General features: G+C 45.9%; 3 protein-coding genes across 11 annotated transcripts; all 3 read right to left on the reverse strand.

The window, feature by feature from the left end:
- Positions 1–6,225: 6,225 nt before the first annotated feature.
- Positions 6,226–10,424, reverse strand: LOC109744495 (uncharacterized). Of its 2 annotated transcripts, XM_040387343.3 has the most exons (4): positions 9,928–10,392; positions 9,741–9,806; positions 7,071–7,147; positions 6,226–6,840 (listed from the first exon to the last, which is right to left on the reverse strand). In XM_040387343.3, the coding sequence occupies exons 1-3, from the start codon at positions 10,315–10,317 to the stop codon at positions 7,097–7,099; spliced, it is 507 nt and encodes a 168-aa protein (XP_040243277.1). In that variant the 5' UTR covers positions 10,318–10,392; the 3' UTR covers positions 6,226–6,840; positions 7,071–7,096. The 2 variants fall into 2 exon arrangements, with proteins under 2 accessions (XP_040243277.1, XP_020159209.1); XM_020303620.4 differs by lacking the exon at positions 7,071–7,147 and having other exon boundaries at positions 9,928–10,424.
- A 2,209-nt stretch (positions 10,425–12,633) lies between these two features.
- On the reverse strand, positions 12,634–17,016 carry LOC109744509 (uncharacterized). 8 transcript variants are annotated; one of them, XM_073496846.1, is made up of 10 exons: positions 16,719–17,016; positions 14,454–14,625; positions 14,246–14,343; positions 14,011–14,160; positions 13,850–13,915; positions 13,655–13,723; positions 13,496–13,558; positions 13,175–13,378; positions 12,995–13,085; positions 12,634–12,894 (listed from the first exon to the last, which is right to left on the reverse strand). In XM_073496846.1, the coding sequence occupies exons 2-10, from the start codon at positions 14,623–14,625 to the stop codon at positions 12,875–12,877; spliced, it is 933 nt and encodes a 310-aa protein (XP_073352947.1). In that variant the 5' UTR covers positions 16,719–17,016; the 3' UTR covers positions 12,634–12,874. The 8 variants fall into 8 exon arrangements, with proteins under 8 accessions (XP_073352947.1, XP_045083845.1, XP_020159234.1 ...); XM_045227910.2 differs by having other exon boundaries at positions 13,655–13,726; positions 16,719–16,944; XM_020303645.4 differs by lacking the exon at positions 16,719–17,016 and adding an exon at positions 14,730–15,041 and having other exon boundaries at positions 14,011–14,157.
- A 3,401-nt stretch (positions 17,017–20,417) lies between these two features.
- LOC109744532 (F-box protein SKIP22) lies at positions 20,418–22,278 on the reverse strand. Its single transcript, XM_020303669.4, has one exon. The coding sequence runs from the start codon at positions 22,208–22,210 to the stop codon at positions 20,699–20,701; it is 1,512 nt and encodes a 503-aa protein (XP_020159258.1). The 5' UTR covers positions 22,211–22,278; the 3' UTR covers positions 20,418–20,698.
- Between the last annotated feature and the right edge of the window lie 49,479 nt (positions 22,279–71,757).

Genomic DNA, 71,757 nt, shown 5'->3' on the forward strand with positions numbered 1-71,757 from the left:
AACCTGGTGCAGTTGCATCGTCAAGCCGAAATTTACTGGCGCCACCGGGGCACGATCAACTGGTTGCTTAAAGGAGACTCTCCCACTGCCTACTTCTTTGCTATTGCCAATGGGAGGCGTAGAAGATGCACAATCGACAGCCTGCTGATCAATGGGGTAAAGGTCTTAGACCAAGGCATTATCATGAACCATGTGGTTGATTTTTTTCTCCTCCCTCCTCTCTGCCAAACCTGATCTGGGCTTTAGAATTACCTCTTCCTTCTGGAATAATTACGACAGGGTCTCTGCGAATGAAAACGCTACTCTCATGCAGCCTCTTTCTGAAGAGGAAATCTTCCTCTCCATCAGTAAAGCCAATGCTTCTGCCTCTGGCCCAGATGGCTTGTCAATCCCTTTCTTCGGGAAATTCTGGCCTCAACTAAGGGTGCTTATATGTGCGATCATTCAAGAATTTTGCTTGGGGACGGTAGACATCTCTAGACTCAACTATGTTGTCATTTCCCTCATTCCTAAAGTCAAGGGCGCGGAGCTCATTTCTCAATTTCGGCCTATTGCCCTGATAAATAACTTTGCTAAATTCCCTGCCAAATGTTTTGCCACGCGCCTCACTCCTGTGGCCCATCGTACTCTTTCTCCTACTCAATCCGCCTTTGTTAAAGGCCCTTTTATCCTTGATGGGGTATTGTGCCTTCATGAAATCATCCATGATATTAGTAAGACTGGCAGCAAGGCAGTTATTCTTAAGATGGATTTTAGAAGGCATATGACTCCGTAAGCTGGGGTTTTCTTAGGCAGGTCCTTCTGTCCAAGGGCTTTGATGGTGGCTTTGTTCATAGAGTGATGCATATGGTCTCGGGGGGGGCATACTGCTATTTCAGTCAATGGGAGGGTTAGCAACTTCTTCAAGAACTCCAGAGGCCTCAGGCAAGGAGACCCCGCCTCTCCCATTCTTTTTAACTTTGTTGCGGATGCTCTCTTTAACATTCTGTCCAGAGCTGCGTTGGCTGGACACATCTCCCCTGTGAGCTCACATCTCATCCCAGAAGGCATTAATCACCTCCAATATGCTGATGACACGATTATTATGGTGGAACTTAATGATGCTTGTCTCTCTCATCTTAAGTTTCTTCTTCTCTGCTTCGAGGCACTGTCGGGCCTGAAGATTAATTTTGCCAATAGTGAAGTGATCGTCACTGGGGTATCGGAGACCGAGGGCTTGCGTGTTGCCCATTTGCTCAACTGTTCTTTAGGCTCATTCCCTCTCAAATACCTCGGTCTTCCTATTTCTTCTGACAAGTTATTGGCCAAAGACTTCGCCCCTACGGTGGCTAAAGTGGGCAATCGTGTCATGCCATGGAGGGGCAGATATAATACTCAAGCTGGAAAGGTTGCCCTGATTAACGCCTGTCTTTCCTCCCTCCCTATGTTTGTGATGGGGTTCTATCTTCTTACTAATGGGACACACGCTAGGTTCGATAAACATAGAGGTGCCTTCTATTGGAATGCGGCAGATAACAAGTGCACATATCGTATGGTCAAGTGGGACCACATTTGTAGACCCAAGAGCCTTGGGGGGCTAGGCATTATCAACACTTTAGTCATGAACAAGTGCCTGATCATCAAATGGTGGTGGAAGATCATGTCCACCCCGGACAAGCCCCTCTGGTACAACATCCTCAAGGCCAAATACCTCCCTTCTTCTAGTCCTATGTTTGCTCATGCCACAGGCGCTTCTCAATTCTTGAAAGATCTTGTCAAACTCAGGCCCGTGTTCCAAGGCCTAGTCAAGTTTGTGGTGCATAATGGTAGATCTACTAGATTTTGGCTCGATTGGTGGTGTGGTACGACCACTCTTGTTGTTTCTTTCACAGTGCTTTTCTCTTACTGTCCTGACCCCGAGATCTCGATCTCTGAGCTCTCTGACAATAACTAGGACCTTCAGCTGCGGCGTTCTCCGTCTCCTGAAGAGTTGGTCGATTCGCAACGTCTTGTTGCCCACTTCCCTGTGCTCTCGGAGGAGGCGGATTCAGTGACATGGCCCCACTCTTCGTCTGGTCGGTTCTCTGTTAAATCTTTATATGGCAAGCCGATTTCTGGCTCGAACACTTCCAAATTCAAGTGGATCTGGAGGGCTCGCATCCCTCCGAAGATTAAGATTTTCTTATGGCAGGCATCCCGTGGCCGCTTGCCGGCTGGTGACCAGATTCGCAAACGTAATGGTCCAGGTTCTGATCGATGCGCCCTGTATGGCCAGTGAGAGGACACGGCCCATATCTTCTTCAATTGTGTCTTGGCTAATCTCTTTTGGTGTTGTATCAGATCGTGGCTACATGTTTGTTGGAGACCGGCTTCCTTCTCAGACCTTCGTCTTCTGGCCTCTAACCTGGTTGGGGCCCAGAGAAGAATGTTCTGGCTGGGATTTACGGCGGTGTGCTGGACCCTCTGGACAACTAGGAACAAGTTTACCATTGAACATGTCTTTCCTGCTAAACCTGCTGATTGCTTATTTAAAACTTGCATATTCCTGCAGCAGTGGAGATTATTGACTAAGGAGGAGGATCGGGATGCTTTTGATGATATGATGTCCAAGATTCGTGCTATAGCTACCTCCCTTCCTCGAGCTCAAGCCAGCAGTTAGGAGTTGTTGGCCCTGCTATCGTTGTTTTTGAGTCTCCGGCCTGCGTGCCGTGTACTGGCCTGGGAGCCATGTATGTTAAACCTAAGTTTGGTTCGGTGTGCCGCTGATATTTTGTTACTGTTGTGGTGGTTTGCTCGTGTGGTTTGTTATGACTCTGCCTGGTGGCTTTATCTATAAAGTCGGGCTCTGACCTTTTTTCTAAAAAAAATATTGGTGCTACAGTGTCAAATGTTGACATTTTTTTGCCACGTGATGAGAGGGTGTGAGACTGATGTATTTTTATAAGCTGGTTGCTACGGATTGATTTCAGAAATTATTGAGCAGTCAAAATCATGAACCAAATTCAAAAATGAACACTCTCTTGAATAAGAGAGCTCCTTGAGAAATCGTTGACCACGACAAAAATTAGGATCTCGACCCAAAATCATATTGATGCTATGGTGATGCATGTTGGCACTTATTTTTTATCAGAGTGTGTGCGAGACTGATATATTTCAAAAATTCAAAACAATCCTATTTCCAAAATCCAATTTAAATTTTGAATTTTAGGCGTAGTCCATGCGAACCAAGCAATGCTTGAGTTAAAGTCTTCTTTGACTCATCTCGTGCCGCTGGAACTCTTGGGAATCAACGAAGCCTCATAGTCCTGACACAACTCTGACTCAAAAAAACAGGTTTCCCCGCAAAAAAAAAGACTCAAAAAAACAGGAGGGTATAGTCTACGGATGATATGTAGCAGGAGTGAGAGTTGACCGAGCCAGTCCCCGGCTGCTCGCAAGTGGGACCGTTGTTAATTTATGTTTGGAAACCAAGTAGCAGCCGTCCCGGCTGCTTCATTTTTGCCGTGCGAGATCGGGGGTTTGGGCCATTGGGATGAGCGCAGCTGTGGTCTGGTTGAGGCCTCTGGTTGACCACTCGCTCCAGTCACAATGGGCCGCTCCAGTTAATTTGACTCAGAAAACGAATTTCTCGAAAAGAAAAGAAAAAGTAGGAGTGAGAAAAAAAATCGTTTGTTTGCGTCATGCCTAGATTTTCAAATCCCAACCATGTAGTACGGGGTAGGACAACGAATACTCATGGCGTGGACCAACATATTGATGGCGTTGGTGGTTTTATTTGTGAGGCACGCTATTTCCTCCCTCGCAAAAAAAATAAAAATAAATAAAAGAGGCACGCCTTTTCTTGGGTAAGTGTCATGGCATGTACTACTCCACAAAGGGCTTTGAGTTTGATGTGTTGTCTGTTTCTGCAAGTGTCCAAATAAGCAGTACCTTCATGAGCTTTCCCTACTTGTTATCGATAACTTACGGATGGTGCAGGCTCTACCGTTATCAGTTCATCGTAAAATAGAGAAAGCGCTCCCGATCTATTCCCTATAGCTTAAAAAACGATGTTATGTTATGAGACGACGGAGGGAGTACATCTTAATCAAACATATCACAGCACGAAATGCGGTCCAAGTTACTACAGTTGAGTCTGGCTACTTTTGAAAATTAAGGAGGTCAGCATGTGCGCTCCTGGCCAAAATGGTACTGGTACTAGGGCTCTTCAATTATACCAGTACTGCTGATGAGTTCGTGTCGACCCCTAAGCCCAATACCGTACCAGTGTAGTACCGCGCCTAGCGACTAGCGGTGCTCAAAAGAGAAAAGGCCGCTTCAATCATCCGTCGACGAAACAGTAGCAGTAGTGGTGATCACTACCTTCTCAAAAATAAAATAAAATAGCGGTGATCACTAGTGCTAAGTTTTTTTTCTTTTCTGATTGTTTTTAGAATGAAGAAAAGAATGCCAACCACTCGGGAATTATTTATACGAGCGGCCCATCGAAATAGGGCCACAAGGAAATCGTTTTCTGGGTCAGATTCGGCGTAAATGCAACCCAACTGTGTGATGCAATTGTTGTCGCCGGATCAGCCCGACTATCAAAGGACACCATAAATTCAGCGTGTTGCGGAAAGGTGTACGTGCATGCAACACGAGGCCTCCACCAGTGGCCGTGCCGCGGGTCGTGTGGCGCAGCAGCGTCTCTCGGTTTCTGCGTCGTGGACGGACGCGCACCTCCCACTCCCACATTTCCGGGACGGCCGGGCACGTCGCTCTTCTTCATAAGACTAACCATAGTGGGAGTAACATACTCTCTTCGTCCACGAATAAATGTATTTCTAGCTTTTGTCTTAAGTTAAAGTTTTGAAATTTTGATCAACTATATACAAAAAAAGTAATAACATATATGACACAAAATTTGTATATTATAAAAGTACATTTCAAAATAGATCTGATGACATTAATTTAGTGTCATAAATGCTAATACTTTTCTCTATAAAGTTGGTCAAAGTTTTAAAACTTTGACCTAAGAAAAAAGCTAGAAGTACACTTATTCGCGAACGGAGGGAGTAGGTAGTAACATCGCACATGTCTAGATAAAATAGATGATGTGACAAGCAATAAATGAAGAAAGAGAGGCATGTAGTAACATAGGTAGTTACTACTAACATGAGTAACATCACACATATTAAGGCAAGATGAGTCTATAGCCTAATAAATGAAGTGTTCCATGTTATCAAACATATGTTACTCCCCACTGTAGAGATAGTAACATACCCCACTATAGAGATAGTAACATAGAGTAGTAACATGGGCATGTTACTACTCTATGTTACTACCATTGTGGCTAGTCTAAAGGCGCATGGGTCAGGACAAGATCGGGGCGGCCTGCGGGGCGCCGTCCGATGCGCATCTGACGGTCAGGCGTGGGTCGTCAGGGATTCGCCATGAATACGCCGAGAGCGATGCTATACACACGATGAAATGGCAGCCGACGTGCGCACGATCCCATGTGGCAGCATCAGCAGCGCACGTACATGCCGGAGGCAGTTGGTTTTCCTGTTAGCTGATGCATGCACACAGTGTATCGTCCGCAGATCGTCCAATCATGTCGTGTGCGACGGGTAACTGGCTCGCTGACGGGGTAGCTAGCATGGTTGCACACACGACGGAGTATGAGGGACAAAGGTCCCTGCTAAGCAAGATTTGGGTCACTTGTACGAGTGGCCGGCAGTAGCTAGTCGGCACGCGTGATAATAATGACAAAAAGGTGTCAAACTGGCTAAATACTCTGAAATGACTGAGAACTAGGACAGGGCCGAAATGCCCTTCCCTAGTCTTCGCCTAACTCGCCTTTCTCATAACCTTCTGAACCCGGATCCTAACTCGCCTTTCTCATAACCTTCTGAACCCGGATCCGTGGTTGCGTCTGTTTGGCGTGGCTGAAATGAACGAAAAGCGAGACGATTCAAATCGATTGATGATATATGGCATGATCTATTCTGATAGATTGATAGGTTTTGCATCAATAATAAGGGTTTGGTGTAATACTACACCTCAGTACCCCTGACCTGAGTGACGACTCGTCTCTGGCCTTCTTCCTTTTTGGAAGTAAACAGACCAAATGCTAGCGAGGGCCAAAGGAGGAATCTCAAACTCAAAGCATCAGGTAACGCGAAGCAGTTGAGCAAATGATCAGGCGAGAGTAGCAAACAAAGAATCTAGACGAACGACCAAAAGCAGCAAGACTGAGACATACTGTTCGAGATCAAAAGACAGTTGCCTGGCAAGATTTTCAAATCCACTGCAGAAGCTAGTTCATGGCATCACAGGAGAAAATACTAGCTTTGCATATTCAGGACCACTCCATACATCAAAATGAAACAGAATTACACTGTACTGACCATAGGTATTTCGCACCACCTTTCATACTACAACAAACACGAGTCTTTCAACATCGGCTCGGCAAGTATGGGGCCAGGCCAGATGTAAAACCCAATCAATCGCCGGTAACATTTTTCACCATCATGTTGAAGAGAACCACTTATTTGAATAGACTACAGGGGGGTTCCTTCGATTCTCCAGCAGCAATTTATATAGCAACAACAAACATCAGCATTTTGTGCACAGCTGGGAGCATCCATGCTATCTCAACAGTGGCCCTGGATTATTCATGGGCCCTTTGAATCAGAGTATGTTGCCAGCAAGGAAAGCAAACGATCAACCAGCAGGCTGTACTCTGCTCCACCGGCTGTCGTCGTCCTTGAGCTGTTGAATATAGCTGTATCGGTTTTCTCTGATGTAAGTTACTCCAGACCATATCCCTCGAACAAGAAGAATGCTTATAAACACCATGCTTCCAAATGTGCAAACCACCTGCACACACAATACGAACAAGTCACTCAAGGGAAGGACCAAAAAATGAGTTCGTGACAAGCATCAAGGCAACGTAGTGCAAGGTCTGTTTCTCAAGCTATCCTCAAGGAGCCTTAGTCTGTGATTTCAGACAAATTGTAATTCCTCGTGCTGATAAATCTCGACTATGGACTTTGCTGTGTCTCCCTGAAATGCAAAGTCTGTAAATTAAAGCTTTGAGAGGTACGTACATGGCAAGTACATTACGTGGAACCATTTAGCTTGCCCAATAAATGCGGTGAGCGGGTAGCCGGGTACCTTCCAAAAGCTGAATAATATAACCTTGATTAATATCTCGAAAACAAATGCCCACATGCCAATGAATGCAACCGGTGATTTTTCCTGCCTCTGTTTTAGGCAGCTGTAACCCTGATTGGTGTATTGATTGCACGAACCAACTACCAGCGTGAGATCAATTTCTTGGCTAGCAGGTAACCACAAATATGACATAAAATATGTATGAATTCAATAGATTATGATGGCAGCCTAACTCCTATCCAGAATTTTAATTCTGGGGTACGTGTTGATTCTACAGCCATATTTCTGATTCTGATTGATTCTCTGTCACCAGTCACTACAAATACAGGCTGGAACTAGCTTACATGCAATACAACGGTCATGCAGCACTTCAAAATGTTATTGATGTTCATGTCCACATAGCGTGAGGACTCTGCTAACCCTGATGGGAAGAGATGCACGTTCGCAGGCTCAACCAACACCCTGGAGGGTTATCTTGGAGTACTGTTTCCCATCCAACAAAATTCCAGTAAATAGAAATACAAAGTAGAATCCATCCCAGACACTAAGGGTATCATAATGAAGTATCGGACATCTTGCAAAACAAAAGGCTGAATTGCAGAAACAGGAAAGACTGGTTCAAAATACATGTCCATGGACCATACATAGAATAGACAAGCCAAGAAAGTGACAGTATCATTACACGAGATGAATGGCTTAAGCCATAAGGTCATCTTCATGTCTTGGTGGGTACTGTTTAACTGTGCAAGTGCCAAAGATACTTAACTATTTGCATGCCAGGAAAGTTTCCTGCTCGCGACTCAGTAGAATCCTCATAGGGTGGTCACTGAATTAGACTGTGTGTATGTGGTACAGGCCATGAACTTAAAGGTTGATGATCCCTGTAAGCTTGGCGTTTTAATCCAGGAAGGAAAGGAGCTGCCGCAGCAAATCAGTTACGAGGGAAGTGGAGATGAAAAGAAACAGAACAGGGTTCTTCATTAACTAGCTCAACATGCTTAGCCTTTCTCACTTTTCCATCACAATAAATTAACCTACCCACGGAAATAAGGTTGCAACTTTTAACTGCTGCAGAATTTTCCAAAAAATTAATTGCAATTTGCAAGCCCATCTACTAGTCAATTTGTGTGACAGAGACCCCTCTGATTCAATTCTGTTGAGTTAACCCACAACTACCTGTAGCAGTCAGTTTAATTGTGCCTGTCACGTCACTAGTACAAAATAGAATGGGCCTAACTAGGGAATTACTGTGTAACATGAAATAAGCAAAACAGTGCTAGAAAATAATGGGCTAGAGGTGTTAGATTGCACAAACCAAATAATAGACAGGCTTGAATTAAGAACTTTGAGGTAGAAAAATGTTGGCTGCACAGAATCAAACAGTACAGAGACATAAGCTGCAACTTTACATTTTCTATCGCAAACTAAGAGTGGTGGATCTGTACCATCTACCACGGGGTTACTGATCTGACACGTAACAGCATTAAACCAGCATAGATAGCTTTGGTGGCTAAAAAGAAATCAACAGCGGAGAATTTGAAGGGTCATTTACCAATAAGCAAAACACCACGTCTAGCACAAATGTTTTGGCCTCATTTCACCAGTCTATAATATACACAGCAGTAACATCCTGCCTCTGGCATCCTATGATCCAACCTGATGCCCTGATGGCCTGAAGAATGCACCTCCCTGAGTGATTGATGCTTCACCTTGGGCTAATCCTACTTAATTTTGGGGGCTCTATGTTCTATTTGTACTAAGATCTGGAGCTCTCTCACTTGTAAACTCTCCAAGTGAGGAATGCACTCATATATATTCTTGTACTGGACCTATTTTCTAAAAGCAAACAATGCTGATAACAAGGAAGTCACTATGTCTTGGTGTGACCAACTATCTGTGCGGTCTTACACATCTATTGAAACGTTCACTTTTGAGCGATTGCCTGAAAGAAAACCGGGGCAACCCCCTCACCATTTTTAGAAAACATCCATCAACCCAACAAAGCGACGACCTCACTTATATCGGGCTAATTGATCGACTTATAGCTCCAACCATATGGAGTCAGCAACAATAACAACCACCAATTTTGCTGCCCATCAAATTAGCTACCTATACCAAAATTTCAGAAACCAAGGTTCCTATACATGTTAAGCATTTTCTAAGCAGACAAGTAAAGACTACTCAATAATTCTTCCTCGCTGCTTAAGAAAACGGTAGCCAAACCAGTACGTATTTGTTCTCCGAACCAACATGCCCTCTAGAAACAGAAATAAATCAGACAAGGAACACAACGCTTTGTTCATATCAAGAGCAGCACTGAATCGACATTTCATCAAGTACTTCCCAAGCAGACAAGTAAAGACTGCCCCATCAATAAGCACTAGCTGTCTTCCTCAGTTCTCACTGCCTAAGCAAATAGCAACAAAGAGTACCTATCTGTTCCCTGCACGAACACGCCCTTCGAAGCACAAACTATTGACTATCCCATGATCATACAGCATCACAACCATTTGTCGTGCATAGAAACACTAAATCAGAAATAGTATTTGTCCACAATTTTGAAACAGGGCATCAAACAGCTTATATGTGAAGGAATTCCTCACCTCAAGAAGCCCCTTGAGGATCCACAAGAAGGTGAGAACCAGCACACCATTGACCGAGAACTTCACCTGCACGCGCATAAACACGGGAACACACCAGATCACGCACAAATCCGGTGGAGATCTCCATGCCGCTTATTCCGAACAAACATGATAAACTCAAGCTGACAAAGCAAGCAGCGAAACGGACCAGCTCAGCGGGGACGGAGGGCGGCAGCACGGACCTGGCGGCGCGGCGCGCGCGGCGGGAGGCCTTCCTGAACACCGAGTGGAGGAACCGGGCCAGGAGGTCCAGGCTGCGGTCGTCGTCGTCTTCGTCCGCATCGTCCTCCTCGTCTCCATCTTCCTCCCTCCCGTCCCGGTAGGAGGCGGCTCCTGACAGGTCGCCGACCCAGGGGCGGGCGTCTGGGACGACGACGACGGCGTCGGGATGGCGGCGGCGGGCGGCGCGGAGGAGACGAGTCGGAGGCGGGGCGCGGAGGTGCCGATTGAAGGGGGGCGGGGAGGGCTTGAGGTGGCGATGGTGCCCGGAGGCGGGGCCAGGGAGCAGAGGGGGGAGGTGGCAGGTGATGGTCGCCATGGGAGGAGGCTGCTGGTGCTCAGCCTGCCAAGGGAGAGGAGGGAGGTGGTTTTGCCCCCTTTTCCTTTTTCCTTTTTTCACATTAATTTTGGGTTTTTACTGTGCGTGTTTCAAAAACCTTGCGCCATTTGGGACATTTGGAACTATGATATTTATAATAATTTTGCTAAAGCACATCTAGATGTGCTCTAAGTATTACACATCTAAATCATATGTCATTGATTTTGCGCTAAGATTCGTGCGCATATTATAAACTAGAAAAATCAGCACACATATAATGACTATTGTACTGAAACAACTTGGCTAAATTACACGAATATGGTGTCAGAAAAAAAACACGAATGATCCTGACCAGAATGACCACGAAGAACTTACGATTATACACGCATAGCTACCGAACATTAGATTTGAAGGATGTCTCGAGCAAACGTTCCATCCTAGATGGTTTGCTCGGGAGGAAACCTTAGGGTGAACGTTTTTTTTCTCCCAGGATTGCCTCGGCGTCGTGCCTGACAGCAAAGCGACATGGATCAGGCTAAAATTACACTTCCTTTTAGGTAAAAAATGGCATGTTACATATAATAAAAAAATCATGCAAGTAAAAAATAAATTTGCTACAGCTCAACGGTGTAACTTTTTTGCATATATAAAAATAGAATATACACACACAAAATTGCCATGTTTTAAAGCATGAAAATCTGTCATGCCAAAAAGAATAAGTTTGCCATGCTGCATGGCTTAACAATTTCAGTATATAAAAAACCGCTAGCAAAACTAACATACAGCCTTGCCATAATATGGAGCATAAAAAATGTCATCTGTTTGGATAGAAACTCATATATAAAACATCAAAAATTATTTAAAAAAATGTTTACAACAACCAGATGGTAACTTTAGGAAACTAAAAGGGAGAATTTAGAAAAATATTAGAAAATTGTGATAGTCACATGGCAATGAAAGGAGGGATTGTTTACGTACAGTATGGCAAATCTTAAAAAATGTTTGTAGTCTTGACATAGCAGCTTTAAGAAAAAGAAAAATATATCCATAAAAGATAAAATGGCAAAAAATTAAATAAAAATTGTGAAGAAATCACATAAAAACAAAATTGCCATGGAATGTTCAGATAGTTTGCAATGGTATACAAAAGGAATTTACAATTTTTTATTCAATAATGTTTCCACCGTAGGAGCAATAAATTTGCCATGCTCCAATGTACCAAAATAATTTACCACGGCATGTACAGTCATAACCGCCAGTAAACTTGTCGTGTTCCAAAAAATAATTTTGTCATGCTCAAAAAATATTTTTGCCATGATATAGTACAAAATAGAACTTACCATGAAGTGTTCAATATTTTTGCCATGTTATGTAAAGTAAATTCATCGTAGTCCAAAAAGAAACGGAATTGATAATGAAGATGTGTTTAAAAAAATGTTCACATTGCAAAGGTCAGAATTTTTTATTGTAAAATAACAGGGCAAATGTTGTTTGCATGTCTAATTGGAGAAAAGCCATGGTATTGGGAAAAAATAGCCATGGAAAATTAGAAATTATGTCACTATGGTAAATGGCAAAAACTATCTATATCTACATGAAAAAATAGTTAATAAATTAGCCATGGCAAATTAAGAAAATAAACTGCCATGATCTAATTAATAAAATTGCCATAATCTAAAATAAAAAATTGTCATGGTGTAAGTAATAGAAATGCCATGTGACCTACAATAAAACTACCATGGTGTAGTTAATAAAATTGCCATGGTGTAAAAAAAATTGGCCATGGTCCAACAAATAAATTTACCATAGGATTAAAAAGTAAATTTGCCATGATCTAGATATAAATTTGCCATGTTCCAAATGTAAAATTTGCCATGGTAAAAAAATTGACATGTTCCAAAATATAAATTGTCCATGGTAGATAATATACCATGAATTGTTTGGTAAATATGTTTTGTGGTCCAAAATTGAAATTGCCATGGTCCCATAAAGTAAATTCGCCATGGTTCGGGATGGTAAATTTGTCATGGTCCATAAAGTAAACATAAATTTGCCATGGTTCAAAAAATCATGGCAAAAATACCTTTGTAAATCATGGCAAATGTGGATAAAAAATATTTAAGAATTTGCAAATGGACACATGGGAAATTTTAAGAAAAAATGTTCTCTAAAAACACATGGAAACTTTTTTTGGATAACTTGTAGTGAGCACATGGGAGAGATAAGGATTGTATTCTTTTGAAAAGATGGTAAGGTTTGGAATTGTCCATCGACACATGGCAAGTTTTGATGATCAAACCAGTAATATGCACAAACTTGTGTAGATCAACTCATCAAACCCAATCATTATTACCACTAATAATTCTAGTCCAGGCAGGCACATCACAGCGGACCACAAGCTTTTCATCCGTCTGCTTAGTCAAACTGTACAAAAGTCACACACGCACACACACACATAGAGAATCGTCCTCTCAACGACAGCAGTTAAACTCGCTAAAGCCCGAGGAGATCTGTGCAGCCTTTGCACATGGTTAACCGTCAGCTGCAGCCTGCCTAGCTACTCCACCTTCATCGACTCTGCAACACAAAAAATGCAGCAGCAGGAAAAAAAATCAGACGACACAACACTCTACCGGAGCGTACGAAGAAACGCAATGGAGAGAAGCACGAAACCTACCGGAGTTCTCCAAGCTGCTGGCGCCGACGACGTCCGACGGGAAAGCAGACGGACCAACATTGCCAAGTTCCTCGTCCCAGACGATGCTCCTCTGTCAATCATCAAAGCCAATCATTATTAATCTCTCATCTAGACATCTAAGTAGGATGCTTTGTTCGAGGGTGTTGGATGCGGACAGACATGGGGAAACGCAGACAGCTGCTGAGCCGTCCTCGCCATATGAACACTTGCTGGGTGGTTTGGGATGATGATCCCGTTCCCGTATAGTTCTGGACGCGAGAGGCCCGGCTGCGACGCCCTGTACATATTGTTGTTGGGATGAACGTTGCCCAATCGCTGGCCGTATCCCGGAAACGTGGAGCGGGCGTCCTGCGGGCAAAGGATCTGCACGGCGGAGACGAACCGAAGGCGAAATGGTCAGCCTGCCTCTGCGAGGAATGTTTTTAACAGTATATAAACATATGCGGGTTCTTTGTTGTTCAGAGTCTCCATTGATCTTACGTCTTGGAGATCGAGATCGCAGTTCAGCTCGGGGCTGACCGCCGAGAGCTTCATCGAGAGGAACTGCAGAAACCAAAATGGGCAACACAGAAACTTCAGCCATTGTTGGCCTAGACCCTAGAGTGAGTGATTTTTGAGGAACTGTTTCAGTGTACTTACCTCGACCTGCCGCTGCAGGGACTGCACATAGTTTATGATCTCGTCGAGCATCATGGCCTTGCCTGTGATCTTCTTTGTCATAGACAACCACATCGGTTAGAGTAAGTAAACCCATAACCATATTACGATGAGCAAATCTCTGAAGACTTTACGAGCGAAAAGTAAATTTCCACTTGCTGATGATGTTGATAGTACCTTATTGCAGCCTGGGACGAGGTCCTGTAGATGCTTCATCCTCTCGTTGATCTTCTCCCTCCGAAACTGCATTTCAGACGGACAAGCTATTAGAAGCAAGAAAATCACAAACTGCAGCAGCAGCACTGTCAATTATGCTGCTGCAGAGACTGGTCACTCACCCTTTCTGCAAGGCTGTGGTTGTTGGTCGCCTGGCCGCGCTTCGCCCGGATATGCACGTAGTCCTCTCTGTTGCTAGCAGCATCGCCTTCCTTCTCGCCAGCGCGCTCCATGCTGACTTCTCTCTGAGACATGGCACCGGTTTCCTCCTGCTGTGTGGTATGTAAACGATGAGATGCAGCCCAAAATGATGAAACTACTAAGAACAGGGAAAGAAAGAATCTGTAACTCCATTACTTGCGAATGCATAGTCGAACTGCCCTCGCCCGAGCCCTTCCTTTTACCGCCCTTCAAACCCTTCTCCATGCTCATGTTTCTACTTAGCTCAGTACCACCTGGAGAGAGTTGGCAACATGGAAATGCCAGTGGTAAGAAGAACCTTCACAGATGAATGAACAAAAACCTTATTGTGCTTCAACAGGAGAAGCGAGGAGAAGAAAAATACCAGCAGTAGGATTGTAGAACTGAACTCCATCTTGCATCCCTGCATTGTGCATAGGAAAAAGGACGTGCTCGTCGAAATCCATGGCATGGTCCAGCAACGCGAGCGGGTTGGCTCCGGCCGCGAAGCTCTGCCCGCCGTTGCTTCCAGCAGCAGAGCAGGGAGGGGAATACATCTGCAAGAAAACAATGATCACTCACATGATCTCGACCATGTTGCCAACAACATCCCACGAATACATTTATTTATGGAAGGAACAAAGCCATCAACTTCATCAACCTTGTGCAGTTGTGCCTGGTACCTGATCTCAGTGTGATGCTGCATCCATTCTAAGGAGAGGACGCCTAGCCTTCTAAATTGCCAGGTTTGGCAAGTGAGAAGGGGCTTGCTTTACTTAAAGGGTGGAAAATGCGGAGGAGCAGATCGGCGTGGAGCTGGCAGTCAATATCTTGCAAGGCTCAACAAGGAACAACTAACCCTTGCAGCCTTACATAAAGATTGTCCTCCAAAGTGAAAAAGTTAAGTGAGCCTAATGCAACGGACAGACGCAAGGGCAAAGACGGAAACCGCACCACAGTACAGGGAATAGAATTGTCGGTACCGCTAACAACCGTGTACCAGCTGGATCACATCCGCGGATCAGAATATATAAAGAGTTCTGAATTCAGCAGATCAGCTAGAGATTTTACAGTTGGTGGTACTGCGGAAATCAAGACCAGCCCGAGGATCAGATGCCACTGTCATCCACGTACTGTATGGGCCAGCCCGGAATAAGGTTAATGACTAATCAATGGATGAGCCAGATCTATCCATGCTTAAACCCTACCGGAAATTGAACCTCTGCCCCACCTTCACCAGGATTTCTGAGAACCCTATACAAGTTTTCAGTTTATGGCCCTTCTTTCTTTTGCAGGAAGTTTAGTTTATGGACCTGTGCAGCTCTTTTGATAGTACTACCTTTTTAACACAAATGAAATCATGTTACTCCGCCCCCGTCCACAAACATGAGTCACATTATTATATGTGCACTCATTGTTTTAAAACTTCGATCACCAGTATGCGCAAGAGTATTAGATTAGGCATATTCAAGAATAATATCATCGTATTTGCCTCGCGAAATAATTCTAAGTTATATCTTTTTTACTATATTGTAGGCATATTGCAAGTGAAAAGCTAGCAAACATTGTGCAGTGGAACCTGGGAGAAGTCAAACGCCATACATTCAAGAATTACCTCACCACTTGGTGGCAATACCAAGATGCCCAGACTGATTCAAGTCCTCTTTTCTTCCATCACAATCTATCCTGGTCTATACACAAATCATGTGTTCGACATGAGAACTCCGCAAGTGCGTTCGATGGGGTGGATGCAAACTATGCGTCTATGCGAGTGTATATGTAACACTGAAAAAACCACTAGCTATCACAGAATCAGATCCACACAACAGGAAAGAGAGCAACATCTCCTGCGTGTTCTGGAAAACAAATGCAAACCATGGAAGAAATTTAGGGTCCGTGATCGAGGGCAAAAAAGCCAGAAACTTAGCCGGTTGTTACTAGTGAAAAAGGGGAGGGTACCTCATCACCTTACAGTGAGTACTGAGTACTGCCCCTCCCACCGTCAAAATTTGATGCCGGAACAATGAATGATACGGAGAGATGCTGAATTTACACAAGCTACAGGAGCCTTGAGACTCAGCTGTGAGCTGTCACCGGTGCAGAACAACCTTAACAATGGCAATCCAAATTGAGAAGCCAAAAATCAGACAAGGTGCCATGAAAAGGGCCTCGGAGGCGTTAAAAGTTCCACCCTTTCATTGAGCGTGTAGATCAAGGGGGATATCATGAGTCAAAAACGCCAGGATGAAGCCCCGAAATCGTCCGGGGAGAAAGCTGATGCCACTTATTACTAGGCTAATAATGCTCTTGTACTGTAATTTCTCGAGAGAGGTAAACAAATGCCCATGTTACTGCTGAGACAGGCAGAGGACACTCATGGGAGGAGGAAGAAGATGCAAGCAGCTCACTGTCCCCGAAGAAAATATTCGACCGAATGCACTCATGCACTACTGAAAAAACACAGTTGGTACTCATGGAAGGAGGAAAAATATGTAAGCAGCTCACTCTCCTCCCAAGAAAATATCCTACTACCAAAATGTACTGCCGGTATGCACAAGCTGAAATGCAAAACTACTTGCCAGCAGAGAGGGTGTCACAGTAGCATAGCATATGTAGAGCATCAATGGAGGTGAGGAAATGTTGTTGTTACCAGCAAGGAGGCGAGAGCTGCTGCTGCTGCTTCCCCTGCTCCTCCTCTTCTTTCGATCACTAGCGCTGCCTGCAGTCCACTATCACAGTCTCACCAGCCTATGGCATAATGAACAGTGTTCACCATGCAGTAGTAGTGGCGGCGTGCGGACATGTGGCCGGCTGGCTAGGAGGGAGGTTAGAATAAAAGGAGAGAAGGGCGCCACCACGAACTGTTTCTTCCACCGGCTTCACAGCGCCCTTGTTTTATGACCCCCCGCTGCAGTACAAGCAATAGAAGAAGTACTTCCCGTTTCTGTACAGGACCAGTTGCATACTCGCATCAGCATTTGGTTAGCCCGCCCATTTTGGACCCTGCCCCAGCAAGCACTATACCTGTTATGCTGTAGAATGCAACAATGGTGGCAAGATGGGAGCACCGGCAAAGCTGAAAGGGGGCGGTGTCCATGTACGTAGATGTAGCTAGCGGTTCAGTTCACTTGAAGTCATCTTGGAATCAATCAATATTGGTGTTGGTGTGCATTTGCGGCCACCTTTCTACTTCTACTGCTGCTGTTGTTTGAGTTGTTGGGCGGCAGCAGCCAGCAGATATGTGGGGAGGGAGCTGGGCTGGACGTGGAATAATACAGTCAAAAAGTTGAAGGCCTGCGGGTGCAGGGCAGGGCAGGGCAGAGCATCCTGGCAGGGGCGTGTATTGGCAGCGAATTGGATTCTTGTTCTCACTCTCTGGAATCCTGTAGAGGCCCGCTGTCGCTTGTGCAGCACACATCCGGCTTTCATGCTACTCTTGTTCCCAAGATAACTGAAGATGGATATGGAAAACTAGTCGGGCACAGGCGATGTATTGGGGCAACCTGAATGTGTAGCCAAACACAAACGAAGAACATGACAACACTCGAGGTTTCATGTCAGGTTCAGCAACGCGTTCGTAAGAACGGAAGGGTAAGATTTAGTACTGGCATAAATTTAACTTCTACACGGAAGGAAGTGAGACTGACAAATTTCTTTTGCTTGTAATGAGTGATAAAATTCTGATTCCCACACAAATACTATGCGTATGAAAGACATTTTTCTGGACAAAAGGAAGCTGATACAACCGCACTGAGCCAATACCCGGACTCTGCATGACATGGATACACATAGCCAACACGCCAGAAGAACCAGAAAACTTTGTTTGACAGAAAAAGTAACAGCAAAAAGCATAATATAAGAGCGTTTTTTGCACTACTACTAGTGTCAAAAACACTAATATTATGGGACCGAGGGACTAGCACCGAGATCTCCTGGCAGTAAAACACCGCAATGCTTTGCCCCAGCTGGTTTTGTAAACTATTTCTTCCCATGCCCTCCCTCCCCCCACATTCTTTTCAGTGCACCAAACCACAAGCAAAGAGCAGAAAGATGGGGCCTTTCTCGGGCACCGGGGCTGATCCGTACGGCTGCCATTTGAGTACTGCGACCAGCAACGGTGGCTCACAGCCCCGGTGCCCAAAGGGCAGGAGTAGTAAATCTCATGACAGATATTACATGGTTTAAAAATGTTACCATCAAGATGAACCAGGCCAATCGTCAACAGGACATGTGTGGGCAAAGCCGGGAAGATGCACGCCTGCACCAGAAAGGTCATCCTTTTCTCCCCCTGTGGTCAATGAAAAGCTCGCTTAGAAAACGAGAGCAATCTTTGGTCCCTGCAATGCAGGAGGAGCAGCACAGCAGCTCCGTGCTTCACTCGACCCATCATAGGCCACAGGAAAAGAACATGGATTACTGAGACTGAGATGCTTTACAGGTCTAAGCAAATGATGAGGGGCACACAGCATCAGAGTTTCATGGTTTCATATGACCTGCACAAAATAACCATCCACCTTTCGACTACGAGTGGAGCTCAGAAAATACCTCCAAAATTCAGACAAATGGACACTCTGCAGAGTAAGCTTATGGATACCAAGAATAGATCTGCACTCTGCAGCTTCAAAGTGGAGGTTTTCACCCTGTAATACCATCAATCAAGAGGAAAAAACCCTCTTGCTGATCATATCATCACCGAGAGGCCTCTATGCATATTCTCCTCCATATGTCGTCCTCAAGAAATTAAACTACTCTAATATGCCTTGCATCTGTTGCATACCTGATTAGCTGGCTCATTTGGAAGCATTTTGCCAGAAGCAATTCAAGGAAATGGTATGATAGCTAACTCTAGTCCAAACTATTAAGCTCCTACATTCTCCAAACTATTAAGCTCCAACATTCTAAAATACTGCAGGTGATAGAATCATGCAGAAAGGCATCACCAAACATTACATGAACCATAACAAAGACGATTGAAGACCAGTAAGATAAAAAAACAGGTCGTATATTTTATATGAAAAAAACTATGGTAACTATAGTTTACTGTGAAAAAGGCAGCTAGAAAACTGATACAATTACAATCAACTGGTTGATCATATTAACAAATAATATGTTGACTGAGTAGCAACTTCTCAGTTGTCGTGAACAACCTCTGAAGGCCATGATATTAGGTACACTTAGTGATTTTAAATGAAAACCAAAGCTAAAAGACAACCTGCAGTACATTTAGTGATCAGTGTTGTAGTTTTCATCTGTTTATTTTGAGCTAAAGGCCTATATATCATCCTCCAGAAATTAAATTGCTCGACTATATGTGTGTTGCATCTGTAGTATAGCTGATTAGTGCATTTGGAAGCATTTTACCAGAAGCAATTCACAGAAATTGTATCATAGCGAACTTCACTCATATATTAAGCTCTAACTTTCTAAAATCACTCAGTGATAGAATCATGCAGAAGGGCATCATGGAACCAAATATTACAGGTACTTTCATAAATACAATTGAAGACCACTTCATTAGATGAAAAAACAGGTCATATATTCTATAAAAAGAAATACAAAGTTATGGTAACTATAGTTCACTGGAAAACAAGGCAGCTCGATATAAGTAATACAACTACAATCAACTGGTTGATCACACTATATGTGCAATGACTAGCAATTTCTTGGTTGCAGGGAACAATCTTTGAAAGGCATGATGTTAGGTACACTTAGTGATATTAAATGGAAAAACAGAGCTAAATGCCAACAGTGTTAAATCTTCCATCTGTTCATTGTGAGCTAAAAGTACACTAGATAGCCCGAAAGGAAACCTACATTTGCACTGACCTAAGAATAGCCCTCTACTGAGATGTACCTGACAGCATTGCATAATACATGAACAGTAGTGCTATTGATTTATAGAATACAAAATAAAACGAGGATAACTTGACATCAATATATATTTAAGGTTGTAACTCAAAATGCCACCAGTAAGTCAGCGTACACAACTTCCAAGTGTTTAAAACCAACGTGATATGAGTAAATATTCCGTTCTTGCTAAGAAAACAGTCCATTCTTGCTACTAAGAAAGCCACCAGGTGAGCTTCATGTATTTCACAACTTCCTAAATGCCATTTATGCTCATAATTATGGTAACAATAGACACTTACCATAATAATAAACATAACCTGAGTCCTATTTCAAGATTTGTTGATGAAAATAATTAGTTCTGGTTCTGGGATAAAACGTACTAATAAAATTACTTACTCCCTCCGATCCATATCAATTGTTGCTGATTTAGTACAAGTTTGTCCTAAATGAGCGACAATTAATATGGATCGGAGGCAGTATTAAACTGTCAGATGAGAGCTGATACCGAAACATGTATAGAGAGCAAAGTTAAGCTCTCGGTACCATAAGTCCAAACTGGTACCATAAGTCCAAACTATTTATTACATAATCGATCATGGCGTTGGCTAGATCAGAGCAGAAGTACTTTGGTGTCATAGCAAGGAATAACAGGAAAACGACAAGACGGATCTAAGATACAGACAAAAAAGTTCACAAGGATAAGAGCACTGGCGTGCAACTTATAAACATGTACAAGGCAGCCTATGCATTGCATACTTGAGATACTAGTGAAAACTTAAATCAAGGAAACCCTTGGCGATGACCCTCGAAATTGCAGTTGGGCGAGATGTTCCTCCGCTGATTTCCAAAACTACGCCCAAGGATATTGTGATTTATAAAGGGCAGACGGTCCGAATCACCACCAATTACTGGGAAGTTAAGTGGGTTACGTGTACCGATCCCCCAACCATAGCCCGAAAACCTTGGGCTGGGTGGTCTCTTGTGATGCCTCCTACTGTTGTCCACCTTCCAAGCTGCCACAAACCTTTGCTTCCAATTTCCGCTCCATCCAGAACCCTTGCTAGAAGGACTCATCTCCAATTCTAACCTCATCTTCCAAAGATTATCATCTGCTGCAAGATCCTGCAATTCCTTGCATGCGCACTGAACCCTTGCAAGACCAACCCCAGGAACAAACTCCAATACTTTAGCCTTCAGATCACCTGGCAATGCCATCAAGCACGGCGGCAAGCGCAACCCGTTGAGTTGGCACAAAGATATCATCAGCGGAAGACACAGCTCATCCTTCAGCACCCTCCAAAGCTCAAGAATCTCCTTCTCCTCTGTTGCACCCACTTCATTGCTATCCAGATATAGCAGCGGCGCCAGCTTTGGTAACTCCAAGCACAATCTGCGCACTTCTGAGTGTGCCCCGGGCACACACCCATATATCATCACAAAATTCGGCATCAATGAGCAGTTCAAAACCACTGTCTTCCCCTCTTCACCCTCGGGTAGCATGGCGACAAGCTCCGGTAAGGTGTATTTTACGGTCAGTGTTGCCGCTGCACCCGAGGCCCAGTCCTTCAGCAATCCGAGGCGAGACCCCATCGGATTCTCCGCAAGGAAGCCAGCATCGACCAGAGCTGCCTGAAGGGACACAGCTAGGCGATGGATAACAGTACCATTTGCGCCCCCAGCATTCTCCGCCTCCATCTGCCGCTTGAGAATCCCAATCACAAGGCTCGACAAGCTCTTGGGCGCCTGGACGGCCTCCGCCATCACCACATCGGGCGGATCAGATGCCACGGGCAAACTAGGTTCCACGTGGAGGGTTCGCGGCCTCGACGAACAGATAGGCTCTATGTGTAGATTTTGCGGCAGCGATGAAGAGGCGGGCTGTATGTGTAGATTTTGAGGCAGTGACGAGGATCCACCGGCCACCCCAGGAGATTTGGAACCGGAAGCAATTTGCCCGATCGAGGCTGTAACCGGGCTAGGGTTCCGGGGAAGGATTTCAGGAGGCGGTGGCTGCGATAATAACTCTGCGGAGAGCGTGAAATAGAGGAGGTCACCGGATGCGAGGCCGAGGGCGGCGAGGGTGGCCGAGGGGTCCGGTGAACGGAGCTCCTGCGAGCGGTTGAGGGAGAGGCGGATGGACTCGGCGGGGACGGGCTGCGCCGCGGAGAGCTTGGCGGCGAGGAAGGACTTCACATCGGAGAGCACGGCCGTGTCCGGCAGCTGCACGCGGTGCGTCTCAGCGACGCCGCCGACGCCGCCGCGCGCGTCCATGGATCGACACCGAAGCTTCATGGTCGTCTGTTGGGGAATTTTGCAGTTGTGGATCAGCACGACAAGAGGGTACTCGATTTTTTTTGGGGGGGGGGGGGGGGGGGGGGGGGGGGTATGTCTCGCTTTAAGCGAGCACAGGAGCAATCCTCGCGTTAAGGGGAGCCCAGATGGGCCGGCCCAGCCGCGCGGGAGGGCGCGGCCTTTTTTTTTCCTTTTTCTGTTCTTGTTTTTTGCTTTATTTTTGTACTTTTATTTATATAATTTAAAATAGTCTAAATATATAAACAAAACACTCTTCAAAAGCACATTTGAAAAAAAGATAAAATGTATTTCAAAAATGTTGAATAAGTATTTAAAAATGTTAAATAAGTATTTGAAAAATGTTGAGCAAGTATTTGAAAATTTTGAATAAGTATTAAAAATGTTGAAAAAGTACTAAAAATTGTTGAATAGTATTCGAAAAATGTTGAACAAGTATTTCAATATGTTGAATAAGTATTAAAAATGTTGAACGAGTATTTAAAAATGTTGAACAAATATTTGAAAAATGTTGAATAAGCGTCCGGACAATGTTGGACGTGTATACAAAAATGTTTGATCACTTACCTAAAAATTGTTTTTGACACATACGAAAATGTAGAGTGAAAATGAAAATAGACATAAGAAAAAACAAAAGAAAAACAAAAAATGGAGAAGAAAAAAGAAAACCAAACAAAAAATGGAGAAGAAACAAAAGGCAAAAAAAAACAAAGACGAAGAAACAAAATGCAAGAAAGAATGAAAAAATGGAGAAGAAAAGAAAGAAAGAAAGAAAAGGAAAAATAGAAGAAAAAAATGGCTCGAGGGGACCCGCCTGGGGAGCACACGGGCACCTTGTGTGCCCTGGGGGGGCACCTACTCATGTGGGGCCCCTTACACCACCTTGACCTGATTCCACTTCCATAATTCCCTATAAATATCGAAACCCCCCGCCATATTTTCAGAATAATTTTATCGTCGTCGCAAGCATGTGTTCCGCGAAGATCCCATCTTGAAGCCTGTTCGAGAGCCCTGCCGGAGGGGGAAGCCATTGTTGGAGCCATCTTCATCAACCTTGTTACCTCCATGATGATGTGTGAGTAGTTCCATTAGGACCTATGAGTCCATAGTAGTAGCTAGATGGTTCTCTCTCGTTTTGGATCTTGAATGCCATGTTCCCGTGAGCCTTCTCACATGAACGGGATCAATTCGATGTAATCTGTGGTGTGTTTGTTGGGACATGATGAATTGTCACTTGATGTTCATTTAATCAATTGATGTTTTAAGATTTATTTGTTCATTGAATCAGATTGTTCATTGAATCACTTGATGTTCATTGAATCAGATTGTTCATTGAATCACTTGATGTTCATTGAATCAGATTGTTCATTGAATCAATTGATGTTTTAAGATTTATTTGTTGTACAATTAAATAGATTTGCATGCTCTCCGATCTATTTGTCTTCTTTGGCCAAGTTCGATGGGTTTTTATTCAGTGGGAGTGGTGCTTTGTAGTGGGTTTAATCTTGCACTGCTCTAACCCAAGGAAAATAAGGGCCAAGACACATATTGTACTATTGCTACTAAGGATAAAATGATGGGGTTTCATCATATTGATTGACTTCTTCCTGTCTATATTATGTCATCTTGCTCATTGCGATACTCCATTTCTTGCAAACTTAATACCTTAATATGCATGTTGGATAGCGGTTTTGGGGTGGAGTATTAGTAGTAAATGCAGTTGGATTAACAATCTACTTATCATGGACATAATGCCTATATGAGATTATGTCATGAATGATTATAGTCATGAGTATTGCAGTTCGGTCAATTGTCCAATTGTAATTTGTTTACCATGCCATTTACTGTTTTTGAGAGAGATGCCACTAACCCATGCCCCTGGGTTTATTCTCCATTACTTGATTCTTCTACAACAATTCCACTTTTTTGTCGTTCTACTTTGCTACTACCTATCTCTACCAGTTACGAATCTTGTAACTAGCAAGACAAGGGGCTTGACAACCCCCTTGAAGTGTTGGGTGCAAGTTTGTATTTGTTTGTGCGTAGGTTCTGCTTACGTTGTTAGTTTGGAAGACTCCTACTGGATTGATAACTTTGGTTCTCTGATTGAGGAAAATACTCTGCTGCTGTTCTGCTTCACCCTTCCTCTTTGAGGAATCTCAACAACTCCTACGGGAGTCAGCAAAAAGATTTCTGGCTCGTTGCCAGGGAGTCTTCTACTACCAAATCAGGTGCCTTCACACAAACTCCTTATTTACTTGTTTTCTTTCTTGCCTAGTTGCTCTTGCTTCTTGCTTTGCTTCCCAATTTTTTTTCAAAATACCTTTTGTTGCTATTCTTGCTCTTGCTGAAATCATGTCTACTCCTAAAAACACTAAGTTGTGTGATTTTTCTAGCGCTAGTAATAATGATTTTATTAGTACTCCTACTGCTCATCCTGCCACTAGTGCAGAGTCTTGTGAAATTAAAGCTGCTTTATTGAATCTTGTCATGAAAGAACAATTTTGTAGAAATTATAATGAAGATGTTGTTGTCCATCTTAATACTTTTGTTGAATTATGTGGTATGCATAAAACAAAGATGTGAAAAATAATTTTATAAAATTGAAATTATTTCCTTTTCCCTTAAGAGATAGAGCTAAGGGGTGGTTGGTGTCTTTACCTAAAAATAATATTGATTCTTGAATTAGATGTTAAGATGCTTTCATTGGCAAATATTTTCCTCCTGTAAAAATTATATCTTTGAGGAATCAAATTATGAATTTCAAACAACTTGATCAAATGCGTGTTGTCCAAATCTTGTGAAAGAATGAAACTTATGCTAAAAAATGCCCTACTCGATTAAGTCTTTGGATGGTAGTGCAAAATTTCTATGCGGGACTAAACTTTGTTTCTAGGAACCTTCTAGATTCCGCTGTAGGTTGTAGATTCATGGGGATAACTCTTGGAGAGGAAACTAAGTTTCTTGACAACATGACCTCAAACTACTCCCAATGGCACACCGAGCGATCTCCAACTAGTAAGAAGGCAAATTCTGTCGAGGAAATTTCCTCTCTCAATGTAAAAGTTGATATGATTACGTCTATGATCGCTACTAAAAACACTACCATTGATTCAAATGATGTGTTGTCTACTTTGATTGAGCAAAATAAAGATAGTGTTGATGCGAATTCTATTTATAGAAGTAATTTCGACAACAATGCTTATAGAGGAAAGTTTGGTAATAATCCTACACTGTATCTTGGTAATTTCTCAAATGCAAATAATAATTCTTATGATAAGAGATTGCGAGAAATTGAAAAGTCTACTAAAAAAGTTATGCATGCTCAATTTAAACAAAATGAATCCTTTGCTAAGGAGGTTGGAGAACATTCTTCTATTCTTAAGGCAATAAATTTCCTCAACGTAGTGATAGAGGAATAACCAACTATTTGGGATAACCTACAAAGTAGCATTTATCTTATTTGGGAAGTAAATTCATAAACATTTTTCTTATCACTTGTATTCCCAAATCTTAAGAACAGACCAAATGGATTTGGCATACCATTCCATATCTTATACGGATTTCTATTTTCATGCCCTTCGTTCCTTCATTGTGCTCAGTTTAACATTTTTTTACTACATGGTCAACATTTTTCTATACATATTTAACCATTTTTAAATGCTTGATTTATAGATATAAAATGAAAGGATTAACATTTTTTGAATATATGGTCAACATTTTTTCTATACATATTTAACTTTTCCAAAAGCTTGATTAACATTTTTAAGCACGTGTTCAATTTTTTTTCAAATGCTTGATTAATATACATGATCAAATTTTTTACCATTTTTAATACATGGTCAACATTTTTTATACACACATTTAACATCTCTCAAATGCTTCATTAACATTTTTTAAATACTTGTTCAAGTTTGTTTCAAATGCCTGATTAACATTTTTATGGACATGATCAACATTTTTTCAAATATTTTTTCTACATTTTTCAAATACTTATTCAACAATTTTCAAATACTTGATCAATATTTTAAATGTTTTTTGAAGAGTGTTTTTTGTAATATATAGACAAAAGTACAAAAAAGCAAAAATGAAAACAGAAACGTAAAAAAACCCAGGAAGAAGACGTTGTGGCCTCCCGCGCGCGTGGACCAGCCCAGATCGCTCGCCCTTCGGCGAGTCAGAAGCCAGACTCGCTGAAGGCAAGATATAAGGGCACCCCTATGAGCTCCTATTTTGCGTGGGCCACTCCTATTTGGTGCGTAGGTCGCCAAGTAGCAAGCTGGTGTGTACCCCCTAAAGCATCAACTCCTTCTCGGGCCTGCCCATTTCAGGATTCCTTTTCCAGCGGTGTTGGAAAGGTTCTAGAACCTTCCCAAAACTGTTTTTTTCTTTCGGTTTTTTATTTGTTTTTTCTTTTTTTTTCTTTTTTTTTTCTTTTTTGTTTATGTTATTTTATTTTTCTTTCTTTTCTTTTCTTTTCTCCCTTCTTTTTTCTCATTTGCCGCCACCTTCCAAATTTGGGAACATGTTTTCCCAAATAATAAACAATTTTTAAAATCCTGAACATTTTTCAACTCATGGACATTTATTTCAAAATCGTGAACATTTTTTAAGACCATGAACATTTTTTTGAAGTGATGAAATGTTTATACAATTTTGCGAACATTTTTTGAAAAACTGAGCATTCATTTTGAATAGGCGAACATTTTTCGAATAGATGGACATGTTTCAAAAATTGGGGGAATATTATTTTTAATTCACGAAAACTTTTTGTTTTGACGAACATTTTTTTGATTGAGTGAACATTTTTAAATTCGTTATTTTTAGAAACTTTCAGAACATTTTAAAATCAATTCATAAAAAAATCCAATTTGCAAACATTAGTTCAATTTCATAACAATTTTTTTAATGCACAAGCATTTTCTCAAAACCGTGAACATTTTCTAATACAAGACGACTTTTTCAAAAGCATGAACATTTTATGAATATGCGGACAATTTTTATAGTAACATGGACACATTTTAAAGACACGGTCATTTTTTTCAAAATTGTGATTATTTTCTGACTACGTGAACTTTTGTTTTGAAAAAACACGAACATTTTTTACAAACCCACATATTGTTAAATTTTGGTACTTTTTGTAATCCCAAATTATTTAGAATAGAAAAACACAGAAAAAAAGAAAGTGAAAAAACTAGAAATTAAGAAAATAGTGGGGCCCGCAAATGAGCCGGCCTAAATGGGTACCATTGGGTAGCAAGCGGTGTGCGTTTGCGGTTCCTCCCAGCACGCCGGGCAGACTAAGAGCTTGCTTTAGAGCAACTCTATCAGACCCCGCATCCCACCGGCCCGCAAAACGCGTTTGCAGTTCGCGCAAAATCGCTTTTGCGGGCCGGCGCGGGCTGGCACAGATGCAGACCCCGCATAATGGACCCGTAAAAAAGCATATTCATGCTTCTGCGGGTTCTGATCTGGCGCAGCTCCTCCCGGCCCGCAAAACTTAGATTTGCAACTTAAATTGATCTAGCATAATGCTTTTCTTTGCTTTTGCAACAACATTAGATACAAAAGATATCATCAAATCTTGGTTAGAATAGCAAAACCAAAGAAAACAAGAACCACAAGTATGCATTTCAGAAGATTTTCAACTTCCATAACTGCTCCCACTAGTTGAAGCAATATCTTCTCCATGCACTCATTGTTGATCTGCGGATTCTTGATCTTGCTTTCATCATTCTTCATCTTTGGTTTCAAAGATGTAGACGTTGCTTCCCCTCTAGTTGCACATGCCGCCGCATCATTGCCTTCGATTGTACTAAGGAGTGCACTAACATCTATTAAGTTTCTTTCTATCAACAAATCAATGTATTGGCCTTTCCAATACCAAAATGAGCATCCATCGTCCTACACAAAACATTGAGCAAGCTCGAAGTGAGCTACCACAATTGAACTAAAGAATGAGCTATGGAACGAGCTACCGCAAGTGCACGTACCCCGTCGTTTTCGCATTTGTAGAACACCTATCCGGGGTGCTTCGGCATGCCCGAAGTGAGTCGCAGCACTTGGCGCGGGCAGTCGTCGCACTCTATGAGCGGCATCGGCACGCCACAAAGACGTCGCGCGAGCGCCGAGCCCGGTGGACGGCCGGACGAGTCCATGCCCGCAAACCTTCGGCGGCGGCGGGCGGACGAACCAGTGCCTGCATGCGGCGATGCGCCCTTGCCTGCGCTGCGGGAAAGGCTCCCCGACCACTCCATCGCCTGGGGCAGCAACCGGCGGCGGCCGGAAAAGGCAAATCCAGTGGCTCGCGATGAAGTGCCGCAGATCTGCAAATCCGGCGGCCCGCCGACGCAGGGGGAAGGGAGGGGAGGCCTTGTGCGCGTGGCGGCCTTCCGGCGTGCTCCTGCCGGCTGCTGTCGCCGGAATCTTGGGCGGCGACCGGCGGTGGCGCGCGGGGGGGAGAGGAGAGGTGGTTGGTGGGAGAAAGCGCGGGATGAAATGCCCCCCCACCAACCGCTTCCGCTTATATGCAGGGCACCGCAGCCGCGAGGCCGAAACCCGCGTTTTCCCGGGTTGGGGTTGGGATTTTGCCGCGCCCCCTAAAATTTTTTGCGGGCCGGGGCGGGATGCGGGGTCTGATCGGGCTGGATTTTCCGCCCCGACCTGCATTTTGGCGGTTATTTTGCGGATCGGGGCGGGATGCGGGGTCTGCTAGAGTTGCTCTTAGCGTGGTGCACGCTAGCGAACGAGCGGACGTGCATTCTACCTTCCCAAACGCGTCACTTTAGGCCAGCCCATTTGCTGAGCTGGACACCCGCTGGTTTTTTATTTTTATTTTCAGTTTAAATATCTTGGAAATTACAAAAAGGTTTCAATATTCCAAAATTTTGTGAATTTTGAAAAAATATGTTCGAGAAATCATACAATATTCAGGAATTTTAAAAATGTTTGTGCATTCAAAAAATGTTCATGAATTTGTAAAAAATTCTCGTATTCCAAAAATGTTCTCAATTTCATAGAAAATGTTTTCAAAAACAAAAAAAATCTTAAAATTGTAAAAATAATCATGAATTTCCACAAATTGTTCCCAAATTTCAAAACAAAAATGATGGATTCAAAAAGTTTGCTAATTCCAAAACTGTCCACAATTTCAAAAAAAAGGTCATGACTATCTTGGAAAATGATCACAAATTTGAAAAATGTTTACAAAATTGAAACAGGTTCAAGATTTGAAGAAATATTCTTGATTTAGTTTTTTTGCGAATTCGTAAAATGTTCATAAATTCAAGAAAGAAAAAGGGAAAAGAAATAAAAAGTTTCGAAAAGAAAGAAATTAAGTACGAAAAAGAAATAAAAAGGAAAAACACATTCCCACAAATGGAAACAAGAAAAACAAGCCGACCAATCGTACGCAAATGCGGCAAATAGTATTTCACAGCCTGTCCCCCTATGTGGGGATTAGGGGCTCCCGGAAACACCTAGTTCAGAGCGGTGAACATATGTCTCGCTTATAGCAAAACGTAGGGAAGCCAGGGGTGTGCGAGATGAGCCGGCCCAGGCGCGCAGAAGGCCGCAACCCCGTTGTTTTTCTTACATATTTTGTTTTCCCTTGTTTGCTTTCTTCCGTATAACTCTGGTTGTACTTTTAAATATTAAAAACAAATATATTCAAAAACTTTACACAAAACAATTGAGATATATTAACCTAACATTGAAAAATATTAAAAGTATATAGGTAATATGTCAATCTCGTATTTGAAAAATGTTAATCAAGCATTTGAAAAAATGTTAAATGTGTACAAAAAAATTGTTGACTATGTATTAAAAAAATTAAAATTGTATTAGAAAACGATAATCATGTATTAAAAATTGTATTTGATATATAAAAAAAATATAGTGTGTATGTGAAAAAGTGGACATAAAAATATATGTTTTAAAAAAAAATTAATAATGTATTTCAACAATATTAAACATGTATATAAAAAATATTTCTAATGTAAACAAAAAATGTTGAATGTGTACTGAAAAATTCAACATTTGTTGAACAAAAACTAAACCGATGAAATCGACTAAGAAACTGAGAAAAATAGGAAAACCAAAAGGAAAAAAAATAGAAAAAACCCAAAAAAGAAAAGAAAATCGAAGACAACCAATTGAGAAGATGATGCTAAAAAAACCAATTGAGAAGATTAGGAACTTGGAAAGGCCAGAAAGAAACAAAATATGCCAAGAAAGAGTAAGAAAACAAAGAAAGAAAAGTAGAGAACTATTAAAAACTAAGAACAAACAAAGAAAAGAAATTTAAAAAAATTAAAACCACTGAAAGCCATGAAGGAGACGAAGAAAACCAGTGAAAACACAAAAATAAAGAATGATGAAGAAAAATATAAAGCTAAAAGAAAACATAAAAAAAGGAAAAGGAAAAATGAAACAAACCTTTTACATGCACCGCACAAGATATGGCCAGCGGTCCTTGAACGTACAACGATACAAAAAGAACAAACGGGCCAGCCCGGTTAGAACAAAGAGAGCCGAAAGATTCAGGGGAGATGAAATGATTTCTCGTTAAAATCAAGATATGGTTCTGGCGCAGTTCAGGATGCTCCAACTTGCTTTCTAAGGGCATCTTCAATGGTTGTAAGATAGTTGTTGGTAGATTCTGCCACATAGGATTTTTGATGATGTGTCATACAATAGAGGAAAAAGAGTAAGGCTGTATGTACATGAACCAACACCCCTTGCACAAGTTTTAATGTAAAATGAGAGAGCACCTTATTTATTATCTCACATCCTATTGGGCAAATTAGATATTACAATCTATTGAAGTAGTTGTATGTTAAGGTGTTGGTTGATGACATGACATATTTTACCAACAAGCTAACAACAAACTATTGGAGATGACCTAACCGGTTGACACGGGGACCATTTGATTGGCTTGACTTTTAAAAAATGATCTAAAAACACAAAATTATAAAAAAAATACCGTGCGTTTAGAAAATAGTTCATAAACATAAAAAAAGTCATGTATATGAAAAGGTTTAATATTTTGGGAAAAATGGTGCTGAAAATAAATTGATGCTTTTTAAAAGAAGTTTCACATATTTTGAAATAAATCATGAATTTGGAAATGTTCATGCATTTGGTAAAATTCCAAGGATTTGAAAAAGTTCGTAATTTGGAAAAATTTACCAAAATTTTAAAAAAGTTTATGAATTTGAGAAAATTTGAAGAACTAAAATAAAGTTCACGCATTTTCAATAAGGAAAAGGACAGGAAAAAGAAAAAAAAAGAATGATATGAATTTTTTAAAGTTCAAACAAATTACTTTTACGAATTTGAAAAAGCGTGAATTTAAGAAAAGTGGACTACTTTGAAAAAAGTTCATGTTTTTTTGAAATAAAAAGGAGCAACAAAAAGAAAAAGAAACTCATCCTGAGAAAAACCAGGGGAAAACCGCTCCTAGAAGTTTCCTTAAACCGGTGAGAAAAGAACTAGTTTTTTTTAGAATTGGAAAAGAACTAGGTGAATCGGTCGAATAAGAACCTGGCACACACGACAAACGTTGCGATTGAGAACAAAAGTGTTAGATGGGTGATACGTCTCAAACGTATCTATAATTTTTTATTGTTCCAGCTATTATATTATCTATTTTGGAGGCTTTATATGCATTAATATGCTATTTTATATGATTTTTGGGACTATCCTATTAACCTAGAGCCCAGTGCCAGTTCCTGTTTTTTTCCTTATTTTAGAGTTTCGCACAAAAGGAATACCAAACGGAGTCCAAACGGAATGAAACTTTCACGACGATTTTTCTTGGACGAGAAGACATCCAGAGGGCTTGGAGTGCACGTCAGGAAAGTCACGAGGCGGCCACAAGGTCGGGAGGCGCGCCCAGGGGGGTAGGGCGCGTCCCCCCACCCTTGTGGGCCCCTCGTGACTCCACCGACCTATTTCTTCCGCCTATATATCTCAAATATCCCAAAACCTTCCAGGCGAGCCACGAAACCACTTTCTAGCGCCGCAACCTTCTATACCCGTGAGTTCCCATCTAGGGGCCTTTTCCGGCGTCCTGCCGGAGGGGGATTCGATCATGGAGGGCTTCTACATCAATACCATTGCCTATCCGATGAAGCGTGAGTAGTTTACCACAGACCTACGGGTCCATAGCTAGTAGCTAGATGGCTTCTTCTCTCTCTTTGATTTTCAATACCATGTTCTCCTCGATGTTCTTCGAGATCTATTCGATGTAATACTCTTTTGCGGTGTGTTTGCCGAGATCCGATGAATTATGGATTTATGATCAGCTTATCTATGAATATTATTTGAATCTCCTCTGAATTCTTATATGCATGATTTGATATCTTTGCAAGTCTTTTCGAACTATCGATTTGGTTTGGCCAACTAGATTGGTTTTTCTTGCAATGGGAGAAGTGCTTAGCTTTGGGTTTAATCTTGCGGTGTTCGATCCTAGTGACAGAAGGGGAAACGACACGTATTGTATTGTTGCCATCGAGGATAACAAGATGGGGTTTTCATCATATTGCTTGAGTTTATCCTGCTACATCATGTCATCTTACTTAATGCGTTACTCTGTTCTTATGAACTTAATACTCTAGATGCAGGCAAGAGTCGGTCGATGTGTGGAGTAATAGTAGTAGATGCAGAATCGTTTCGGTCTACTTGATACGGACGTGATGCCTATATTCATGATCATTGCCTTAGATATCTTCATAACTTTGAGCTTTTCTATCAATTGCTCGGCAGTAATTTGTTCACCCACCGTAATAATTTCTATCTTGAGAGAAGCCTCTAGTGAAACCTATGCCCCCTGAGGGAGTCCTGGATTAGGGGGTCCTCGGACAGCCGGACTATATCCTTTGGCCGGACTGTTGGACTATGAAGATACAAGATTGAAGACTTCGTCCCGTGTCCGGGTGGGACTCTCCTTGGCGTGGAAGGCAAGCTTGGCAATACGGATATGTAGATCTCCTCCCTTGTAACCGACTCTGTGTAACCCTAGCCCCCTCCGATGTCTATATAAACCGGAGGGTTTAGTCCATAGGACGACAACAATCATACCATAGGCTAGCTTCTAGGGTTTAGCCTCTACGATCTCGTGGTAGCTCAACTCTTGTAATACTCATATCATCAAGATCATCAAGCAGGAAGTAGGGTATTACCTCCATCGAGAGGGCCCGAACCTGGGTAAACATCGTGTCCCCCGTCTCCTGTTACCATCCGCCTTAGACGCACAGTTTGGGACCCCCTACCCGAGATCCACTGGTTTTGACACCGACATTGGTGCTTTCATTGAGAGTTCCACTGTGCCGTCATCACAAGGTTTGATGGCCCCTTCGATCATCGGCAACGATGCGATCCAGGGTGAGGTTTTCCTCCCCGGACAGATCTTCGTGTTCGGCGGCTTCGCACTGCGGGCCAACTCGCTTGGCCATCTGGAGCAGATCGAGAGCTACGCCCCTGGCCATCAGGTCAGGTTTGGAAACTTGAACTATACTGCCGATATCCGCGGAGACTTGATCTTTGACGGATTCAAGCACATGTCAGGTGCGCCGCACAGTCACGACGAGCACGACTTAGCTCTGCCGCCGGACGGTGTTCGGGAGATCACACCTATGCCTACTCCGGCCCTAGCTCCGGAGTCGATTACGCCGTCCGAGGACGGGTGGATGGACCCCGCCTCGGAGGCCACACACTCAGTGGCGATAGAGTCTAATACTAACTTCACCTCCTATGAGACCTGTGTCGCCGGATCGTCGGATTCATCCCCGGCCACAGGCCCCGAACCGCCTGCGCCCATGCCTATCGAATCTGATCAGGCGCCGATCATGGAGTTTACCTCCACGGATATCTTTCAGCACTCGCCTTTTGGCGATGTGCTAAATTCATTAAGGTCTCTCTCCTTGTCAGGAGAACCTTGGCTGAACTATGTCCGGCTAGAATGGGATGCGGACGACGAAGAAATTCGCTCCCCACCCACCACCAACTTAGTAGCCACTGTCGACCATTTAACCGACAGGCTCGATTTCGACTCCGAAGACATCGACGGCATGGACGACGATGCAGGAGACGAACAGGAACCATCGCCCACAGGGCTCTGGACTGCCACATCATCATATGATATATACATGGTGGACACCCCCAAAGAAGGCGATGGCGATAAGACAACGGAGGATAATCCCTCCAAGAAGCAATCCAAGCACCGACATCAGCGGCGCCGCTCTAAGTCCCGCCATAGCAAAAACAGCGATACCGGCCAAGAGATAATAACGCTCCGGATAGTGCCGAAGACAACGACAATCCCGTCCAGCCAGACCTCGAGCGGGAGGATGAACAAGCTAGCCCTCCAGAACAGGCAGCAGATGGAGAATCAGAGGATGGCAATTACATGCCTCTCTCGAAGACGAAGTGAGCCTCGGCGACGAAGAATTTATCGTGCCTGAGGATCCCGTCGAGCAGGAGCGCTTCAAGCGCCAGCTTATAGTTATAGCAAACAGCCTGAAGAAAAAGCAACAACAGCTTCGAGCTGATCAAGATCTGCTAGCGGATAGATGGATGAAGTCCTGGCGGCCGAGGAATACGAACTCGAGCGCCCAACCAAGAGTTACCCAAAGCGCAGGTTGCTACCCCAACTCGAGGAGGAAGCATTGAAACCTACATCACCATCGTATGATGCGGCTGATCGTCCACCTCGTGGCCGAGACAGAGGGGCATACCAGCCCGAAGTCCAGCCCGCACCCCACCGCCATTCAAACAAAAATACCAAGGCCCGGGGCAACACGCGGGACCTGCGAGACGCATTGGAAAACAAAGCAGGACATGCAAGATCGATCTACGGATCACGGGGCGCGCCCCAACGCGGGACGATGACCGTCATGCCGGATATACTAAAAGCAAATCCGGCCGGGCCGAATACAGCAGACAAGACTCGTATGAACTGCGTCGTGATATAGCCCGGCACAGAGGCGCCGCACACCCCCTATGCTTCACCGATGAAGTAATGGATCACGAATTTCCAGAAGGGTTTAAACCCGTAAACATTGAATCATATGATGGTACTACAGACCCTGCGGTATGGATAGAAGACTTCTTCCTCCACATTCACATGGCCCGTGGGGATGATTTACATGCCATCAAGTATCTCCCGCTAAAACTCAAAGGGCCGGCTCAGCATTGGCTCAATAGCTTGCCGGCAAACTCCATCGGAAGTTGGGAGAACCTGGTAGATGCATTCCTGGAAAATTTCCAGGGCACTTATGTGCGATCGCCGGATGCTGACGATTTAAGTCATATTACTCAGCAGCCAGGGGAATCGGCCAGGAAATTCTGGACCCGGTTCCTAACTAAGAAGAACCAAATTGTCGACTGTCCGGATGCAGAGGCCTTAGCGGCATTTAAGCATAACATCCGTGACGAATGGCTCGCCCGGCACCTCGGCCAAGAGAAGCCAAAATCCATGGCAGCCCTCACGACACTTATGACCCGCTTTTGCGCGGGCGAAGATAGCTGGTTGGCTCGTAGTAACAATACAGCAAGCAAACCTGGCACATCAGAGGCCAGGGATAGCAACGGCAAACCACGACGCAACAAACACAAGCGCCGCAAATATGGTGAAAACGCCGAAGAGACGGCAGTTAATGCCGGGTTTAGGGGCTCAAAGTCCGGTCAGCGGAAAGGGCCACTCAAAAATAACAATTCGGGTCCATCTAGTCTAGACCACATACTCGATCGCCAATGCCAAATTCATGGTACCCCAGGAACGCCAGCCACCCATACCAACAGAGAATGCTGGGTCTTCAAACAAGCCAGCAGGGCAGGCGCCAAAAACGGAGAAGGGGGGTCTCAAAGCGATGATGGCGGCGAAGAGCCCAGATCACCGAACACAGGAGGGCAAAAGAAATTCCCCCGCATATCCAATCGGTGAATGTGGTAAACACCACCCAAATTCCCAACTCGGACCGGATATGCACCCTTAGGGATGTCGACTTAACGGAACTAGTCGTCCCACAATATAAACTAGGGCCGGTCACCTTCAACCGCACGGATCGTCCGGTTAACGCCAATCAGGGCAATCCAGCGCACTAGTCCTCGACCCAATAATTGACGGGTTCCACCTCACACGAGTCCTTATGGACGGAGGCAGCAGTCTAAATCTGCTTTACCAGGACACAATGCGCAAGATGGGCATCGCTCATTCGGCGATCAAACCCACTAAAGCCACTTTCAGAGGCATTATACCAGGTGTGGAAGCCAGCTGTACGGGCTCCATTGCCCTTGAGGTAGTCTTCGGATCACCAGAAAATTACCGTACCGAAGAGTTAATCTTCGAAATTGTCCCTTTCCGCAGTGATTATCAGACACTGCTCGGACGAACCGCGTTCGCTCGATTCAACGCGGTGCAACATTATGCCTACCGTAAGCTCAAGATGCCCGGTCCACGCGGCGTCATCACGGTTAATGGCAAGGCCGAACCTTCCCTCGGCACCAACAAGTACACCACCGCCTTAACAGCAGAACCAACGAGCAGCACCTTGCAGACGAACCTCGAGTCGACGTCCAGGCTCCCGGACACCGTCAAGGGACTCCGAACTACTTGGCGGAAGGATAGCCCGACTCGTCCAGAGCTCGATTAAACGCTCCGGCGAAGGCCAGGACAGGCCGCACTCGGCGGCTCAACCGCTCTCCGGCACGCAAACATTTTTTACATTTCCTTCGCAGGTTCACCTTTGCGCCGACCAGGACGGGCGATACGGAGGCAGCTTGAACGCGCAAGGGAATCCTTAGACATTCCCCGCAATGACCATCCAGCTATACTTCGGATCCGCACTCAGCTTCTTCCCCCTGGTCTCAGCAGGTTCCGCAAGTCATATTCCTTTTTTTATCACATTACCTGTACTCATACGCATAGACGTACCATTCAAATACAACATGTGGATCTATACGACGCTTACCTGCTGTTATTTCTTATTGAAATTCTTTTGTCAAGTGGCATCCGTACACAGCGATATGCCTTAAAATATGCCAGGGGCTTCGTTTTACCCATAACACGGCAATAAAGTCTGAACGCCTTCACGGAAGTTCGGCACCCCAAACCTATAGCATTATTGCATCAGCTCTGAATCATGTCTTGGGTTAATAGTTGGGTTTGCTCGGCTCCCATGTTTTGGTACCTTACGTTCCGCTATATCAGCTACGGTAGCACTGGGAGAACTACTGCGATTGTATCCCGGTTCTTCCGGACGAGCACCTCAGTAGAGAAAGCCGAAAACTGACTGTCATGATACGGCGAGAGCTGGTCAGTTGTTCGAGAGGTTACAAAATCTTTAAGGATTTCTCCCGCATAATGCCATAACCAATGCAGCGTGCGATGGATCAGTTTTTCTTCCGATCAGGTGCTTATAGAGCCCCCCGTGCGGTCTTCCGAACACCAGGGGCTGCGCCTACCTTCCTAAAGCTCCTATGGCTAAGTGAGAGTGATAAAGCCTTATAGTCCGATTGCCTGGTTCGTTGTGCTGAACACCTCCTTCGAAGGACCCAAAACTGGGATAAAGAGTGATCAGGTTTATCTCGAACACCCCCGTACTTCTTACGTGGGGGCAGAAGCCGACGACTGGCCAACTCTCAGGATCAATATATAAAACGGCCCCGCAGGAGGATAAACTTTTATATAACAAGCAATAAATAATATAAATGACCTTGTTCAAACATTACAAAGGAAAACATGATTTGCATTCATGGAAATATAATGTCCTTGGTACATAGCTCCGCTGCAAGGTAGGATCCTTTCCAGACACTCTCATAATATAATTCGGGCTTGCGGTGCTCCTTCCCCTCTGGCGGTCCTTCGGTCATTAGGTTTTCAACATCCATCTTCCCCCAGTGCACCTTTGCGCGGGCGAAGGCCATTCGCGCACCTTCTATACAAACCGACCGCTTGATGACATCAAGTCGAGGGCAGGCACTCACAAGCCGCTTCACGAGCTCGAAGTAGCTGCTTGGAATCGGCTCGGCGGGCCATAGCCGGATAATCATATCCTTCATGGCCAGTTCTGCCGCCTTATGCAGTTCGATCAGCTGTTCAGTTGATCGACAAAGGGCACCGGATAATTCGGTGCCAAATACTGCGACCAGAAGAGCTTATCCACAGTGTTCTTTTCTTCGGCTCGGTAGAATTGGGCGGCATCTGATATGCTGCGGGGCAGCTCGACAAATACCCCTGAGAAATCCGAATTCAAAATTAGAAACATAATTTTCCCCTCAAATACTTGCTTTGCATGGAAAAAGCCTTACCCGCCGCGATCTTTCTCGCCTCTTGGATCCCCTGCAGGGCGCTTTGGGTTTCCCCCCGGGCATCGCTCGTGGCGTGATGCGCCTTGGTGAGTTCGGATTCTTTCTCCGTTAAACTCTGCTCCAAGGTCTCGCATTTCCTCACGACCTCTTGCAGCTCCTGCTCAGCTTTCATAACCCTGGCCTCGTGCTTCTCGCGAAGAACCTGCTCTGTGGCTGCCTTTTTCTCGGCCTCGGCCACAGCCTTTTTAAGAGCCTCGACTTCGGTCACCATCCCTAGCGCAAATCATGAAGCTTATTTCATCATACTGAAAATTCATTCGCAATAAATGCGAACAAGACTTGTGCATACCTTGTTTATCTCCCAACTGCATTTTCAATTGGCCAAGTTCTTCTTTGGCCCGCTCCAGACTTTGATTCAGTCCGGAGATCTCCACAGTATGAGAGGCAGCAGACGCTACAGACGCTTGCTTATAACAGAAGAGGAAAATATGTCATTCAATGAGTCTTCCTGCGAACATTAATTTGATCCTCTGTCCGGTTCTTTCTTTCACCGAACAGTGTATCAGGGGCTACTATCCATACCATGACACTCTTCAAAACCTCATAAAACATACCTCAAAACCTTTTATAAGGCTGATACAGGCTCCATTCAGTCCACTCTCAGCAGACTGAATCTTCTCAATCACCGCACCCATAAGGGCACGGTGTTCATTGACGATGGAGGCGCTCTTCAGCGCCACCAACAAAGCATCCGACACCTCTTGTTGGACAGAGGTTGCTGGTGGAACAGGCATGTCCCCCCTAGCTGAGAGAGGCTACCTGCCTGATTCTGGAGCCGTATTGGTCTCCGAAACTGTATCCGGCTGGGAGCCGAATTCCAAATGCCCCCCGCCGTCAGCTCCCATGGGAATTTTCTCCCCCATGTGTCCGGCCCCTGAAGTTTGACCTCCAGGCATCGCCTTCACGGTATTTTCCTCTCCTCCTTGGCTGGGGTCCTTCTGGGACGAAGCCTCGGTGTTATTCACCTGTTCGGAGGAAGGGGCCTTTGGGGGCGTCCCGCTCTCCATAGCATCCGAGCTCAGCGAATCCTCTGATGAGGATTGTTTGGTACGGGACCTCGCCGGACTACAAAATATATGGCTCAGGTTGAAATGCTATGCCATGATGAGTCTGAATGCATAAACGTACTCAGATTTTATATACTCATGAGTTCACCAGGGGCTGGGCCCTGGGATCCCACGCCGGGCCGCTGTCGGCGGCGGCAGTGGACTCCTCCGGAAGAGGAGCCTTTCCCCTTTTGGGCGACTCGATCTCCAAGTGTACGGAGGCCGTCCTCTTCTTTCTTCCTCCCGTAGGGGACTCATCTTCCTCCTCCTCCTCGTCCTCTTCGGAGGCGGAGCGGGCATTAGAGCCTTCGGATATTGTGTCCGAAGTGCCACGGTGACGAAGACCGCCCCGGGTCTTTTTGGCCTCCTTCTCGGCCGTCTTCTTCGGCACCTTGTAAGGCGCCGGGACCAGCATCTTCGTCAGAAGTGGGACGGCCGGTTCTTCGGGCAGCGGGGCCGGACAATGGATCCGCTCCGCCTTCTTCGTCCAGCACTGGGAGAGTTGTAGAAAACACGTTAAGCGCTTCCTTTGGGTTATGCGGATAAAAAGTATGATGACTTACCGAACTTGCAGGGCGGGACAGTTGATACCCGCGGTCCTCGGCGGAGTCCGACCATGATTTGCTGGACTTAAAAAGCACCTTCCAGATGTCCTTGTGCGAGAAGCCAAAAAGCTCTTATAAGGTTTGGTGCCTGGCCGGGTCGAATTCCCATAGATTGCAAGTCCGGTGTTGACAAGGCAGGATCCGGCGAACTAACATCACCTGGACTACATTGACAAGTTCAATGTTCTTGTCTCCCATATCTTTAACGCGCGTCTGGAGCACCGACAGTTCATCAGACGAGGACCAGTTCAGGCCCTTCTTAACCCAGGATGTAAGCCGTAGGGGGGCACCGGATCGAAACTCGGGAGTAGCGGCCCATTCCGTGCCACGCGGCTCAGTGATGTAAAACCACTGTTGTTGCCACTCCTTGACAGAATCGTTAAAGGTTCCTGTTGGCCATATCACATTGGGCATCTTGCTCACCATAGCGCCCCCGCACTCGGCGTGCTCGCCGCCCACTACCTTGGGCTTCACATTAAAAATCTTCAGCCATAAGCCGAAGTGTGGCGAGATGCGGAGAAAGGCCTCGCACACGACAATGAATGTCGAGATGTTGAGGAAGGAATTAGGGGACAGATCATGAAGATCGATCCCATAGTAATGCATGATGCCGCGAACGAACGGGTGGAGGGTAAACCCTAGCCCGCGGACAAAGTGAGGGAGGAATACAACCCTCTCATGGGGTTCCGGAGTAGGGACGATCTGTCCCGCCGTCGGGAGACGGTGGCTGATTTTCTTGGCCAGATACCCGGCCTCCCGAAGCTTTTTGATATCCTTCTCCCGGACGGTAGAGGCCATCCATTTGCCTCCTGCTCTAGATCCGGACATTTTCGGAAGGCCTTTGTGGGCAGAAAAGATGAACGCTTGGGCGCTGGAGCTCGGGCGGAGGGGAATGGATCGGGAAGAAGAAAGCGTGGGTGCGAATGGGTGTTCCTATCCCCTTATAGAGGCAACATGTATTCCACGCCTCCCCACTTGCCCAGTAAAACCGCTTATCCCCCAAGCGCCGTACTTGATGGCGCGGTTGGGTTACCCACACCCGTATTGATGAGAATCCCGTGAAGAGAGGGACACGATCTCTGCTTCGACAGGACGTGCCAATAAAACCGCCTCGCAACATGTGCAGTGGTAGGCTCGGGAAAACGGTTCATCATGACCAGACCACGGCAGTACGTCACGTTATAAAAAGCTGTCAGCAGATTAGAATTGTGGAAATATTATTCTCTCTACGGTGGTATGTGGAATTTGTTTTGCAGAGCCGGACACTATCCTTGTGTTCAAAATCTTCTATGGAATATTCGGAGGAGGAACCCGCCTTGCAATGCCGAAGACAATCTGCGCGCCGGACTCGTCGTCATTGAAGCCTGGTTCAGGGGCTACTGAGGGAGTCCTGGATTAGGGGGTCCTCGGACAGCCGGACTATATCCTTTGGCCGGACTGTTGGACTATGAAGATACAAGATTGAAGACTTCGTCCCGTGTCCGGGTGGGACTCTCCTTGGCGTGGAAGGCAAGCTTGGCAATACAGATATGTAGATCTCCTCCCTTGTAACCAACTCTGTGTAACCCTAGCCCCCTCCGGTGTCTATATAAACCGGAGGGTTTAGTCCATAGGACGACAACAATCATACCATAGGCTAGCTTCTAGGGTTTAGCCTCTACGATCTCGTCGTAGATCAACTCTTGTAATACTCATATCATCAAGATCAATCAAGCAGGAAGTAGGGTATTACCTCCATCGAGAGGGCCCAAACCTGGGTAAACATCGTGTCCCCTGCCTCCTGTTACCATCCGCCTTAGACGCACAGTTCGGGACCCCCTACCCGAGATCCGCCGGTTTTGACACCGACACCCCTCGGGTCTACTTTCCATCATATAAGTTTCCGATCTACAATAGTTTCCTATTTACTTTCTTTGCAATCTTTTACTTTCCGTTCCATAAACCAAAAATACCAAAAATATTACTTTACCATTTATCCATCTCTATTAGATCTCACTTTGCAAATAACCGTGAAGGGATTGACAACCCCTTTGTCGTGTTGGGTGCAAATTGGTGTTTGCTTGTGCAGGTATTCGATGGCTTGCGCATTGTCTCCTACTAGATTGATACCTTGATCCTCAAAACTGAGGGAAATACTTACTCTACTTTGCTGCATCACCCTTTCCTCTTCAAGGGAAAAACCAACGCAAGCTCAAGAGGTAGCAGGAAGAATTTCTGGCACCACTGCCGGGGAGATTTACGCCAAGTCAAGTCAAGATTTGATCTCCCATCAATTTGCCAATTTCTGGCACCGTTGCCGGGGAGATCTACGCCAAGCCGAGACATACCAAGTACCCATCATAAACTCTCATCCCTCGCATTACATTATTTGCCATTCGCCTCTCGTTTTCCTCTCCCCCACTTCTAAAACGATTTTCGATAAGATTTGCCTTTTCTTCGCCCCCTTCTGCTCGTCTTCTTCGTTTGCCTTTTGGTTGCTTGTTTGCTAGATTTTTTTGCTGTCACCATGTCTGAAACTAGGGAGGTTATCGCTGAAAATCTTGAGGAAAAACTCGAATCTTGTTCTTTGGATCATGAAACTAAAAAGCCTCCTAATTACAAAACAAAAATCTTTCATCTAGGAGATGGTAATATTATTGGAAAGAGTGTCATCCAAGAATTCTTTGATCGTACGGGATCCATGCCTATGAATAAAAGATCTATTCTTCTTGAGACAAATTATTATGCGGACGCTATAGTTATGCTTGTTGAGAAATTAGAAAGAAAATTTGTGCATCTTCATCCTGCTTTGCAAAAAGTGTTTTATGAACTTCCCAATATTAATCATCCAATAGCTAAAAAGATTGCTACTATTATCCTTATGTGTGAATTCGATTTTATAATACAAGAAGCTAGGGATATTTTTGCTTTCTATAAAAAAGATGTTGAACACCCTCCAATTATAGATATCCTTCATGATAAAGAAACTATGTGTAGTTTGGAATCTAGGGATTATCAATCTTATAGTGAAAATCTTAGGAGAAGAGTTCCCCATTCTGAGATATCTCAATCTTTGTATCTTGAGGCTTTTGAGGAGTTTGATTGGATAACTAGAGGAATTTATGTAGGATTTAATAGGGACTGGTTGAATAAAATGATGAAGGAACCCGTTAGAAATGAGCTATGTATTTTATATGATGATATATATGGTGATGATACCGACTATGGGTTTATGAATGTTAAAATTACCAATCAAAGTCCCTTTCATGATTTAAGTTCGTCTACTAGAAGGGAAATAAAAGAAAGGATAGAATTACCAAGACAAGTTTTGGAAGACTTGATGAGAAAGGAATTGCATACCGAAGATGAAAATACCTAGATCTGTTCGTGCTTTATGCCTAGCTAAGGGCGTTAAACAATAGCGCTTGTTGGGAGGCAACCCAACTTTATTTTTGTTTTTGATTTTTAGGTTATGTTTTGCTTTAAATAATTCATCTAGCCTCTGGTTAGATGTGGTTTTGTGTTTTAATTAGTGTTTGTGCCAAGTAAGACCTTTGGGATAGCTTACGGTGATAGTTGATTTGATCTTGCTCAAAAACAGAAACTTTTGCGCTCAGGAAAATAATTTAAATTTTTTACAAAAGAGTGATTTTGAGTTGATTCTTTTTGCAGAAGATTAATAAACAAATTGATTAGGTCTTCCTAATTTTTCAGGATTTTTGGAGTTACAGAAGTATTCGAAATATCCAGATTACTACAGACTGTTCTGTTTTTGACAGATTCTGTTTTTCGCGTGTTGTTTGCTTATTTTGATGCATCTATGGCTAGTATCGGGGGGTATGAATCATGGAAAAGTTGGAATACAGTAGATATTACACCAATATAAATAAATAATGAGTTCACAACAGTACCAAAAGTGGTGATTTATTTTCTTATACTAACGGAGCTTACGAGATTTTCTGTTGAGTTTTGTGTTGTGAAGTTTTCAAGTTTTGGGTAAGGATTTGATGGACTATGGAATAAGGAGTGGCAAGAGCCTAAGCTTGGGGATGCCCAAGGCACCCCAAGGTAATATTCAAGGACAACCAAGAGCCTAAGCTTGGGGATGAAAGGCATCCCCTCTTTCGTCTTCGTCTGTCGGTAACTTTACTTGAGGCTATATTTTTATTCACCACATGATATGTGTTTTGCTTGGAGCGTCTTATATGATTTGAGTCTTTGCTTTTTAGTTTGGCACAACCATCCTTGCTGTACACACCTTTTGAGAGAGACACGCATGAATTGTGATTTATTAGAATACTCTATGTGCTTCACTTATATCTTTTGAGCTAGGCAAATTTGCTCTAATGCTTCACTTATATCTTTTTAGAGCACGGCGGTGGTTTTATTTTATAGAAATTGATGAACTCTCATGCTTCACTTATATTATATTGAGAGTCTTTAAAACAGCATGGCAATTTGCTTTGGTTATAAATTTAGTCCTAAATATGATAGGCATCCAAGAGGGATATAATAAAAACTTTCATATAAAGTGCATTGAATACTATGAGAAGTTTATGATTGTTTTGAGATATGAAGATGGTGATATTAGAGTCATGCTAGTAAGTAGTTGTGAATTTGAGAAATACTTGTGTTAAGGTTTGTGAGTCCTGCAGCATGCACGTATGGTGAACCGTTATGTAACGAAGTTGGAGCATGAGATATTTTTTGATTGTCTTCCTTATGAGTGGCGGTCGTGGACGAGCGATGGTATTTTCCTACCAATCTATCCCCCTAGGAGCATGCGTGTAGTACTTTGTTTCGATGACTAATAGATTTTTGCAATAAGTATATGAGTTCTTTATGACTAATGTTGAGTCCATGGATTATACGTACTCTCACCTTTCCGCCATTGCTAGCCTCTCTAGTACCGCGCAACTTTCGCCGGTGCCACAAACCCATCATATACCTTCCTCAAAACAGCCACCATACCTACCTATTATGGCATTTCCATAGCCATTCCAAGATATATTGCCATGCAACTTTCCATCGTTCCGTTTATTATGACACGCATCATCATTGTCATATTGCTTTGCATGATCATGTAGTTGACATCGTATTTGTGGCAAAGCCACAGTTCATCATATTTTTTGTACATGTCGCTCTTGATTCATTGCACATCCCGGTACACCGCCGGAGGCATTCACATAGAGTCATATTTTGTTCTAGTATTGAGTTGTAATTTTTGAGTTGTAAGTAAATAAAAGTGTGATGATCTTCATTGTTAGAGCATTGTCCCATGTGAGGAAAAAAAGAGAAAAGGCCAAAAAAAAGAGAAGGCCCAAAAAAATGAGTGAAAAAGAGAGAAGGGACAATGTTACTATCCTTTTACCACACTTGTGCTTCAAAGTAGTACCATGATCTTCATGATAGAGAGTCTCCTATGATATCACTTTCATATACTAGTGGGAATTTTCATTGTAGAACTTGGCTTGTATATTCCAACGATGGGCTTCCTCAAAACACCCTAGGTCTTCTTGAGTAAGCAAGTTGGATGCACACCCACTTAGTTTTCTTTTTTTTGAGCTTTCATAAACTTATAGCTCTAGTGCATCTGTTGCATGGCAATCCCTACTCACTCACATTGATATCTATTGATGGGCATCTCCATAGCCCGTTGATACGCCTAGTTGATGTGAGACTATCTCCTTCTTTTTGTCTTCTCCACAACCACCATATTCTATTCCACCCATAGTGCTATATCCATGGATCATGCTCATGTATTGCGTGAAAGTTGAAAAAGTTTGAGAACGTCAAAAGTATGAAACAATTGCTTGGCTTGTTATCGGGGTTGTGCATGATTTAAATGTTTTCTGTGATGAAGATGGAGCATAGCCAGACTATATGATTTTGTAGGGATAAGCTTTCTTTGGCCATGATATTTTGAGAAGACATAATTATTATTTTAGTATGCTTGAAGTATTATTTTTTATGTCAATATTAAACTTTTGTTTTTGAATTATACGAATCTGAACATTCATGCCACAATAAAGAGAATTACATGGATAATATGTTAGGTAGCATTCCACATCAAAAATTCTGTTTTTATCATTTACCTACTCAAAAACGAGCAGGAATTAAGCTTGGGGATGCTTGATACGTCCCCAACGTATCTATTAATTTTGATTGTTCCATGCTATTATATTATCTGTTTTGAATGTTTTATATGCATAAATATACTATTTTATATGATTTTTGGGACTAACCTATTAACCTAGAGCCCAGTGCCAGTTCCTGTTTTTTCCTTGTTTTAGAGTTTCACAGAAAAGGAATACCAAACGGAGTCCAAACGGAATGAAACTTTCGCGATGATTTTTCTTGGACCAGAAGACATCCAGAGGGCTTGGAGTGCACGTCAGGAAAACCACGAGGTGGCCACAAGGTCGGGATGCGCGCCCAGGGGGGTAGGGCGCGCCCCCACCTTTGTGGGCCCCTCGTGACTCCACCGACCTATTTCTTCCGCCTATATATTCTCAAATATCCCAAAACCTTTTAGGGGAGCCACGAAACCACTTTTCCACCGCCGCAACCTTCTTACCCGTGCGATCCCATCTAGGGGCCTTTTTCGGCATCCTGCCGGAGGGGGATTCGATCACGGAGGGCTTCTACATCAACACCATTGCCTCTCCAATGAAGTGTGAGTAGTTTACCATAGACCTACGAGTCCATAGCTAGTAGCTAGATGTCTTCTTCTCTCTCTTTGATTCTCAATACCATGTTCTCCTTGATGTTCTTGGAGATCTATTCGATGTAATACTTTTTTGCAGTGTGTTTGCCGAGATTTGATGAATTGTGGATTTATGATCAACTTATCTATGAATATTATTTGAATCTCCTCTGAATTCTTATATGCACGATTGGATATCTTTGCAAGTCTCTTCGAACTATCGATTTGGTTTGGCCAACTAGATTGGTTTTTCTTGCAATGGGAGAAGTGCTTAGCTTTGGGTTCAATCTTGCGGTGCTCGATCCTAGTGACAGAAGGGGAAACGACACGTATTGTATTGTTGCCATCGAGGATAACAAGATGGGGTTTTCATCATATTGCTTGAGTTTATCCCGCTACATCATGTCATCTTACTTAATGCGTTACTCTGTTCTTATGAACTTAATACTCTAGATGCAGGCAAGAGTCAGTCGATGTGTGGAGTAATAGTAGTAGATGCAGAATCGTTTCGGTCTACTTGATACGGACGTGATGCCTATATTCATGATCATTGCCTTAGATATCTTCATAACTTTGCGCTTTTCTATCAATTGCTCGGTAGTAATTTGTTCACCCACCGTAATAATTTCTATCTTGAGAGTAGCCTCTAGTGAAACCTATGGCCCCCGGGTCTACTTTCCATCATATAAGTTTCCGATCTACAATTTTAGTTTCCTATTTACTTTCTTTGCAATCTTTTACTTTCCGTTTCATAAACCAACAATACCAAAAATATTACTTTACCGTTTATCCATCTCTATCAGATCTCACTTTGCAAATAACCGTGAAGGGATTGACAACCCCTTTGTCGCGTTGGGTGCAAGTTCGTGTTTGTTTGTGCAGGTATTCGGTGGCTTGCGCGTTGTCTCCTACTGGATTGATACCTTGGTTCTCCAAACTGAGGGAAATACTTACTCTACTTTGCTGCATCAGCCTTTCCTCTTCAAGGGAAAAACCAACGCAAGCTCAAGAGGTAGCAATGGGCTGAGCCCAACGTGGAGGGGGCATCTTGCGCCGGTTTGCCCAAACACATATAACCATCGCTTAAGGCCTTGAATATGGATTGGGCCCGGTTCGATTGCGTTACTGTGACTACTGAGTAAAGCCCAAACATATATGGGCTGTGATTTTCGTAAGTAATGTGGCCCAATAATGCAACTACACTTGTACACGTAAAAGCATCTAAGTTTGCCTTGCCCTAAAAAATAAACTAAGTTTGCCTAGAAAAACCAAAGTTTAAGTCTCTCCTACTTTACAAAGGTTTTGTCGTCCATTCATTTTGGTCTAATGTTTCCCTTCTTCCTTTTTCCTTTTGATTTTTTTCTCTCATTTTGGTTTTCCATCGATTTATCCTAAAACCATCTTAACTAGCCATTTCTTATTTATTTATCAAATAAAATTTTATTGTACTCTTAGTAAGCCGACAATAAGACTAGACAGATCTTCCCCCTTAAACATTTGTGTGTTGGGCCACCCCTTAAATGTCCTCCCTTGCAAACACAACCCTAACTTTCAAAACCTCAAATGCATACAAACACATGCATGTGGATCATTTTATATACACATACACGTAACAACAAATACCACACAGAAATAAAATTTATTCGTGTATAAAAATACACAATCTAGACATAATTTTCTGGAGTGCATAATTCAACATATAATTCATTGATTTCCAACGTAGATACTGATATGCTTCACAAGATCATCGAGTAGATCCATGTGTATGTGTTGATCTCAATGTTGTCGATGCATCTCTAGAAAGTTCACAACATGCTCCACATCTTGTTCCGTGAGGCAGGCCTATACTCAGGGCTTCTCAAACACGGGCCATCGTTGACGGGGGCATGGGCGGCCGCCACGGGCCCCTAAAATAGAGGGGGGGCACCCAGGGATGTGTGTGTGTGTGTGTGTGTGTGTGTGTGTGTTTGTTTGTGTGTAGGCCTGCTGCAGCAGGACTAGAAAATGAGTACAAAGTTTACTGCATGCATTAAGCTAATAATGTTGGGCCAAGTTACTGCATACATTAAGTTGATGATGTTTGGCCAAGTTACTTCCACGCCTTGCGCAGAAGCCAGAGTGATCGTGGACCGAGTCGGCAGCCTTCTAGGAGCTACACATAAGCTACGACCGCATGTAAGCACACATGACGTGCGGTGTTGGCGGCTGGATGAGGATTTGTAGCACGTAGGGGGGCGGAGCACGCAGAGCCAATGCTGCCGATCTTTGTCAAGATTTGGAAAATAGTTTATGTACACAGACTATTTGATGTTTGTTTTGTGTGTAATGCAGTTGTACATCATCGTGATATATGTTCGTGTGGGTCAGAAACCTATTCCTTGGGGTCGCTTAACAATGGAATATAGGATGGAACATACACATATAGCATGGATGAACAAAAGCGATTCATTATGCCCATTCTTATTCCGTTCTTCTTGGTTGTTGTTTGTTCTCATCTTCCGATTACCTCGAGAAAGATCATCCATCTCTATCTAATCTATCATTTGCGCCGAAGAAAGGGAAGAGATTATCTGCTTTTCTTAATGATTGAAAGCTTTCAAAGATATCAACACTATATTTGTTTAAAAACCAAAAGATTATCGTGAAAAAGTTTGTTTTCTTATATATTTTCTTCGCATTCATGTTTCTTCTGGTACAACTCTTTAATGTCCCTAATAGCTGTTACATTGTTGATGTTCATTTTTCTTCCTTTTTGTTGTTTTACTGTCTGCTTTTCGTCGAATAACCTTGATATTCGGGATATTCAGTTTGTGTAATATGAAATACTATGATCTAGAATTTCACAATGGAAGTGGAAACAATGGCAATGACAATTTATGTATGTAAAAGTGCTGAAACAAGTTATAGCGACGGAAACTTGATGTTATGCTAAACAGGCAAGTTACTTATAATGAAACTTAACTTGATCGTCGCTTTTATTTATTTATTAGTTGAACTTTATAATTAAATACATCGTAAGGATTTTGATGTACAATTCTTCGCACTGACTCCAATAATAACTATAATACCACTTGAAACTTGTAGACCATGTATATCTTGGTACGTATGTGTTGTTATACTCGTTTGCTTTTGTCCATGCACTCTGTCGTTGGACATGTTGAGGTTGTGTAGTATGGAATATTATAATCTGGAAAATTACAATGCGAAGATAAATAGTGCACTACTTTTATTTATGTAAAAATAGTTGAATTAACTTGCTCGGTCTGAAACTTAATGTTATAAAAGTGAACTCGCAAAAAATGGTAATGAAACTTAACTAATTTGTTGTTTTGATTTATGTATCTGTTAAACATAATAAGTAATAATATTACAACAAACATGATGACCAATTAAAATATTGATTGAAGTGCACAATGATTGTATTAATTGCATTTTTTGTAAAACAATTGTGTTTTGTCATTGACACTGAAACTCACTTTGAAGGAGAAAATTTTGAAATCTCAATGTTTGCACAGAAAGCACAATCTATCGGGCCAGAGGGTTCAATCAAGAGCAATGGAAATACGAAAAATTCTGGAGTTGTTGCAAAGAATGTAGAGCTATGCTTACCTACAACAAATCCACAATGTATTTTGAATAAAAAGTTTAGTGATCACATAAGAGATACTTACACACAGATGGTAAATGTTCATTTTTATAGTGTAGAAGTTCCAATTATGGTTTATTTACATTGCAACCTATACTATGTTTTAAGGTAAGACATTACATAACTCAATAATTTAAGCCAAGGCGTGCTAAAAGAATTCATGTGGAATATCAAGAAGGATGATATAGTGAGAAAAGATATTGATTTTGTAGATAAAGTCTTCTCGTTGTTAAAGAAATCTTGCATGTGTTGCACTGAAGAAGGTTAGACTAAACGTTTGCTTGACAGTGCAATTAAATCAACATGTATGGCAGGAAAAGTTGGTATTATGTACTGTAATTGACTTTAAATGATTGATATTACATTTTTTTCATAGGTTAATGTTTATCAGGTTCCAGAGAGTATTTTGAAACAAGTTCCTATTCTCAGTAATATTCATGCAGTATCAGAAGGTAATTTGTTTTAAGAAGCTTTTTGTTGTGTATTTTATTCTAATCGATATGTTGGTATTGCAGATCAAAGGTTCAACATGTAACAATGCAACTTTGACAAGAGAAAACATATTGAGAGACTTGACAAACAACTAAAGTAGCATTGAAGGGGAAAATATGATGATGAACAAAAATAATAAAACTGTTATTTGTACTCATTATTTCTTCTTGGGCAAACATGGAAGTGTGTTAATTAACAATTGGATTACAGGTTTGTAATTGTAACAAAGTTAGGGATAAAGACTTTTTTGTAAAGTTGTATATTAAAACAATTGGTGTTGAACAACTAGAGTATACATTCCCCGTTACAACGTATAGGCAATTAAGTGCTCGACCGCTTAAAGAACATACGGCTCAGTTCCTTTGTCCAAACTCTCCAAGTACATTCCTCCTTTCTTCCATCTCTGGATTTTCTCCCACTTGGTTTCTTGAAATTGACTCAACTGTCCCACGTCGTACTAACCTACTAAAATAACTATTTTTTCTATATTTAACTCTGTCTCTACTAATTAAACGTAATGTAAGGTTCCATGTTTTACTTTTCTTCCTACCATCTTTCGTCCAACCTTCCCCGTATGATAATCAATCACCTTAATTTATTTACCTCCTGAACCAATTTCACTTTGATTTACTTACGAAATCTCATCAAAATATAAGGTAAATCATGGGCACACCAACCTTCCCTGTACGATAATCAACAACATTAATTTATTTACCTCCTGAACCAATTTCACTTTGATTTACTTACCAAATCTCATCAAAATATAAGGTAAATCATGGGCAGAATTTGATAAGAAATTATTTACAAATGTCTATCTCTACTACCTAGAAAATGTAAGGTTTCATGTTTCACTTTTCTTTTCAATACCCATTCGTTCAACCTTTCCGGTATGATAATCAATGAGCTTAATTACTTACCTTCTGAACCAATTTCACTTTAATTTACTTACCAAACTTCTCGTCAAAATCTAAAATAAATCATAGGCATGATTTGATAAATATTTATTTACACAATCACATTAATAAGGGCACGTAAATCACAAGCTAACTTACTAGAATATGTATACCCCGTTGTAGCGTACTTGCATTGTCCTAGTACGTGCTACTTATCTCTATCTCTACTACTTAAAAAGAACATAAGATTTCCGTTTCACCCTCTTGTTTATCCAACCTCTCTATATATGCCCCCATTTCTATGTTTCAATTTCTTTCCTCCCGTCTCTGATTTTTCTCCCAAATTATAATATTATTTGGTAAGTCAATAAAAACAAATAAGTGCTTAACAATAAGATGGCAATTTTCTGTCCATCTCTGGTCATTCTCCTAAATATTTTTTTGGTAAGTCAATGAATTCTTACCTAATAAGTTCTTAACAATAAGATGGCAGGTAAATCATGGCAATTACAAAAACTTGCTTAAAATTTAGCGGATCAATGTAATAATAGATGTACAATCATAGTCTAATTTATTAGAATGTTTATACTCCCGTTGCAACGCACAGACAATTATCTAGTACATATCTTTTCTCTACTACTAAAAAAGGAACGTAAGGTTCTCATTTCTCCTATTTTTTGTCTAACCTTCCTTATATTCTCATCTCTGATTTTTCTCCCATCCATTCTCCCTAAAATAGAATCAATCGATTCATGTTTTATTAACTTACCAAAATGAAAACATATTTTATTTGGTAAGTCATTAAATTATTACCAAATAAGTGTTTAACAATAAAATGGCAGGTAAATCATGGCGATTGCATACAAAAATTTGCTAAGATTTTAGCACATCAATATAATAATAGACGTGCAGTCACGAGCTAATCTACTAAATTTTTGTACACCCGTTATAATGCATGGGCAATTGTCTAGTATACTTAAAAAGAACATAAGGTTTCCATTCCAAACTTTACTTTGTCCAACCTCTCTAGTTAGGTTGCCCCCTTCCTCCTCCTTTGATTTTTTCCTTACATCTTCGGTTTTTCTCCCACCAATTTTCCTCGAAACCGACTCAACTGTTCCACTTCTTATTAACTTACCAAAATAAAATAATATTTTCTATAGTAAGTAAATAAGTTATTATCAAATAAGTGCTTAACAAGAAGATGACAGGTAAATCATGGTGAATGTATATAAATTTTTTGTAAGATTTTAGTGCACCAGTGTAATAATAGACGTGCAGCCACAAACTAATCAACTAGAGTGTTTATGCTCCATCCTAAAAAAATGTTTATGCTCATGTTGCAACGCTCAGGCAATTACAAATATGCTAAGGATATTTTGTCATCGTGTAAAGGCGGACTGTAAGATTGGTTCATCACTAAATTTACAAGATTCCGTTGGATCAAACATCAACACTCCACTCAGTTTAAGATAATCTCCATCGATCTACTTCTCATTTTTCATGTTTGGCCGTGTAAGTTTTTCTAGTAGCAAATAGACAGATGACTAGGCAGGCCCCAAACGACTCACGTGTATATGCCAATAGATAAGTACTACCTCTTTAAACTAATATAAAACTGTTTAGATTACTATTTTAGTGATCTAAAACGGCTTATATTAATTTGCAAAGAGAGTATATTTTTTCTCAAGTAGTTGAGGAGTATGTTTAGTCTCAATAAATAAATAAAAAACAGACCCCTCAACTCTCTAAACCGTCCACGGACCGAGCGTAACTCAGATGGTTAGGTTTCTTGTGGTGGAATCAATCCACCAAGGGTTCAAGTCCTAGACTTGTCATTGATGGTTGCATTTTCCTGGATTTATTTCAGTCCTTTTGGTGTTGTGCGTTCAGTGGTAGGAGACGTTTCCGTCGACTACGAAGGCGTCTGTGGTGACTTCGTCAAACTCAAGATGACGTGCCGGCTCAGTCTCTTGAAGGTGCTCATAGGTTAGGGTGTGTGTGCATGCGTTTAGAGGGGTGAGTGTCTGTGTGTATGTACGAGCGTCTGCGGATGTACTGTGTTAAAAAAGAGCTCTCTAAGGGCATCTCCAACATTGACCCAAAAATTGGCTCCCGCATCTGTCCACGGACATGGAAGTGGGAGCCAGCCATCCAAAGCTATCCATATACATTTCAAGCCGGGTATCAGTAAGCCAGGCGGATTACATGGAAACCGGATGTTTTTTTATACAAAATCGAACAAAATTCATTACATTCGAACAATTTTCCTTTAGAAAAAGGGGACCAGATCTAAACCTAGCCTACGGCGGCGTCCATCATCTATGTACCAGTTGTTTCCTTTCGGCGATCACCAGGCTCATCTCACCATCTCCATGAGCGATGGTGATAAGACCCGCGAAGTGAAGGTGCGGTTGCCGGTGAGGAAGAGCAGAACATGGGAGACGGACTGGCCCACATGGGACACAAGGCCCCGTCGCCTACCATACCCTACTCACCTCGTCGAAGTCCACGACATGTCCCTCTCCGTTGGACATGTGGTCCACGATGGAAGTGGAGGTGAGGACACACTCATCGTCCTACCAGCGCGGCTGAAAAGTGTTTGGCGGCGTGTAGGACGCGCAGCTTGTAGAGTTCTCGTGCGCGATCGCCTGCATAGCTAGTGCCGCTCCGCAGCCGGCTACGCCGACTCCGCAATTTGAGCGGCAGCTTGAGCTCGAGCGGCCTTGTAGAGCGCGTGCTACTCGACGACGAAGTTGGGGTTCGCCACGACCATGGCCACAACGGCCTCCTCGCTCGCGCGCTCGCCGTTGATCTAGCTCTCCGCCAGCCGGTGCTACTCGAGGATGAAGAGGTTGACTGCTCCTCGTGTGCCTGTCGGAACGCCTACATAGGCGCTGGCGCGGTCTCCTCCGCCATGACGGCGCTGCGCCTGCTCCATGGTCAAGCCGGCATGGAACGGTGCAGGTGCTGGCTTGGAGTCGTCGTTAGAGCAAGTCTACATCATTGGGTCGTTGTCGTCGGAGACCTCAGGAGAGTTGGCCGGCATGCCAGCCTCTATCCGCCTGGCAGGGCGGCTCTGCCAGGTAGCTGCAAGGGCGGCCACCTCGTGCTTCATTTCCATCGACGGGCTCTCTCATAGAGTGTTCCCGCTAGCGGCCATGGCGGATGTGGTGCACGAGAGCAAAATGCGGAGAGGATGGGTTGTGGTGTGCTCCTCGCCGGGTGTGGCAGCCTTTAAATAGTGGATGCCGGTGAAGCCACGCGTCCGGGTGTGTCAATGTGAGGTCGTCGGAATTGGTTTCTCGACCGACGAGAATGTTTAGTGGCGGCAGATGGAGGGACGAGCATTGAACGGGCGTGATAGATAGCCGTCCCGCCCCGTCCAGTAATGTCTCTCATGCATTGAACAGGCGCAGACACCGCGGACGCACGGCGCGGGCGGCGCCTTTGGCCGGCGAGTCGCTTCAATGCTCGCGTCAGTGAGAGGTCAAATCCGCTCTCGTCCGTCGTTAATGTGGAGCAGCCGCTCTAGAGCGGCATGAATGCAGGCAGCTGTCTTCAGGCGGGAGTGCGTGCGGGCGAGGGAGGGGTTTTAGGGTGGGTCACGGTCGTTGGAATCGGGGGTGGTAACGGTTCAGACGCCCGTAAAGCCCCCCAATTTTTCCCGGGTTTGCGGAAAAAAGTGCGTCCGGACTAATTGGAACCGTTTTGAATGGTAAAATACGTCCGAATCGTGCGGTCCGGACGGTTTCAAAGCCGGCTTTGAAGATGCCCTAAACTTTTACTTCACTAACCTCTTTGTTGTGCTGATATTTTGCTTGGACCCAAGACAGTAAAACGAACGTTCTACGGTAAATTGTGCTGTTATCTTTTCTTTTCTTTTTTGCGGGGGAAGGGGGACCCGTGCAAATAAAATACTAAAATAATAACAGCACAATTTACCATAGAACGTGCTGTTATTTTTTCACGTGCAGAAACAACACAACCGACTGCTACAACTGCTCGCTGTCGTTCCGGCCATTTTCTCCATGCGCGTAAGATGTGCTACACGGCTACTGCAACATAGGTGGACGGCCCGCTGAGGCCGAGCTAGTACGTTTGCTACCCGTGGTCCATGAACCCTATCCACAGGGGCTACCAGCCTAGTCTCTCTGCACGCCGTCTCCTTTCCTTCAGTCACAGTTCCAAGGTCTGAACAAAACCAAATGTGGCGAGTCAGTGGGAGGCGTGCTGGCCTGAGTCAACAAGGACCTGCCAGAACCGGCGAAGTGACAGCTGCAAGTTTTACTGCATCCCGTTGCACCGCTACGAACATCTCCAGAAGCGAAATATACACTGGGATATTCCCTTTTCTCCTACGTGCATTTGCACCCATTGTCGAAATACACATTTCGAAAAGTTGAAAAATTCGGAACAAAAATCCCGCGTGTATATCCGGACATTTATGTCCGTTCACAAGGTTTCGGTGAAAAACGACGTTTTTTGTGGCTTGTGTAAAAAAGACAATTTCTGATGCTTCATTCTAACTATTCACGAGGCATTTCTTTATTTTTTTACACAAGCCACAAAAAGTCGTTTTTCACCGAAACCTTGTGAACGGACATAAAATGTCCGGATATACACGCGGGATTTTTGTTCCGAATTTTTCAACTTTTCAAAATGTGTGTTTTCGACAATGGGTGCATATGCACCTAGGAGAAAAAAAGCCGCGTCCCCTTGTCCTTGCCAACTTTTTCTTTCTTTTTTTAATACGATCATTTCATTGATAGAAGAAGATATAATGAGTACATGAGATGGTGGTACAACACATGACACGAACGCATAGGGGCGTGAACATGGTGCCCAAAGCGAAAAGATGAAAGATGCTCGACCTAAGCAAAAAAGAACACAGCCAAACTCTCCTACCAGAGAAGCTATCCAACTAACAACCAAACTACCCACAGCTCCAGAACTAGCACCGAGGACGCCACGAGCAAAACAAGACAACGCCTTCACGAAGGAGAACGACATTGAAACGCCGTCGTCATCCGGTCCGGAAAACCGGACCTAGGGTTTCCCCCGAAGCTCGAAGAGGGGCCTAGAAGATGGCCATGACAACGCCTTTAAGAAGGAGACGACATCCGCAGATGTCGCCGCTGCCAGCATAAGCTGCAGGGATTTCGCCCTGGCCAAATTCCGAGCATTCCCAAGCATCAGAGCACAGATAGGATATGAGGCAGTTGGGCCTACGCCGGAGCAGCGACTGCAGGAAGGGGAGCCGCACCCGACACCAAAGGAGGCACCGGACGCCGCTGGACGCGCGAGCTACGGAGGAGGACGAGGTTGCGTGGCTGAGCGGAGTGAAAGGTGGCGGGGTTGCGATGGTGGCCGGAGCCCCGGACGAGGCATGATCTGGAAAGGAGCGCAAATCAAGGCCACCAGGACCGGAGCAGCAGGGACACCGGCGTGCCCAGGGAGCCGGAAGGGGACGCAGCTCCCGAAGCGTGCCGGAGGCGAAGATGCACCGGCATGGACGGCCAACCAAGGTACCGACAGGGGGGTGGTGACGCGGAGATGCCGAAGAACCAGCGAGCCAAGGGAGCCGGAAAACGCAGCTCCCGTGGCGTGCCGGGTCCGAAGCCGCACCGGCAGGCCAGGAGCACCGGAGGAGGCGCAGGCCCATGGCCACCGGGCTGAAACCGCCCCTGCCGGGTGGAAGATGAGGGGAACTCGCGCACAACCAAAATCCAGACGATGCGCGGCTAGAAGCCGCCACCATCGGGCGCAGCCAGCCGCCTCCAATGCGGCCTCCTGAGGAGGCCCACCCGGAGCTCGAAGGGAGGGGGGTCGGAGGAGGGGGGGACACGGATAGCAGGGCGCGCCCGGCTGCCACGGGGTCGACCGGAGAGCGCCACAACCAGCCGGAGTGGACCCCTAGATCCAGGGCCGGACGGAGCTGCCGCAGGGACTCGCAGCCGGGGGTGGGTGTGGGGGGGTGCACCAGGGCCGCCAGCACGTCGGAGCCGCCGGGGAGGGACGCACACAACGCCGGTGGAGGCCGCCGCCGCAAGCACCAAATCCGGGCGGGGAGGAGGGGCGGAGGGAGAGGGTTGGAGGAGAGGAACGGCCCTGCCTTCGCCATCCCAGGGCCTTTTTCTCGCTTAAGGAGTACTCCCTCTCTACAGAAATACTCCCCCCGTAAAGAAATATAAGAGCGTTTAGATCACAAACACTCTTATATTTCTTTACACAGGGAGTACTATATTTTTTAACATCTTCTCACGGGGGAGAAATCCCTACCTAAATATTGATCTCTATTTCAAAGAACTAGGAAAAGGCCCATGCGTTGCAACAGGAATAAAATTCATTGCACTGGTTTCCAAAAATAAGTATGGTAAAAAATATCCTTAACATGAATCAAGGACAACCGTGCATGTTATTTTCTTTCATGTATAGAATCAGGGTCATCTTTCCTTCATTATATTTCGGGAATTCTCGCGATGCGCGTTCAGTGGGGGGAGACGTTCCCGTTGACTACGAGACGCCTACGGTGACTTTGTAAAATCTCAAGATGATATGTCGGCTCAGTCTCTCGGAAGTGCTCATATGGGTAGGGTGTGCATGTGTGCGTTCATAGGGGTGAGTGTATGCACGTATGTATGAGCGCTTGCGTCTGTACTGTGTTTAAAAAATATTTCAGGAATTCCGGCGATGCGCGTTCAGTGGGAGGAGACGTTCCCGTCGACTACGAGACGCCTACGGTGACTTTGTAAAATCTCAAGATGATATGCCAGCTCAATCTCTCGTAGGTGCTCATAGGGGCAGGGTATGCTGAAAGTGCAACTAATCCCCGGGTGGTTTTGGTAATTCATAAGAACATATAGCTCATTGAACTAATATCCATTCAAGTTAAATATTTCAGAAAGTTCATTGATTGGCATGGCATGGACTAGAGATGTGGACTGCTCAAAATGCTAAGGACAAAGATTGGCAAATGCTCAAGACTCTTCATTTCTATTTTAGTGATCCAAGATCACATTGACTCCATAGGAAAGCCAATATTATTAAAAGGGGATGAGGTGTTGCTTAATGGTCTACTTGCTCAAAGTGCTTAGTGATATTGCTCCAAAAACCCTCAACAAAATTCTCATTTGCAAATATGTCCAAAACTCCAAGTCAAACTCGGCCCCAACGAAATGCATATTCTTGGTCTCAGTCAACTCCAAGTCAAACTCGGCCCAGTTGGAAGCATAAGATGAAAATGCATATTCTTGGCCATAACCCCACCGTTTGGGCTATTGTGCGTATTGGCTTGCAAGGTGAATACTTCGAAGATGGAAGAGAACCAGATCGTGAAGCGTCCGCGAAAGAATTGAAGATGTTGCAATACAACGCTCAAGCTTGCGATATTCTCTTCAACGGACTGTGCCCCGAAGAATTCAACAAAATCAGCCGCCTTGAGAATGCAAAGAAAATTTGGGTTACTTTGGTTGATATGACGAAGGTACCGAGTCCGTCAAGGAATCCAAATTGGATGTGCTTCAGAGTCAACTTGACAAGTTCAAAATGAAGGATGGTGAAGGAGTCGCTGAGATGTACTCTAGGTTGCTCTCATCATAAATGAGATTGCCGGCTTAGGAAGCGAAGAGATGACCGACAAATTCATCATCAAGAAGATCCTAAGAGCCCTGGATGGAAAATGTGATACTGTGTGCACCTTGATCCAAATGATGTTGTCGGTGTACAAAAGTAGGGGCACACCTTTGTACCCCTTTACTTGTGCACGGGCAGTCAGAGCCACGCGCCACGGCCTCACGTAGCAGGGCAGGGGAGGTGAACCAAGGTAAAACCGAAGCCCAAGACAGCTAGAGCAGCGCCAAGGCCAAGACCACAAAGAAGCAGTAGGACGAAGCAGGCTCCCCCGTCAAGACCCTTGCCCGGGCGGCTCGCCCACACCAGCGAAGTGAGCCACCCTCGAGCTCGCGGGTTCCAACTCAACCAACCACGTTGGAACTAGGGCTCGGGAGGCTCCTCCATGGTGGCATGTAGATCTTTGTGAAGACAAGGAGTGTCCAAGATCAGATGAGGATTAAAAGACAACGATCCTCGGCAAGATCCTTGTCGAGGAGAGCTACAAGACCCCCGGCAAGATCCTTGCCGGGGACGACAGCACGCCACGGCAAGACCCTTGAAGGGCCACCCGGCAAGGCCCTCACCAAGGGCGTCAGCAGGGCCACTGCCAGGCCCGCGCCAATGAAGTCTCCACCGCCGTTCGCATGCAGCTGCCAGCCCAACCAGCTGGGCGGGCACCTGCGTGGCAACATGCAGCTTCCAGGCCAACTCAGCACACGCCTGCGTGGCGGCATGCAGATCTTCGTGAAGACTCCACCACCGCGCCACCTCAGCTGCCTGCCTGCCTACATGGAGCCGCACGCATCGCTGGCCAGGGCGCGTGTCGAAGTGAGGAGGAGCGGCGACGGACGGGACGGGCTTCGCTCCCGTTCCCGATAAAGCTAGGGGACACCTCAACGGTGCATTAAATGCGTCTTGTGCTGTAATACGAGCGATAAGCTCGCAATACTGTACACCTTTCCACCTCCTGTGTACCACTGTGGCAGCCCCTTTTCGACTATAAAAGGAGGCCCATGGCATACTGGAGAGGGATTCGGCTCTTTGAAACCAGGCATCTACCATAGCTAGTTCGAGAGCTCAAGAACTCTCTGAAATACAACCACCAAAGCAAGACTAGGGTATTACGCATCCTCGCGGCCCGAACCTGGGTAAACGATCCTTGTGTTGACTGCTATCCCTGCTCTTCTCACAACCCTGTGCCCCGGCAACCGTAGTAGGGATTCTTGTGATCCCATAGGTGTCGTTTCCCACCGACATCTTTGGCGCGCCAGGTAGGGGGTGCAATTGTGAGAATCTGGTCTAGTAGTTAGCCTAGCAGTTCTTCGTCGCCATGGCTCCCAAGAAGAAGACGGCCACGTTGATCGGCTCGTTGGGAGCCGAACGGCCCGTGCCAGTGCGAGCAAGCAGCGGGCCGGTCGCGGATAGGACCCGGGCCGCCGTCCGTGAGCACCAGCATCGCCCTGGCAGTCAGAGCCTGGCGAGCGGCGTCATTCGCGCGCCAGACGACCGGCCGCACGTCGCCAGATCCAAAGACGAAGCTGGGCCCCCCGCAGGCGGCGCGGGGCCCTCTAGGAGTGTCGTTGTGCCACCCCCGGGCGGTGCAGCAACCTCGAAGACGCCCACGCCGGCGCCCACGGCGCGCTCCTCCCAGGCCGCGCGCGACGAACGGCGTCACCACGCTGAAGACCCCGGGCGCCGCCGTGGGAAGAGTCCCGTGCACCATCCGCGGGACGCAGAAGGTCAGCATGCCCGCCGAAGCGCTGGCGAAAGTGGCACGCAGCCGCTGGGCCGTGACAGAGCTCCTTCTAACGTGGTTAGAGGTCGGGGCGCGCCACGGTCCACGCAGCTCTCGCCACCACCCACGCCAGCAGAAGCTTTGGCACGCGCACAACTGCTCCTCGACTTCCCTCCTGCTGCAGAGAAGCTCGATGAATGGAGAGCCACCATCTGGAGCCTCGTCGCCGTCGCCAACAGAGACGATCCGCGACCGGTCGGGCCCTCGGGCCGGCGCTCCGTCGAGCCACCACATGCCAGCGGTGGAAGGACCGGGGGTGCTGCGGTCACGGTGCACTCTCCTCCTCCACGCCAGCCCTCGCGGGTGATAACCCGTCGTGACGACGCTTGTGATAACATCCCCATAGCGTCGTCCGACCCGCGGACTCACCGCGACCAGTGCCAAGTTCTTCGGGAACGAGCTCACGAAGACGCTCGGACCACCATCGAGCGCCGACGCGATACACGCCACCAGTCGGACAAGCGGGCAGGGCCCGCTACAGATCACCCGGCTCCGGGAGGCTCCGGCGGCCTACCTTACAAGGTGGGCTGCCCAACCTTTACCCATGAGCTGCGGCAGTTCCAGTGGCCGTCCCACCGCACGTTCAAGCCTGACGTCGGCGAGAAGTACAATGGAAAGACCCATCCGTCGGAGTTCCTCAGCATTTACACCATCGCGATGCAAGCTGCTGGAGCCCGCGACGACGAGGTACTCGCCAATTACTTCCCGTTGGCGCTGAAGCCCAATGTCATGTCTTGGTTGATGCACTTGCCGGTGAATTCCATTTCTTCTTGGTCGGACCTGTGCCATGAGTTCGGTGGTGCCTTCATCGGAGGCCACCAAGCTCACGGCCAGGCGAGTGATTTGCATATCATTCCCCAGAAGGATGGAGAAACCTTGCGCAAGTACATCCAGAGGTTCAGCCGGGTGCAGTACAACATCCCCGATGTTCACCCCGCCGCCGTGATTAGCGCGTTCCATCAGAACGTGCGCAGTCGCAAGATGCGCGAAGAGCTGGCGATGAACAAGGTTAAGGATGTGGCCGAACTTTATGTTCTGGCCCATAGATGCGCCCGAGCTGAAGAGGGAAGGAAGTACCCTGGCGAAGACGCCGGCGCGGAAACCGACTCTGCTGATGAAGACAACGCCGCCCCAACGAAGAAGGGCCGGCGTCGCAACAAGAAATGCAAGGGCAAGAGCGTGCTTGCTATCGAGGGATCCGACAGCACCGGCGCTGCCAAGAAGGCCAAGGCAGACGACCCCGGCAAGGAAATTGCCGGGTGCGCCGCCTGCCGGGCCTTGGCGGCTGCCGACAAGCCAGGAAGCTCCGGCAAGCAATACTGCAAGATCCACCGCACCAAGGGCCACGACCTCCAGAACTGCCAACAAGTCGAGCTGCTTGCTGAGAAGCAAAAAGCTGAGTATGAGAGGCGGGACAAGGAGAAGGGCCAGGACGGTGCCGAGGGATCCGGCAAGAAGCGTGGCGGCCAAGGAGGCCGCCGCGATAAGGACAACCGGCAAGAGAGGCCCGCCAGGGGCCTTGACAAGAAGCAAGAAGACGATGATCATGACGAGGACGACGAGTCTGGCGAGCAGGAGTTCCAGAAGGCTACAGAGGCCATGTGCGTTGACGGTGGCGACTAGCTGCATAATTCTCACCGCCAGCTCAAGCAGTGGGCGCGTGAGGTTACAACAGCGGAGCCGTTGTTCGACGCTCAGAAGCCGCTGAAGTGGTCCAGCACGCCCCTCATCTTTGATGCCGAGGACCACCCTGACCGCACAACCGTGGTCGGGTGTTTGCCGTTGTTGGTCTCGCCAACGATACGCAACCTCAAGGTGAACAAGATGTTGGTCGACGGCGGGGCCGACATGAACTTGATCTCGCCCGTCATGATCAAAAGGCTGCAAATCCCTGATGGAGACCTCGAGGAAACGGGCACGTTTCAAGGGGTCAATCCGGGGAGGAGCCAGCCGAAGGGGAAGGTCACGCTGCCCATGACATTTGGAGGGGAGTTGAACCACAGGATGGAGAGGATCGTCTTCGACGTGGCCGAGATCCCCTTGCCCTACAACGGGGTCCTCGGCCGCCCGGCACTAGCCAAGTTTATGGCGGCGTCGCACTACGCCTACAACATGCTGAAGATGCCTGGGCCGTTGACCATCATCTCCGTCCCCTTCGACAAGAAGGACACGCTGATTTGCGCCGACCAACTCTACCGGGAAGCAGTTGCAGCAGCTGCCGCCAAGGCACTTGCTCCTGCCGCTGAAGCCCCGGGAGGGAAGAAGAAGCCCGGCAAGACCACTCGCACCCACTCCGGCAAGCGCACCTCCTCGGAGTGTTGTGCTACCGCCGAGGACGTGCCAGAGAGCTCCACCGGCAAGAGCAAGAAATCCAGAGCTGCGCCACCAGAAACCAAGAGGGTGTCCGTCAGGGAGGATGGCACGGGAGGGGCTTTCACCATAAGCTCCACCCTCGACAGCAAATAGGTAAGCGCGCTCGTCACTTTCCTGCGGGCGAATGTTGATGTGTTTGCATGGCAAGCATCTGACATCCCCGGTGTTCCCAGGGAAGTGATTGAGCACCACCTTGATGTCTGTCCTCATGCACGGTCCGTCAAGCAGAAGGTCAGGAAGCAAGCTTTGGAACGACAGGAGTTCATCACAAAGGAGATCAGAAAACTGGAAGCGGCAGGCTTGGTGAGAGGAGTGCTCCATCCAACGTGGTTAGCCAATCCGGTGGTGGTGCGTAAGGCAAATGGGAAGTGGAGGCTGTGTATCGATTACACAGATATCAATAAGGCTTGTCCTAAGGACCCCTTCCCGTTGCCGCGCATCGACCAGATTGTTGACTCCACAGCCGGGTGTGATCTGTTGTCATTCCTCGACGCCTACTCGGGCTACCACCAGATCTTCATGACAAGAGAAGACGAAGAGAAGACAACATTCATCACCCCATGTGGTACGTACTGCTTTTTACGGATGCCCTTCGGGTTGAAGAGTGCTGGTTCGACGTTTGCAAGAGCAGTCCAAATTGGTTTTGATCCCCAGCTACATAGAAATATGGAAGCTTATATGGATGACATAGTGGTCAAAACCAAGGACAGGGCAACTCTTATACAAGACTTAGAAGAGACGTTTGCCAACCTGCGCAAGATCAACCTCAAGCTGAACCCTGAGAAGTGTGTCTTCGGTGTTCCATCCGGAAAACTTCTCGGGTTCTTTTTGTCGCAGCGTGGGATCGAGGCAAACCCAGACAAGATCAAGGCTATCGAGCAGATTGAGGCGCCCAAGCGGATCAAGGATGTGCGTCGGCTAACTGGCTGCATTGCCGCCAGCAGCCAATTCATCTCCAAGTCTGCCGAGCGCGCCCTCCCCTTTTCAAAATCCTGAAGAAGGCGGGCCCTATGGAATGGACCCCAGAGGCCGAGGAGGCGTTGCAAGACCTGAAGAGGTACCTTTCCTCTACACTGATACTAGTTGCGCCTAAACCGCAAGAGCCGTTGCTGCTGTATCTGGCGGCGACGAATCAAGTGGTCAGCGCCGCGCTAGTGGCACAGAGGGAGGTTGATGAAGAGGGAGTGACAGCGGCAGGACCGACAGACGATAAGTCAGAGGCTCCTCCGGCAGGGCCTGGTGCCGGCAAGATGAGGCCCCCGGCAGAATCTGACGCCGTCGGGACAGAGCCCACACTGTCAAGTGGAGTGGTGCAGAAGAAGAAGATGATGCAGCACCCGGTTTACTTTGTCAGCTCCCTCTTGCAGGGGGCTAGATCAAGGTATTCCGGTGTGCAGAAATTGCTCTTCGGCCTCCTTATGGCCTCGAGGAAGCTGCGTCATTACTTCCAAGCCCACGAGATCACTGTCGTCACCCGCCTCCCGTTGCAACAGATACTGCACAACCCAGACGCGACCGGAAGGATTGTGGAGTGGGCCTTGGAGTTGTCAAGCTTTGGTTTGAGATTTGAAAGTACCTCAATGATCCAGAGTAGAGTCTTGGCGGAGTTCATTGCAGAGTGGACCTCAACGCCTGATGAGAAGATCCAGGAGACTACCCTCCCCGGCAAGGAAACAGTTCGCGATTGGGTCATGTACTTGGACGGAGCTTTCTCGCTGCAAGGCACCGATGCTGGTGTGCTGCTCGTCGCACCCACCGGAGAGCACCTCAAGTATGTGATCCAGATGCACTTTCCCAGGGAGATGTCCACCAACAACACTGCTGAGTACGAGGGGCTGCTTGCCGGTCTCAGGATCGCGACAGACCTCGGGGTTAAGAAGCTCATCGTCAGGGGTGGCTCGCAGCTTGTTGTCAGACAGGTCAACAAGGATTACCAGAGCCCGTTGATGGAGGCCTATGTAGATGAGGTGAGGAAACTGGAGGAACGCTTTGACGGTATCCAAGCGGAGCACGTTCCCCGAACGGAGAACGACATCGCCGATTACCTGTCAAAGCGTGCTGCATTCAAGCTACCTGTGGAACTAGGTACCTTTTTGCTCCGGTTAACTCAGCCATCCGTCGAACCATCAATGGAGCAGAACAAGCGGAGGAAATCGGGCCCCGGCAAGTACTTTCCATCCGAGCCCCCTGGGGCTGCCGGTAAGGATGTTGCCGTGGACACTGAGCCTGCCAAGGAGCAGCTGGCTCCGGCAGGGCGTCAAGTCCTGGCCGTAGAGACGGCCGCTCCCATGGCGGAGGAAATGCCTTTGGTCCTTGCCGTCGAGCCCCAGGCTCCGGCATGGGCACAACATACCGTCCGATTCCTCCAAATAGGGGAACTTCCCGAGTAGCAGGAAGAAGCGGAAAAAGTAGCCCGTCGGTCCGCCCTGTATCAGTTCGTTGATGACGTCCTGTATAGAAAGAGACCGAACGGAGTGAAATTGAAGTGCATTCCCCGGGAGGAAGGACTGGAGCTGTTGGCGGAGATACATGGAGGCATATGTGGCTCCCACATAGGGTCGAGGGCCCTTGCTGGCAAGGCATTCCGGCAAGGTTTCTTCTGGCCCACAGCTCTCCAGGATGCAACGACACTAGTAACCAAGTGTGAAGCGTGTCAGTTCCATTCAAAGAAGCTTCATCAGCCAGCTCAAGCCCTTCAAACAATCCCTCTCTCCTAGCCATTTTCGGTCTGGGGGCTCGACATACTGTGCCCTTTCCCGCGCGCCATCGGGGGCTTTGAATACTTGTACGTTGCAATCGACAAGTTCACAAAGTGGCCGGAGGTGGAAGCAGTGAGGAAGGTGACAGCACAGTCAGCCGTCAAGTTCTTCAAGGGACTAGTCTGCCGTTTTGGTGTGCCAAACTGAGTCATCACCGACAACGGCACACAGTTCATGAGCCACACCTTCATGCAATACATTCAAGACCTCGGCAGCAAGGTCTGTTTTGCTTCCGTGGCACACCCCCGGAGCAACGGCCAAGCGGAGAGGGCGAATGCTGAAGTGTTACGAGGCTTGAGAACGAAGACCTTTGACAGGCTGCACAAGAGCGGAAGGCGCTGGATTGATGAATTGCCGACGGTTCTTTGGTCGATCAGGACGACGCCAAATCGAGCCACCGGTCAGACACCCTTTGCCCTAGTATATGGGGTGGAGGCAGTTCTCCCCACGGAACTCATATACGGGTCACCTCGAGTGCTCGCTTATGATGAGCTTGAGCAAGAGCAGTTGCGGCAAGATGACGCAACGCTCCTTGAGGAAGATCGTCTTCGGGCGGCTGTGAGAGCAGCACGCTACCAGCAAGCCTTACGCCGCTACCATAGCCGCAAGGTTCATGCCCGAAGCTTTGAGGAAGGTGACCTTGTTCTTCGGCGCGTTCAGTTAGCCAAGAATTCCAACAAGTTGACGCCGAAGTGGGAAGGCCCTTATCGGGTAATACGAGTCACCAGGCCTGGCGCAGTCCGCCTGGAGACCGAAGATGCTGTCCCAGGGAGCAACTCCTGGAACATCGAGCATCTTCGCAAGTTTTACCCATAAGGCGCGGCTTGCTGGCCCCCCCGGCAAGCCACCTTTTGTACAAGCTATGCCGGCAAGGCATGTAACCCTTTGTACAAAGCCAGGCGCAGACCCTGAGCATAAATAAATGAAGCGCTGGCGCCCTAAGTTATAGCATGCATGCTAGGTCGAGTCTCTTCCTTGGTTAGGGTTGATAGTGCTTAGCGGCGACTAACCCCTAGCCTAGAGGTCGAGTGCGCGTCTCTCTGTTCTTTTGTGTCCTCTTTGGTCCGCAGGGCACATGGGCATTTCTGTTGAGCTACTTGGAAGAAAGGGAACGGATCGGCGTCATGACCCGGCAAACTAAAGATGCCGGGGGCTGCAAGTACAAGGGTCCAACTGCGGCAAGACAAGGTTGCCGGGGGCTGCAGATCCAGATAAGTCTTTTATCCCCTGTCATGCATTTCGATATGGAACTGGGGCATGTGAAACCTGCTACCTCTTGAGCACTGCGTTGGTTTTCCCTTGAAGAGGAAAGGGTGATGCAGCAAAGTAGCGTAAGTATTTCCCTCAGTTTTTGAGAACCAAGGTATCAATCCAGTAGGAGGCTACGCGCGAGTCCCTCGCACCTACACAAAAAAATAAATCCTCGCAACCAACGTGATAAGGGGTTGTCAATCCCTACACGGTCACTTACGAGAGTGAGATCTGATAGATATGATAAGATAATATTTTTGGTATTTTTATGATAAAGATGCAAAGTAAAATAAAAGCAAAATAAAAAGCAACGGAAATAACTGAGTGTTGGAAGATTAATATGATGGAAGATAGACCCGGGGGCCATAGGTTTCACTAGTGGCTTCTCTCAAGAGCATAAGTATTTTACGGTGGGTGAACAAATTACTGTTGAGCAATTGACAGAACTGAGCATAGTTATGAGAATATCTAGGTATGATCATCTATATAGGCATCACGTCCGAGACAAGTATACCGACTCCTGCCTGCATCTACTACTATTACTCCACACATCGACCGCTATCCAGCATGCATCTAGAGTATTAAGTTCATAAGAACAGAGTAACGCCTTAAGCAAGATGACATGATGTAGAGGGATAAATTCATGCAATATGATAAAAACCCCATCTTGTTATCCTCGATGGCAACAATACAATACGTGCCTTGCTTCCCCTACTGTCAGTGGGGAAGGACACCGCAAGATTGAACCCAAAGCTAAGCACTTCTCCCAGTGCAAGAAAGATCAATCTAGCAGGCCAAACCAAACTGATAATTCGAAGAGACTTGCAAAGATAACCAATCATACATAAAAGAATTCAGAAGATTCAAATATTGTTCATAGATAAACTTGATCATAAACCCACAATTCATCGGTCTCAACAAACACACCGCAAAAGAAGATTACATCGAATAGATCTCCACAAGAGAGGGGGAGAACATTGTATTGAGATCCAAAAAGAGAGAAGAAGCCATCTAGCTAATAACTATGGACCCGAAGGTCTGAGGTAAACTACTCACACTTCATCGGAGAGGCTATAGTGTTGATGTAGAAGCCCTCCGTGATCGATGCCCCTTCCGGCGGAGCTCCGGAACAGGCCCCAAGATGGGATCTCATGGGTATAGAAGGTTGCGGCGGTGGAATTAGGTTTTTGGCTCTGTCTCTGATCGTTTGGGGGTACGTAGGTATATATAGGAGGAAGGAGTACGTCGGTGGAGCAACATGGGGCCCACGAGGGTGGAGGGCGCGCCTGGGGGGTAGGCGCGCCCCCTACCTCGTGGCTTCCTGGAAGCTTCCTTGACGTAGGGTCCAAGTCTCCCGGATCATGTTCGTTTCGAAAATCACGTTCCCGAAGGTTTCATTCTGTTTGGACTCCGTTTGATATTCTTTTTCTGCGAAACTCTGAAATAGGCAAAAAACAGCAATTCTGGGCTGGGCCTCCGGTTAATAGGTTAGTCCCAAAAATAATATAAAAGTGAATAATAAAGCCCAATAATGTCCAAAACAAAAGATAATATAGCATGGAGCAATAAAAAATTATAGATACGTTGGAGACGTATCAAAACCTCGTTTATATTCTTAAAACCACCGTGCTCCCCCTTTCCTGTACCCAAGAGCTACCTCCTGGGTTGGAATTTGGTAGTAGTTGCAGTGGCGAGGAGATAAACGAGGAGCCTAACTCTACTTCGCCCCTGCCTCCGCCAAAAGCGTGAGAATGGTCGACTGAAGGGGAGAAACGGCAAGGCCTGTTGCCGGGCAACAATGTTTATCGTAAAAATAACAAGGACTCGTCCTTGGCATGGGCCTCGCTCACGCACAAAAAACCCGACAAACATCCCTTTTTCATTAAAAACATCCCACACAGGTACAGTTCCTATGGAATGAAAAACATGAGCAAGGGGATTACAAGTTCTAAATTTGACAAAGGCCCGAAGGCTTACAAAATAAAAAGAGATAAGGTGCCCGTAATCCCTTTCTTGTCCCTCTCTTCAGGGGACATAGCAAGATGGTGGAAGGGCAAAAGGGGCGCCTAGGTGAGGTACGAGCAGCAGAAGACACCAAGAGAACGTCTCGGTGGCCGCCCCGAAAGGAGGCTGGTGATGATGATGACGGGAGAAGAGCTGGAAGACGAGGCGGTAGGACCGGTAATACGCGATGAAGGCGTCGGTGCCCGCGTACTCCGAGTTGACGGCCTTGCCGCCCGCCCTCTTCCTCTTCTGTAGCCTCCCGACGCTAGCCGCCCAAGGAGACAGCCCCGAGAAGTTCAAGGAGCTGGCCCCCCCCCCCCCGACGAAACTCCGCCGGAGGAGCGGCCAGGTGCAGATGCTGCTGCTGCCGCACCCACCTAGGCGCGGGGCGTCCGACGCCTAGTCGGACTCGTCCCCGTCATCTGCCCTGCTGTCCTCATTGTCACTTTCGCTCGAGGAAGAGCTTCCATCGTCGGAGTCTCTGTCGGAGGAGCTCTCCACGCAGCACTTCAGGCGAGTTCCAAAATCTCCGAAGACCTTGACGGAGAGCAACCCGTCCTCCATTAATTTGAAGTAGAGGACGAGCCCCGCCGTCAGGCTGTGGATGCGAGCGAACGTCTTCCATCCACGGCGGAGGTACATGACCCGAGGAGTCGGGAAGTCGACGTCGACCCGCGTGCCCCCGTTCCCGCAGCCCCTCATGTGCAACCTGAGGGTCTGGGGCAGGTCACGCTCCATCTCCCGAGCAAACGGGGCAGGAAGACGAAGACGGTGACGCGGAGGCCGGCGCAGCCTGATGAAGAACTCGTGGGGTTGGTCTCCAACATGGTCCTCCGTTGGGAAAGGCATCATTGGCGGGGGTGAGGCCGGTGCGCCTCCCCGTCCTCCTCTTCCCCGAGCACCACGACCTCTGCCACGATCTCGCCCACGGCCTCGCCCCTCCCCCTTCCCCTCGCGGCTGGCTCCACCACCACAGGCTCAGGAGGAGGAGGGACGCGCTGTCGAGCGGCGACCCTCGCCGCCACCGTCGAGGGACCGGGCTTCCCCTTCTCCATGGTGGATGAGAGGAAGAAGCAAAAACAGGAGGAAATGCAAGATAGAAGAGTGCGGGATGCCATTCCCCCTTCCTTCTCCTTATAAAGGGGCGGGGTCGGGACTCGGCTGCCCCGCTCGGCCAATCCAGCCACTGGAGGCGCAGGGAATCGAGACCGACCCGCTGCCCCAACCAGCGACGGCCCGGTTTCCCGCCTCCACCGCTTGCCACCCCAGGCGCATGGACGACGCGTGGCGAATGTGCAGAACAGAGGGGACGGGTGAAGTGACCTCTCCCCACCCCGTGATCGTGGGGTGTGGACGCCTTGAAGACCGCGACCCGGCCCCGTGCAGTAAATGAGCCGCACCTCCACGCCTCCCTCTTTTTATGGGGAAGGCGTGAGCCGCCTCTTTACCACGATGTGGCGCATGCATGCGGAAACCTCCCCACGCATGCCGCCCACGTCACACACGCCCCCTCCCCACGTCGCGCGTTCAACGCGGGTCGTGGGGAAGCGCAGCAGGCGAAGAGTTACTGCGGTAAAAATCCGCCCCGCCTGCCCGCGCACCGTTCTGGGCCTGGCCCAACGACGCGTCGCGCTTATGTGTCGCCCAGGCCCGGGGGCTCCTGTCGGTGTACAAAAGTAGGGGCACACCTTTGTACCCCTTTACTTGTGCACGGGCAGTCAGAGCCACGCGCCACGGCCACACGTAGCAGGGCAGGGGAGGTGAACCAAGGTAAAACCGAAGCCCAAGACAACTAGAGCAGCGCCAAGGCCAAGACCACAAAGAAGCAGTAGGATGAAGCAGGCTCCCCTGGCAAGACCCTTGCCGGGGCAGCCTCGGCAGCCCCGGCAAGACCCTTGCCGGGGCGGCTCGCCCACACCAGCGGAGGGAGCTACCCTCGAGCCCGCGGGTTCCAACTCAACCAACCACGTTGGAACTAGGGCTCGGGAGGCACCT

The sequence above is a fragment of the Aegilops tauschii genome, chromosome 4 (assembly GCF_002575655.3).
Source record: "Aegilops tauschii subsp. strangulata cultivar AL8/78 chromosome 4, Aet v6.0, whole genome shotgun sequence".
Taxonomy (NCBI): domain Eukaryota; kingdom Viridiplantae; phylum Streptophyta; class Magnoliopsida; order Poales; family Poaceae; genus Aegilops; species Aegilops tauschii.

Bases quoted from the DNA above. Each gene is read 5' to 3' on its own strand.
- LOC109744495 (XM_020303620.4), bottom strand. From the start codon at position 10,317: ATGGCGACCATCACCTGCCACCTCCCCCCTCTGCTCCCTGGCCCCGCC. The intron at 9,807-9,927 runs GTCCGTTTCGCT...ATGCGCGTGCAG, and splicing joins CCTCCGTCCCCGCTGAGCTG to GTGAAGTTCTCGGTCAATGG. The intron at 6,841-9,740 runs GTGAGGAATTCC...TTGTGTGTGCAG, and splicing joins TCCTCAAGGGGCTTCTTGAG to GTGGTTTGCACATTTGGAAG.
- LOC109744509 (XM_045227907.2), bottom strand. From the start codon at position 14,774: ATGCAGCATCACACTGAGATCAGGTACCAGGCACAACTGCACAAG. The intron at 14,344-14,453 runs GTATTTTTCTTC...AACTCTCTCCAG, and splicing joins GTTCTACAATCCTACTGCTG to GTGGTACTGAGCTAAGTAGA. The intron at 14,161-14,245 runs GTAATGGAGTTA...CATACCACACAG, and splicing joins GTTCGACTATGCATTCGCAA to CAGGAGGAAACCGGTGCCAT.
- LOC109744532 (XM_020303669.4), bottom strand. From the start codon at position 22,210: ATGAAGCTTCGGTGTCGATCCATGGACGCGCGCGGCGGCGTCGGCGGC.